This window comes from Ctenopharyngodon idella, chromosome 3 (assembly GCF_019924925.1).
Source record: "Ctenopharyngodon idella isolate HZGC_01 chromosome 3, HZGC01, whole genome shotgun sequence".
Lineage (NCBI taxonomy): Eukaryota > Metazoa > Chordata > Actinopteri > Cypriniformes > Xenocyprididae > Ctenopharyngodon > Ctenopharyngodon idella.
Genome location: NC_067222.1, coordinates 62,745 through 134,833, shown reverse-complemented (window position 1 = coordinate 134,833; position 72,089 = coordinate 62,745). Strand labels below are relative to the sequence as shown.

General features: G+C 39.4%; 4 protein-coding genes and 1 long non-coding RNA gene across 8 annotated transcripts in view; 4 read left to right on the top strand and 1 right to left on the bottom strand.

Moving 5' to 3' along the window:
* LOC127509730 (uncharacterized) overlaps positions 1-6,976 on the top strand; it is a 9,272-nt gene extending 2,296 nt beyond the window's left edge. The window contains exons 4-9 of one of the 2 annotated variants that reach the window (XM_051888649.1): positions 3,562-3,612; positions 3,713-3,787; positions 4,059-4,087; positions 4,181-4,255; positions 4,402-4,473; positions 4,661-6,976. In XM_051888649.1, the coding sequence (XP_051744609.1) occupies positions 3,562-3,612; positions 3,713-3,787; positions 4,059-4,087; positions 4,181-4,255; positions 4,402-4,473; positions 4,661-4,699 (341 nt within the window). In that variant the 3' untranslated portion in view covers positions 4,700-6,976. The remainder of the gene's footprint in view (positions 1-3,561; positions 3,613-3,712; positions 3,788-4,058; positions 4,088-4,180; positions 4,256-4,401; positions 4,474-4,660) is intronic. The other variant, XM_051888650.1, reaches the window with a different exon arrangement.
* A 9,348-nt stretch (positions 6,977-16,324) lies between these two features.
* Positions 16,325-19,544, top strand: LOC127510128 (52 kDa repressor of the inhibitor of the protein kinase-like). The gene is made up of 2 exons (XM_051889610.1): positions 16,325-18,876; positions 19,022-19,544. The coding sequence occupies exons 1-2, from the start codon at positions 16,715-16,717 to the stop codon at positions 19,023-19,025; spliced, it is 2,166 nt and encodes a 721-aa protein (XP_051745570.1). The 5' UTR covers positions 16,325-16,714; the 3' UTR covers positions 19,026-19,544.
* Positions 19,545-31,258: 11,714 nt separating this feature from the next.
* On the bottom strand, positions 31,259-58,691 carry LOC127509726 (serine/threonine-protein kinase Nek1-like). 3 transcript variants are annotated; one of them, XM_051888645.1, is made up of 11 exons: positions 58,536-58,690; positions 56,863-56,947; positions 55,920-56,044; positions 55,678-55,768; positions 55,409-55,515; positions 54,929-55,012; positions 54,782-54,849; positions 54,596-54,679; positions 54,280-54,334; positions 52,071-52,545; positions 31,259-32,300 (listed from the first exon to the last, which is right to left on the bottom strand). In XM_051888645.1, the coding sequence occupies exons 2-11, from the start codon at positions 56,945-56,947 to the stop codon at positions 31,696-31,698; spliced, it is 1,779 nt and encodes a 592-aa protein (XP_051744605.1). In that variant the 5' UTR covers positions 58,536-58,690; the 3' UTR covers positions 31,259-31,695. The 3 variants fall into 3 exon arrangements, with proteins under 3 accessions (XP_051744605.1, XP_051744606.1, XP_051744604.1); XM_051888646.1 differs by lacking the exons at positions 31,259-32,300; positions 52,071-52,545 and adding an exon at positions 46,911-47,673 and having other exon boundaries at positions 58,536-58,691; XM_051888644.1 differs by lacking the exon at positions 31,259-32,300 and having other exon boundaries at positions 49,431-52,545; positions 58,536-58,691.
* Positions 36,092-37,879, top strand: LOC127509728 (uncharacterized). Its single transcript, XR_007929357.1, has 4 exons — positions 36,092-36,254; positions 36,339-36,458; positions 36,590-36,691; positions 37,025-37,879. It is a non-coding gene; the product is annotated as an uncharacterized LOC127509728 (long non-coding RNA).
* Positions 40,795-46,730, top strand: LOC127509727 (trypsin I-P1-like). The gene is made up of 6 exons (XM_051888647.1): positions 40,795-40,947; positions 44,092-44,112; positions 44,218-44,374; positions 44,408-44,688; positions 44,805-44,956; positions 45,939-46,730. Exons 1-6 carry the CDS (start codon positions 40,893-40,895, stop codon positions 46,227-46,229), a joined length of 957 nt encoding a protein of 318 aa, XP_051744607.1. The 5' UTR covers positions 40,795-40,892; the 3' UTR covers positions 46,230-46,730.
* Positions 58,692-72,089: the final 13,398 nt, after the last annotated feature.

Sequence of the window (72,089 nt, the reverse complement as noted above, 5' to 3'; positions counted from 1 at the left end):
CTTCTAACAGTTAGTAATTCTTTTGTTTGTTGTTTTGGCTAGCCCCTCTCCTGAAGACTGTTTGCTTCCATTTTTCCCCTGCCTTTATTTTGTATCATTGTGTGGTTCATTCACATTTCTGGGGCAGAGGACTGAAGGGAACCCTCCACGTTCTTTGGTTTTGTTTCTCCTTCTAATTTAATTTTACCCTGCTACTGTCTCCCAACCCTAGACTGGAGAACTTGTAACACCCGAGTACCCTAGCAACTGCATAGCAACACCTTAGCAGACAACCAGAGTACCTTAGCAACCGCATTGCAACAGCTTAGCAACCACTTAGAATACGTTAGCAACCGCATAGCAACCACCCCAAGTACCCTAGCAACCACATAGCAACACCCTAACAACCACCCAGAATACCTTAGCAACCACATAGCAACACCTTTGCAACTACCCCGAGTACCCTAGCAACTGCATAGCAACACCTTAGCAGACAACCAGAGTACCTTAGCAACCACATAAAACCCTTGCAACCACTCAGAGTACCCTAGCAACCACATATCAACACCCTAGCAACCACCTTGAGTACCCTAACTCCATCTATATCTATCAATCTATCTAATGCTTCCTATCTATCTATCTATCTATCTATCTATCTTTCAAAACTACTAAACTAAAACTTAAACTTTCAAACTTCAAACTTTTAAAACTATTTCAAACTTTCTGATCTGGCTTTTCAAGCCAACTTAAAGTGTGTCTTGATGAACTTTTTTTTTTATCTAGTTATAATTGTTATTTTATTTAAAGAAAACTGCCTTTGCCTATAGGCTATCTATCTATCTATCACCCTAGCAACTACATAGCAACACCCTAGCAACCACCCCGAGTACCTTAGCAACCGCATAGCAACACCCAAGCAACCACCCCAAGTACCTTTGTGACCACATAGCAACAACCTAGAATACCTTAGCAACCGCATAGCAACACCATAGCAACCACCCAAGTACCTTAGCAACTGCATAGTAACACCCTAACAACCACCCAGAATACCTTAGCAACTGCATAGCAACACCTTAGCAACCATTCCGAATACGTTAGCAACGGCATAGCAACCACCCCAAATACCGTAGCAACCACATATCAACACCCTAGCAACCACCTTGGGTACCCTAACTCTATCTATCTATCTATCTATCTATCTATCTATCAAAACTACTAAACTAAAACTTAAACTTTCAAACTGAAAACTTTCAAGCTTCAAGCTTTTAAAACTACTTCAAACTTTCTGATCCAGCTTTTTCAAGCCAACTTAAACTTTGTCTCGACAAACTTTATCTAGTTATTATTGTTATTTTATTTAAGAAAACAGTCTTCACCTGTAGGCTACTTTACATGGACAGAGATTAAAGTGTTTGTTTTGTATCGCGTTATTCATTTTGCAGTTAGATGATGAAATAATCTGAGCATAAGCCATTCAAGATTCCTCAAGGCCTGTTAGTCGCAGCATGTTATCTTTCTCTGCGGAAGATGTGAAGATGTGTTAAAATGTTATACTCGCGCTCCTGTGAGTTTCTTGATTGAACAATAATTAATAAAAAATTCACTTCTCTGGCGTGTCTAACACATGTTTAATTAACCTGTAAATTGTCCTGCACACGTGATCTTTTATTCAGTCTCAGAGCACATATCTTTTCTTCATATAGGCAGACTTTCCTACTGTGCATTGTTTAACGTTTTTGAGGGGCGCAGAAACACGTTAAACATCAAATAGCTGTGTTACGAGTTTACAGATGTTAAATGGAATGAACGCAACATTTAGGTGAGATGCAACTGTTGCAGTGTGAGGAAGAACAGGCCAGACAACAAGGGTTGCAAAAATAACCCGATCTTTATTGACACGGGTGGAGAAAAGGACAATACAAGAGAAACAAACTCAAAAGAAAAAGAAACGAGGGTGTCGCCAAACAAAAGAAATAATCAAAACAAAACCCCATTAACTAGCGCCCACACCCCTAAACTAACTACCAAAAATAAAATGTAGAAACAAAACCGAAAACTTCGGCGTATACGACGCCTTAACTAAACTTACTACATAAATAACCAAAAGTACAATGGAGGCGAACACCCCCCCCCACACTAACTAACATAAATCACTAACTAACAAATCGAGCCGTCATTCACTACAATTGTCAAGAAGGTTGAGATTAACACCGAGTAGGGCTGTACATAACAAAGGGATCATTATTTCCCAATCAAGACCGAATCAAGTGGTTAACTTCACACCAGCATACGAATGCGCACATACAATGAATACGTGAAACTTGTATCACGCTCTAACTCCATCAGATTAACTATTACACGAGTGCATCAAACAACTCACAGAATACTGTCTCAGTAAACCACAGACTAAGTGAACGGCTCAAAGACACGTAGGTTGGCTGAGTGCTTCTGGCTCGACAAAGGTGAGTGAGGTCCGAAGCCCAAACGCTCACTGCAGATGGACGCCGCCAAAAGCCCTTTAAACAATCAGCAACCCGCAGATTGGCAGAACGCTGGTCGTGACGTCAGAGCGTCATGACATCACGATGATTGCTGGTCTTCCGGTCCAATAAGATCAACCTAAAACAACTCGATGGATAGATAACATGAGAGGGAGAAAACAAAATACAATACAAAACATACATGGAACGTAACAGCTGTTTAATATATTTGAACATTTAACATGCAATTATATAGTATTTTATTATAATTATTTAATCAAATATCTGTCCCAGTACTATACAGTAGCACACTATATAGTACTGGTTACAGAAGTAGGCAGGTAACATGTAGGCCTATATGTGTTTGTAACAATATCTGACACAAATTTATGTTCATTTAAGAAGGGTCGTAGTTACTTTTTAACGGCACAAATTAAGCACAAACAAACAGCACCATTTTGGAACGATTTAAGATGACGTGGGGTGGATTGATTTTTTTTTTTTTTCTTGTTTTTTTTTACTAGGCCTATTATTATTATTCCAAGTCATTCTTTTAACGGCACAAACCAGCACAATCCGAGCACAAATGGACGGCACCGGTTTGGAGCGATTTGAACGATATGGGGTGGAGAATGACGTCACATGACCAAAAAAATAACGCTCAATATCTCGAACACCAAACCAGCACAAACGTTCGCTTTTGCGGCACAAATCAGCACAAACGAATGGCATAGTTTTGGGGATAATTTCGTTTTATGGGGTGCCAACTTCACAGAGCTACTTTACCTTTGTTTCTCACTGTTTTCCAAATGTTCATGTGTTTCCTTTTGTTGTCATGGTTACTAAGTATGTTTTCATTGGTTGTCGTGGTTATTCATCGTTTCATTGTTATCACTCACCTGTTCTGATCTAGTTCATTAGTTCAGTATGAACTGCCTTCACTGAGTTCAGTTCATTGTCTGCTGTTGTACTGTATGTGCCTCAGCAAACAGTTTTGTTACGTTGTTTTTGTGCTGGATTACTTTAAGCTGCTAAAAGATCTGATACACCTCACCTCGTCTTTCTCCTCGTCCTTTGTGATACAATGATGAATCCTTTACAGCTCAAGATGATACAAGAACAGCAGTCACAAACTCAACTACAAACACACAAGGTATCATCACATTCCCATGACCAATCGCTTTTGTCTTTGTCTGTAATTGTCTCCAGTCGTCTCTGTCCGTCTCTGACTCTGAGCTCGATCTCTTCTTCAGTCGCAGTGATTTCTGTCGCTGCAGTCGCTGTTTTCCTTCTTGCTGTTCTCTGGCTGATCTGCAGAAAAACAGCTGGTGAGTTTCAGATTTACTCCTTTAGAACAACTAAAAACAGTTCAGATCTCACTGTAATGATGAGCAAACGATCACATGTTCAGATTGAGTGTATCATAGAAACATGTGCATTATATCAAATTATCAAACAGAAGTTTATTCCTGCTGAGAATTCCTGTAATGTCAATCTCAAAGAGTTATCAAGTCAAATTTATCATTCATTTTAATGCTTCAACAACATTTTATTGTTACATTCTGTGTCTTTCATGTGTGTTTTATCATAAATTCTCAGATAATAAAAGAGGGACAGTCGACTCTGCGGTGAGTTCAGTAATGCAGTGATTTAGATCTGATCACTGTCTTTAAAGCTCAATAAAGTGTCATTCATGCAGTTTTTCTGTTTGTTGTCTGAAGGTCAAAGATGAGAATGAACATAAAGGGACGTATGAGACGATCAACACGTCCATTCCTCCTGCTGCCAGAGCCAATGTGAGTCAACTAAATCATCAAACATTACATTCACTGTCTGTTCTCTAATGTGATTTACTGAACGCTTTAGTGTTATTCTACATATTATAGTGAGAGATATGTGTCTGTTGTGTGTGTTAAACTTGATTCTCTGCATTGATGTTTAGGAGCAGACAGATGATCATGTGACTTATTCTGAGGTCACTTTCTCCAATAAAAAGCCAGTAAAATCAGTGGATGTGAGTAGATACCAGCACTTTCCCTTCTTCTTCATCACTGTCCACTGACCAATCCTATTCAGAGAAAATCACTCATCTTCTCTCATCTATACGCTGCTGAAATGAGTTTGACTCTCAGATAAATGAAGCTTGTGCTCTAATAATAATAATAATAATCAATATTAATGGACAGAATCTGTTCTTTCAGGATCATATTGATACAGTGACTTATGCTGCCATCAGATGAACAGAAGATGAACCGCAGGATGAACTTTACGCCTCTGTGAACAAGAAGAAGACCTTCACAAATAAACATTAATCATGAATCAGATCATGAGCTCAACATATCAGGAGCAGACGGGACGTTTGGAAGAATTATACTGTGTATTTGTATGTCAACAAGCAGATATTTGTTGAATGTCCCGTAAATATATAAATGAGGTTTATTGTGATCTATAATCTGGTCTGAGAATCTCATCTACACTATATTGCCAAAAGTTTTGGGACGCCTGCCTTTACATGCACATGAACTTTAATGACATCCCATTCTTAATCCGTAGGGTTTAATATGGAGTTGGCCCACCCTTTGCAGCTATAACAGCTTCAACTCTTCTGGGAAGGCTTTCCACAAGGTTTAGCAGTGTTTTTATGGGAATTTTAGACCATTATAGAAGCACATTTGTGAGGTCAGGCAGTGATGTTGGCGAGAAGGCCTGGCTCACAGTCTCCGCTCTAATTCATCCCAAAGGTGTTTTATCGGGTTGAGGTCAGGACTCTGTGCAGGCCAGTCAAGTTCAGTCAACTTGCTCATCCATGTCTTTATGGACCTTGCTTTGTGCACTGGTGCGCAGTCATGTTGGAACAGGAAGGGGTTATCCCCAAACTGTTCCCACAAAGATGGGAGCATGAAATTGTCCAGAATGTCTTGGTATGCTGAAGCATTAAGAGTTCCTTTCACTGGAACTAAGGATTCAAGCCCAACCCCTGAAAAACAACCCCACACCATAATCCCCCCTCCACCAAACTTTACACTTGGCACAATGCAGTCAGGCAAGTACCGTTCTCCTGGCAACTGCCAAACCCAGACTTGTCCATGGGTTTGCCAGACAGAGAAGCGTGATTGGTCACTCCAGAGAACACGTCTCCACTGCTCTAGAGTCCAGTGGCGGCGTGCTTTACACCACTGCATCCGACGCTTTGCATTGCACTTGGTGATGTAAGGCTTGGATGCAGCTGCTCGGCCATGGAAACCCATTCCATAAAGCTCTCTACGTACTGTTCTTGAGCTAATCTGAAGGCCACATGAAGTTTGGAGGTCTGTAACTATTGACTCTGCAGAAAGTTGGCGACTTCTGTGCACTGTGAGCCTCAGCATGCGCTGATCCCACTCTGTGATTTTACGTGGCCTACCACTTCATGACTGAGCTGCTGTTGTTCCAATTGCTTCCACTTTGTTATGAGACCACTAGCAGTTGACCGTGGAATATTTAGTAGTGAGGAAATTTCACGAATGGACTTATTGCACAGGTGGCAACCTATCACAGTACCACGCTTGAATTTACTGAGCTGCTGAGAGCGACCCGTTCTTTCACAAATGTTTGTAGAAGCAGTCTGCATGCCTAGTGCTTGATTTTATACACCTGTGACCATGGAAGTGATTGGAACACCTGAATTCAATGATTTGGAGGGGTGTCCCAATACTTTTGGCAATATAGTGTACTTTTTCACAATAATGGTACTTTCTCGTAATAATGAGATAATTAGATACTTTCTCGTAATGATACTTTCTCATAATTTACGTGATACTTTTTTGAAATAATGAGATGAGATACTTAAGAGTTGTTTTGACAATATAGGTTACCTACTAAACCTACTAACTATCAAAATGGATTACTGTCAAACTGCATTTAAACAGAATCATATTCAAACACGTTTTTGTATTAAGCATGCATATCTATTAAACAGAGAAATTTCATACCTTGAGCAGATGAATGATGGAGAGGAGAGCAGAATGAAAGTGCTGGAGCTGCTGGATTTGGATGGACAATCAGCCGCACTGAGCAGCTTTTATATAGAGGGTATGTGAGTGACGTCACCGTTACGCCCACTGAGTGGCAAAAAGACTGAGCGTCAGCATTGAGAAAGAGCTTAGAGATGGACTGTGAGTGAAGGCATGAAGGTCCAATAAGGGAACAGGGGCGGGGTGAATCATCATTGATGCAAGAAACTTTCCTGCATACTTTGGTTTCATACGTTTGTTCTTGTATTTACTAAGCTGAAGACAGATGATCAGAAAACTTACAAAGATAGATCCAAATCTCATTAAAAGCCATAGAATCTGCTGAAGTCTAACATGAACACGAAGACTGCATTAGTACAGACAATTTCACTTCCTGAAAAACACCATCCAGTAACAAAAGCACATCTTTGAAACGTCATTCAATAATGTTCTTTACTGGAACATTTTTCTGTTTTTATTGTATGTATTGATGCTTTGGAAATAAAACAATCATGCCACAAACTATTTTGATATTTACCTTTTTCTTGTTTTTCTTGTTCTTGTCTTTAACTGGTCATTTATTTCACACGACTCACTGGTTCTGTTTCAAAGTCTAGTGACTTGCGTCACTCCCTACATAGACAGCTTGTGTTTAAATGCTGACTATAGGCTGAAGATCTGAGAAACTGAAGACACATTAAACCACCTTCATCTGTAAAGAGACATTCACTAAATACATCACAACAAAACACACTGAACAAACATACTGTGGGCAGAAGGGTTCATAAATATCACAGTAAATGTTTTATAAAATACCATCTTAATAAGAAACCAATGACAGCAACACTAGTATAGTGTCATAGTGCCTTATATTAATGAGAGAAATGCAGTTTGAATTGTGAGAGCATTATTAGAGTGTCATTATATTGAATTTGGATGTTATTATTGAATCAAAAATAGATTCCACATGGTTTATAGAAAGGGTTAGGGTTACTCTTGAAATCATTACCAATAATGAATTTGTTATCATGATATTGAACAATGATTCTTTAATATCACATAGTTTAGCAGATTTACTGTTTATTATCACAGCTACATCATATTACACTGTCACGATCACCGTCTGTTCCTGTCAGTTCCTGGACTTCATTTCCCATAATCCTCCCTTCCAACCACATGCACACTCCACACCAATCACCAATTGCCACACACACCTGCAGATCATTACCTGGACTATTTAAGTCACACACACACACTCTCTCACCGCGAAGTCTTGATTTGCCCCGGTGATCATTTCTGAGCGTTTTCTTGTGGATTGTTTATTCTGTTACTGTTGGGCTGTTTACCCGTTGTGATTCTCTGCTGCCTGCCCTGAACTTTGCCTGGTTACTGGACTGTGTTTGCTTGCCGCCTGCCCTGATCTCCGCCTGTGACCCGATACTGTTTGTCTGCCGCCTGCCTCGACCATTGCCTGTTCCTGTTTATGTCTTTGCCTTTGCCCCTGTCTGCTTTGGTGTTTAATCTAAATAAAGCTGCAAATGGATCCCCATTCTGCTGACCCTTCATTACATACACAAAATACAGAACCACAAACTACTGAAATAACAACTTGTTCAGATGAATTAAAAGCTAAATCAGTTAGTTTAGCAAATTATATATTCTGTTATTTTTCTCAGTAATCCTCCTCTTTTCTGCAGTCAGTTTTCTTCAGTCAGACATGTACAGTCAGATCCAGTCATCAACACACACACACTTCTTACATCGAGGGCAGTGAAATGACAACACCCGTCTGGCAGATTTCTGCAGCAGTCAAAACACTTTCCTTTTTTACCTTAAAATGTCTCTAAAACACTCAACTTTATGCAGATTTGCAAACATGTATTAATAATTAAATACAAATGTAGTTAGGCTATGGGCTTAATGTTTTTCCTGCCGACCTACAATGATTCAATTATGCCATAGCAATAAATAACAACATACAGTCAAAGATATTTATCTCACCTGTAGGAGCAGAAGGTCCTGCTATGATATTAGTGAATTTCAGATAATTCAGATGACAATCCAATTATGTTTCTTAGAAATCCAGTATAAAACATTAATGAATCACACGGTTTAACCATTTAAACAAAACATATGTACTATTAAAAAAAAAGGGAAAACAAAATATGTGTAAACGTGTGGTAACAAATTGTTCAAATTTACAAAGTTAAAATGATTTTTTACAGTTTTTACAGTGGCAGCAGGGAAGATATATGGACATTTCTATTAATGTTATTTGTAGTTTTACAGACACAAATACAGAAACACAAATGTGGAAATGTCTGACTTCACATTTCAGACTTTATATATGATAATATATTGTAGATATTATTATCCCAGTTGTTTAGTTTTCAGAATGATTGTTTTCATTATCTTCTTGTGCTCCTGACTCCATTTCTCATCCAGTTCCCTTTCGAGGGAACTCGCACTGCGTCCCGAAAGGGGCGCTATGGGAACGCCCTCAGCGTGAATGCGTCTGATGCACGTGTGTCAACTAGTCCAATGGCGAGAGTGAACGTCACTGGTGGGTGACGTCACGACCAGGAAAGGATAAATACACATCCGGAAAGACTGGCTTCAGCTTTTGTGCCTCAGCAAAGCGCTCTGTGTGAAACTGTCTCTGTCTATTTATTGTTGTTTGTCCTCAAGCATTATATATTTCTAGACAGGAGTTTATTGGCGAGCAAATAGCAACTTGAGTCGTGTGTGCTTCCCTGCCCTCGCTACTATACGAGTGGGGATAGACGCGATTCATGTGTTGTTTGTTTGAGAGCAGAGCATACATGTCAGCTCTTGTATTGGGATCTGACGGTGTTCATTCATAAATTTCCCGATGTGATGCACTATCGAGATTTTTTAGCTCTGCTCCACTTGGCTTTTTTCTTTAGGGAATAAAGTCTTAAGCAATAAAGAATCTATGGCTTGGATCTTGCGTTTGCCGAGGCGACGCGTTGTTTTCGGGTCTGCAAACTGCAATAAAGAATCTAGTGGCTCTGATCTCGCGTCTGTCGAGGCGACGCGTAGATTACGGGTCTGCAAAACTGCAATGAAGATTCTAGTGGCTCTAATCTCGCGTTTGCCGAGGGGACGCGTAGATTACGGGTCTGCAAAACTGCAATAAAGAATCTAGTGGCACGGATCGCGCGTCTGCCGAGGCGATGCGTAGATTTCGTGTCTGCAAACTGCAATAAAGATTCTAGTGGCTCTCATCTCGCGTCTGCCGAGACGACGCGTAGATTTCGAGCCTGCAAAATGCAATAAAGAATCTAGTGGCACGGATCTCGCGTCTGCCGAGGCGATACGTAGATTAGGGTGTGCAGACGGCAGTTATAAATATTCAACCAATCATTCAGACCGTGTACACTTGTCTGGTGATTCATTGATGCATTTAATTTGAGGAGTTAAATGGGATATTGCCTGGTTTTTAAAAGCTATATGTCTGCACTAATAACTCTTTATTTGATGTGTGTATGGCCTATATGCATACTATATTTAGCATTTCTTTCAGACAGTATTAACTTGTCTGATAGATCATTTGCTGCATTTAATTTTTCAGGAATTAAATGGACAGTTGGCTGTAATTTAATTTTGAGAAATAAAAATAATACATATTTATCTGACTTTAAGTAGTTAGATTCATGTATTAGTTCAGCCTTTCATGTAGATCCTGACGCCAGTGGTGTTAGGCTTCTTAGGGCAGCCCCCTGCGGGGTGGAGCGGTGTACACCTCAGTATACGGTGCCCGTGCCACTTCGTTGCCCTCAGGGGACCGATCTGCTAACCCCATCACTCTCAGTGCTTTGGGGCGCAGCGGTTTCCAGCAAGCTTTGATTCAGCGCTCACACGACGTTGCATCAGTCTCGCACCCTCTGAATGAAATCTAAGGGCAGCCCCATACGGGATAGAGCGGTGTACACCTCAATATACGGTGCCCGCTCAACTTCATTGTCTGTATGGGGCCGTTCTACCAACCCTGGCACCCTTGGTGCTTCAGGGCGCAGCAGTTTCCAGCAAGCTATGACTCAGCGTTCACATGACGCTGTGTCAGGTTCGCACCCTCTGAGGAGGGTCGAAAAGCAGTCAAATGGGTTGTTTCCTGCCAGTGTATTTCAGGTCACCAAAGTGGCTGCTCTAGGTATACCAGAGACCAGCTTTGAGAGGCTGGTTCCCTTTTGTGGATTTTCTGGCAGAGTTGAGGCTTCTGCCAAATTTATCTCACTGGGCAGGCTCTGGTAATGGAACAGAAAGTAAACTCTTTTGCGAAAGGAGCTACAAAATGGGTTCCTCCTCCCAGGTTTTTAGGGCCGCTACTATTTTGTTCCAAAGAAGGATGGAGGGTTGCGTCCTATATTAGATCTTAATCATTTGAATCATTCAGTCAGGAGACTTGGGTTCAAAATGTTGACGCTAAACCAGATCCGAGGACTGGTTTGTCATGATAGTTCTAAAGGATGCATACTTCCATGTCTCTATCCTTCCACAGCATAGGAAGTTCCTCAGGTTTGTTTTCAGGGGAAAGTATACCAATATTAGGTTCTTCCATTCGGTCTAGCTCTATCACCCCACACGTTCATGAAATGCGTAGATGCAGCTCTGGCCTTGCTCAGGCTGCAGGGCATACGCATTCTGAACTGATTAGATGACTGGCTAATATTAGCGCAGTCGGAACAGATGGTCAGTTCGACATCGAGATGTCGTTCTTGCTCATATAAAAATTGGGGTTGTGGCTGAACGCCAAGAAGAGTGTGCTTTCTCCATTACAGAGAACCACCTTCCTGGGCATGGTATGGATTCAGTGACGCTGCGGGCCGTTCTGTCGCCCACTCGTATTTCTGCAATCTTTTCAGTCACACAGGAGATATATCTAGGCCAGTCACTCACTGTAAAACAGTTTTCTAAAACTGTTGGGTCTGGTGGCAGCTGTGTCCAATGGTGATACTTTTTGGTCTGCTGTTCATGAGACCCTTACAGTAGTGGCTCAGGACCAAGGGTTTTCCCTGAGGGGGAACCCACTTCGTATGATCAAGATCACGCGGCGGTGTCTCCGCGCCTTGGTTATATGGAAGAAAAGTTGGTTCCTGTCCCAGGGCCCTGTGTTAGGAGCTTAATATCATTGAGTCACTCTCATGATAGATGTTTCTCTCACAGGCTGGGGAGTGGTAATGGAAGGCCGCTCAGCTCAAGGGCTATGGAGGAGTCATCTTTCGTGGCACATAATTTCCTGGAGATGATGGCAGTCTTCAATGCGTTGAAGTTCTTTCTCCCAGACCTAAGAGGTCATCGAGCTGTCTGGACAGACAGTGCATCGATGGTTTCTCGTATAAATCAACAGGGGGGTCTGCGCTCGCACCCACTATCTGGCACACCAGATCCTCCTGTGGTCCCTGGGAAAGATGCTCTCCGTGAGAACAATCTTATTCCAGGGACCTAGAATATAGGAGCAGACGTCCTTTCGAGACAGGGGCTGAGGCCAGGGGAATGGAGACTTCACCCCAAAGTGATGAAGCTCATATGGGAGATTTATAGCCACGTGGAAGTGGATCTTTCGCAGGATACGACTGTCCACTGTGGTTATCCCTTACGCATCCAGTTCCTCTTGGACTGGATGCCATGGTACAGACATGGCCGGGGCCATGTCTGTATGTTTTTCCCCCAATTGTTCTGCTCCCAGGAGTTCTGGACAAAATTCGCCAGGTAGGGATAAGTCTACTGTTAGTAGCACCTTACTGGTCAAGTCTGATATGGTTCTTGGAACTTGTGTCTCTCCTCGACGGCTCTCCCTCGGAGATTCTGATCAGGAGAGACCTTCTATCTCAGGTGAAGGGCTTGATTTTTCACCCCGCCCAGAAGTATTGAACCTGTGGGTTTGGCCCCTGAGGGGTCCCAACTCATAGTATCTGGTCTCTCAACCGAGGTTGTGGAAACCATACTTTACTCCAGAACTCCAGCCACAAGGAAACTATTCTCGTATTTCTGCATTCCATGTCCTTGTGGATGGTATAATTGTGGGGTATAACCCTTTGAGGTATCGTTTCCTTCGTGGCACTCTGAGGCTGAGGCCTGCAGCATGCACTAGGGTTCCTGCTTGGGAGTTGGCCTTTGTGTTGGAAGGCTTATCTGCAGCTCCATTTGAGCCACTTGATTCTGTCTCAGAAAAATTTCTGACGTTGAAAACTGTTTTCCTCCTTGCCATTTCTCCCCTAAATAGAGTAGGAGACCTTTAGGCCCTATCTGTATCCCCTACATGCCTTGAGTGTGCACCAGGAATGGTCAAAGTGTTCCTTTACCCTACCAGGTTATATACCTAAGGTTCTGACCAATATTCCATGGCCTATAGTGCTGCAAGCTTTCTGTCCTCTGATCTCAGATCCAGACCAGGAAAAGTTGAATCTTGTGTGTCCAGTGTGAGCACTGGACACCTAATGTCCACAGAGCTGCCCTGTGGAGGACTTCAGATCAACTGTTTGTTTTGGACCGCGCTATAAGGGGTCTCCCTGCGTCCATGGTTAGCAAGTGGATAGTTGAGACTATGTCACTTGCGTATGAGGTCTCTGGTCAGCAGTATCCACTGTCTGTCAGAGCTCACTCTTCTAGGAGTATGGTGGCTTCCACGGCCTTGTTGTTGGGGGTTTTCCTCAAGGAAGTCTGTGATGTGGTGGGCTGATCCTCGCCACTCACGTTGTGAGATGATCATGAAATCATGATGGACGCAGCTCCAGGCTCATCAGTGCTCTCGTCTTAGTGTGCCACAGTTTCACACGGACAGGCATTTTGGAATTATGGCGTTTTGGGATATCGTTCCCATAGCGCCCCTTTTGGGACGCAGTGCGAGTTCCCTCGAAAGGGAACGTCTCAGGTTATGACTATAACCATGGTTCCCTGAGAGAGGGAACGAGACACTGTGTCGCGTTGCCATACTCCCTGCATCCCTGTGATCGATTTGCTTCGGCAATTTAAGCTGAAGCCGGTCTTTCCGGATGTGTATTTATCCTTTCCTGGTCGTGACGTCACCCACCAGTGACGTTCACTCTCGCCATTGGACTAGTTGACACACGTGCATCAGACGCATTCACCCTTCGGGACGCAGTGTCTCGTTCCCTCTCTCAGGGAACCATGGTTATAGTCATAACCTGAGACGTTTCCTCTTAATGTGATTCTCTGCTTTATAAACATTATAATTCTCTATCTCAGTCTCTAAGATCTGTGGAAACTGCAGACTTCTTGTCACAGAAGAATCAGTTTCTCAGCTCTGTATGAGGGATTGAAGATCTGCTCAATGGTTTTATTTTCTTTCTCTCATTGATTTGTGTGGGTAAAATGAATCTGCAGTTTTCCATCTGTTCTCAAACACTACTTTTATTGTGTTTTTCTCCTCCTCAGTGAACCTACTGTAGTCACAATAATAAAAGCGTGCGGTCCAGGAGAAGTGAATGTTATGTCAGTCTTTCAGTTATTATGACCCTCATTACTGAGTTCAGGTGTGTCGATCACCGACATCTTTCTGTCGTTCCTCTCACTGGTTTCTGATCTCCACTGCTTTGATATCTCTGTAAATCCCAAAATCAATCCACCAGAAGAGAGGTTCCACTGCAGTCCGAGTCTGAAGTTTTCAGGAAGACTGTCCCGTCACCACAGTCAACAATTTAACAGTCGGAGGAAGCAGCAAGACAGATAAATGAATGTCCTTACCTTGATTATATTTCTTCTTATGTGTGGAGACACAGTAACAGCAGCAGCAGGAGGAACGAAACGCCTGCTGAAAACCAGCGCTGGAAGAGGTTATGATGAGATGCTGAAGGAGGAGCAGATGTGTCAGTGGAAATCCATTTACTGAATAATGTGAACTTGACCGACTGCTTCATTTCCACTTTAAGAGTGTCATTAAAATCCACATTTTGATCACAGTTTTGTGTAATAAAAAATATTAGTGATGTTTTATCAATGTTTAAGTGATGAAGTTTATCAAAGACTGAAATACTGTCAGAGAATGAAAATCTGCTATAGAGATCTTCAGGTTTCATCATTTCAATTCCTAAAGTCAAATCAAAGTTTCTCATAATACGAGTGAATATTAAACAAGTGTGAAAGGACACTTGACAAGGTCAATAAATTCATGATGTTGACAGTATTTGTGTCGAGTGAATCATATGAATATGAATCAATATGAATCAGATTGACAGGTCTGAGAGATTTGATTCACACATCTGTTTATTTCTCACACTTTCCTCCACCGTCTGATTACAGCACTGAGCTTTAACAAACACACACTTCAATCATATTTCATCAACAGTCTGTCATTAATATCCTTATCATAGATCTTTTTCAGTTCATGATAGAGATTAAGCTGTTTTGATTATTAATAAACTATAATATCAAGCATTTTGAGCTTCATCAATGAGGCATATGTTCAGAAATATGTTGTTTTGATCATCTGACAGACACTTGTATGAGGAACTGAATCTTGTCTTTAACTCTCTTCTGGAGTATTTGATGAAGCTCTGATCTTCTGAGGTGTAGATAAGCTCAGATTCACTGATGAATGTCAGAGAAACTCATTTCTGACTGTGATCTGAATCTGAGAGGAGACGCAAGAGTCTCATTCTTCATCTGCTCCATTACATGTATTGATCCAAACTCTTAATAGCGTCCTGTTTTGTGTATTTTCCCCATTCATATGGGATCTCACCATCCCCCTTAAATGTTTTACTGTAGTATTTTTCCAGATCTTTCTGGAATCTGCACACAAACCACTTCCAGTAGAGCAGTTCAGAGAGATCAGGAGCATGGCCGTATCTACCATTGAGGACACCGAGGTCATGTCCTCGGTATTTTTTCCCTAAATTTCAAATTAGTCAAAGCTGAAATCCAGCAGTGATGATCAATGCCAAACACAGAATCCGAATCTATATGTCGTATGTATTTTCTCCCAATTAAATTCACATTCTCCGTCTAATCTCAAGTGAAATCTCCGCCTCTATCTGTCTTTGCAGGCAGTGGCACGTGACACGTTACCTAGGCTACAGATTCAGAGAGTCTGGAAAGCCGGCAGGCTGATTGTATGTTTTTTCACGTAAGCTAATACATCGTAGTGTGGTCTTGAGCGAAATGCAGACATGAAGAAGAACTTGCATCAAACTAAATTAAGTTTTAAAAAGCCAACAACAGAAGGGCAGGGAAAGAGTAGGAGAGAAGGTGAGCCTGTGTGTGTCAGTGGCAGACTGTTCAGCGCTGTGAAGCGCTAAGTTTCATTTGTCATTTAGAATCTCGAGAAACACACAAAACTACGTTGTCATAGGACTGACTAAACAGGCTTGTTCGAGTTTGCTGGCTAAGTAGATTGATAGTACTTTATCCGTTAGACGGTCAGCTAAGCAACATCAGCAATAGTGACTTTTGCTCAACGAAAAAAGTCCCACTCACAGTCACAGCCAGCCATTCGACGAGCCCGTTTAGTCAGATATGCGCAGCCTGCTCATCTGACTGTGATATTTTACTGTGAACTAGCAGTAGGCAAGGCTATGCCATGGTTCCTGATGGCCTCGTTGTGATTGAAGTAGCCTAGATTGCCCATATTCAGGAGGCTCTAAAGATACAGAATCATTTACCTTATCCATCTATGAGATAGACTACTGCCAGTTCAAAAACATATCATTCAATAATCAATAGGCCTTTTTACAAATATTGTGATAACAGCCAATAGCCTAATCATAAAAATAACCATAACCATAGGCTAATGATTCATGCAAAAATGACAACATGCAAAAATAAGTAAGCTATTGAGAGGGACACTTTTCACATTATTCATTAGTAATGAATAATGTGAAAAGTGTCCCTCTCAATAGCTTACATATTTTTGCATGTTGTCAATCAAGGGATAACAGCAGTAGGCTATTGCAATTAGGCTACCATTCATTTTTTCATTCATTTAGCTTAAATTCTTTTTTGTTTCAATCAGTTCTTAGAAGTTTTGTTAGTACAGGCTAGTCAATTACTGTGAGGTTCTCTTAGGCATGGCCCTCACATATAAGCTAAATTATTGTGAATTTATTAATTAAATAATGCATCTGTTATTAAGACTTGTTGTCTTAATGTTCAACAGATGAGACAGGAGAGAGAGATAATCAGGCAGAGAGAGAGTCAAGACAAGAGGAGAGGGAAATAACAGGTGCAACACAGTCAGATGGTCCGACTCCGAGTGCATGTTCCTCCGTCTGTGATCCAGCTATGTACAAAGGCAAAAGTAACTACTCAGATGAGGAAAAAAAAAGCATTCTTCAATGTAGATGGACTAGGGACCACCAGTATAAATATCCTCAAAGTCAGTTTGGGACAAGGCTTCTGAGATACAATGGAGACTGGGAAAAAAAATACTCTTGGCTTCGGTACTCCCCATCTGAGAATGCTGCATATTGCTGTGTGTGCATATTGTTCAATAAACAGAAGGGGACAAACATGACATTCCAAACAGAAGGATTCAGGGACTGGAAAAATGCTGTCGGTGAAAAACGGGGAATAATCTCGAACCACGAAAAGACACCAGGACATATGACAGCTTCGACTCTAGCAGAAAATTTCCTCTCTGTAACAAAAGGACAAATGGAAAACATACAGTCAGTGATCAGCAAGACATATTCTGACAAAGTTGAGAAAAATCGTAAGACTTTGTTGTCAATACTCGATGTTGTTATCAATCTTGGGCAAAGAAATGTTGCATTCCGTGGCAACTGGAAAGGTGACAGTGAAGATGGCAATTTCATTCACTTCATTCAATGGAAATCTCATTTTGATGATGTACTGAGCCAACACCTGGAGACTGCACCTGGCAATGCAAAGTACTTGTCACCAATTATTCAGAATGAGATGATTTCCTGTTGTGGTGATGAAATCAGAGATTTTATTGTTCGAAGAATTCAGAAATCAAAGTACTTCTCTGTATTGGCTGATGAGACAGCTGATATTAGTGGCACAGAGCAGTTGTCAATCTGCATTCGTTATGTATCTGAATCTGATAATTTTGAGATACACGAGGATTTTCTTGGATTCTGTCCACTTCTTAAGCAGGATTCTGAATCCATCACAAAAGCCATCATTGAACAGTTATCCAAATGGGGGCTTCATGTCTCTTTACTGCGTGGCCAAGGGTATGATGGTGCCAGCAACATGAGTGGAAGGCTGAGTGGAGTTCAGAAGAGAATCCAAGAGGTTCAACCACGAGCCCTTTATACTCATTGCCGTAGTCATGCCTTGAATCTTGTTGTGGTCCATGGATGTACAGATGTCCCAATAGTGAGGAACACTATGACCTTAATTGAGAAGGTGGCTGTGTTTTTCTCAGCAGGCACCAGGAAACACAAGCTGCAAGACATTTTGCAAGAACAGGGAAGTGATGATGGACCCAGAGGAATCCCACTGATGTCTGATACTAGATGGGGGTCCAGGATAAAAACAGTGAGTGCCTTTATATCCAAGCTTGAGCCAACTCACAGTGCACTGCAAGAAATTGAAAGTGACTGCACCCATAACTCTGAAAAAGCCAGCAGGTTGCGCAACTCAATTGAATCCTTTGACACGATCATCACATCAGTTGTAACCCAAAATGTTCTGGGATATATATGGCCACTGACCCTTAAACTGCAGTCACCAAATGTAGACCTTTCAAGTGCCTACAAAGAAGGAAGACAAGTGGCAGAAGTCATTGAGAGCCTTCGCAATGATGAGGAAAGATTCTGCAAAATATATCAACAAGCAGTGCAGCTGGCAAACGCCATTGATGTTACACCTGTGAAGAAAAGAATAGTGGTGAAACAGCAACACAGGGGCAATGTACCTGCCCAATCAATTGCAGAGCATTACAGGTTGAATTTATTCATTCCCTTCATCGATCATGTTACAAACGAATTGAGAACCCGGCTTGCAGAGTCCACTGAACCAGCCCTGCTTGCAGCCTACTTAGTGCCCGAGGCTTTGCCACAGCTCAGTGAGGAAAGAGAGAACCGTCTGTTGGCATGGTATAAAGAGGACTTGCCTTATCCTGACACTGCAGAGCAGGAAATACACAGATGGAAGCATCAATTCCAGAATCACACTGGGCCTCTCCCTGCTACTGCAATGGAAACATTGCAGAATGGAATTTTGGAGTTTTACCCAAATGTTAAGTGCATGCTTTTGCTTTTCTTGACATTGCCAGTCACCACTTGCTCATGTGAAAGGTCTTTTTCTGCATTACGTCGACTCAAAACATGGCTTCGCTCTACCATGGGTGATGAGAGGCTATCTAGTCTAGCTCTCATGCATGTCCACCAGAACACTGAAATTGACCCCCATCGAGTGCTCCAGAGATGGGATGCTTCTGGCCACAGGAGAATTGTTACTTGCTTTGACAAGAGGTGAGACTTAGTGTAATCTAACAATATGAACTAACTATTATGACATGTGTTGCATGTACTACAGTTGGTACTGTATTAATAGGAGGAAAGGGGAGGAATACTGATATATTAATTGTTTTTTTTTCTATTCATTATGTCATTACAGTTAATGATGTGAACACTGGATGGATGGATTGATCTCCACCACAAGACAAGAGGCCAGATTATTCTCTCTCTTATTCTCACACACATAGACACACAACTACAGACACATGCATATACTGTACAAATTTTACAATCTCTCACACTTTGCCTTTATTAAAACATACCTTTCACAGAGGCATACACACACAGAATAGGTTGGTTGCAAGTCATCAGTTCACACTCTCTCTAGGCCTACTGTATGTCTCTCCACATACACCCACAAATGGCCTAATACACACACACACACACTCACTCTCTTTCTAAAACACACAAACACACACAGACACATTGATATATGCCAAGCCAACACTTTAAGGGTTCATATTAAAAGAATACAGCAGTTGTTGGCTTTCTATTGCCATGTGTTATGTTAGTTACAATGTAAATATGGCTGTAAATATTAGGTAGCTGAGTAACACAGTCAGTTATGGTGCCATTGTTACACAAGTTTAGAATTGTGAAAATAAATGTGTCTTCCAAATCTATGGTATTTTTTTGTATTTATATGTAAGTGTATGTATGTGTGTGTGTGTGTGTGTGTGTGGATGGGGGGGGGGGGGGGGGGGTGGAATTTGAAAAAATGACCTCGGTATTTTAAAAATCCTGGCTACGGCCCTGATCAGGAGTGATGCTCCAGTCAGCATAAACTTCTGTATTCTCTCCAGAGGACTTTATCATCTGAGTCAGTGGGATAAAATGATCGATCACTTGCTACAGCTGATGTGCAGATGCTAATAGACAAGTTTGTTGTTCCTCTGTAAAACCACCTATTCAGTCCACTAACATGATGATCATGACGATCACTGTAAAACTGCCCATTAATTTCTCTCACTCTGTGGAAAGCAACACTGTGATCTCCATGATGGTTTTCTATGGTGTTGGTGCAGATGACTTTACAGAACGGACACTGAACCCAACAACACTGACAGAAGAGATCAATCAGAAGCTCATCTGGTCTGAACTTATAGTCCAGATTTACTGGAAATGTCTCAGTGTTCAATCTCCTGCTGATGTCAGACATTATAGCAGGAAGTTCTCGTCTCATCACATCTTCTAGGAGTTTCAAATAATCAACATCATCATGTTTGACTCCACTGAGGTCTTTTTCAGAGAAGATCAGCTCATTTGAGATCTGCTGTGTGAAGCTCTTCAACCACAAACCAACATCTCCTCTGTTCTCTTGAACATGTTCAGTAGATTCATGTGCTGCTTTCATGATCTTCTGCTGCAGGAGTTCAATGTTCTTCTTCATCTTGGGTAAAACACTGACACTGAACTTATCAGAGATGTACCGACTGACTTCATCTCTGATGAAACTCTTGAAGTGATCTCTGGGATTATAAATGTAGTCCATGTATTTGTTAAAATCCACCTCTTCTGCCAGTGTCTTCAGGATGTGTTTCTCCAGATTTGATCTGTTTCCATTCAGTGATTTACAGTTTGATCTCATTTCATCTGTCAGATCTCTGGCAGTCTTCTTGTAGACACTCTGCTCAATGGGCTCTTTCAGTTTCTGACAGATGATCTCACCAAACATGACAGCTGATGTTGCTCCATGACAGTATTTCTGGAAAATACTATAGTACTCTTCTCTCTTCTTCTCAACATATATTACAGGATCATTGGCTTCTCTGAACAGTCTGTGTTGGTCAGTGATCTTCTTGTTTGATCTCTCACAGATGGAGACAAATACATCCATGAAGAATTCATTCTTGAACACATATTTCACTCCTTCCTGATGTTCTGTTATTGTCCTCTTGATGTAATCTGTGAGTTGTTGAATGCATCTGATGTTGTAGCCCATCTTTGAGATGTTAAATGACTGAATCATTCTGTCTGTCTGCTGAGCAACATCTGTGACTAATGATCTGATTTGATCATCATCTAGAGATAGAATATAACTAAACATCGCTTTAGCTGATCTATAGACATTTGTTAAAGCTCCTGTGAATCCACTGTATCTCTTTAACCATACATAAACTGAATAACTGGGCACAGTTAAAATATCCCTGCTCTCGCTCCAGTGATCTACAGACACACTTCCATAGATGTCACTGAGGATCTTTCTCACACCTATCATTACATCAATATCTCTGATTAGAGGAGTGTCTCTGATGATCTTGTTCACACTCTGTTCCCAGAACAAATCAAACTCTTTCTTCAGTGTTTCTTCATCATTTGTTTTGTCTTTGAGTTTTAAGGCGAGTTCTTTGCTCTTTTCATAGAGAGTGTTTTCATGATGTTTCCTCTGATCATCAATCTGTTTCTTCAGGTCTCGCTGCTGAAGAACCTCATTTAATTTCCTCTTTGTTTCTCTCACAATGTTTTCATGAACATCTTTGATTCTGATTTCAAATGATGTTTTCCACTGAATCAGTATATATTTATCTTTGTCTTTCTCAATGAATTCAGACATTGATTTTTTCCACTTCTTCTCTTGTCTTCTTCAGTTCTCTTTGAAGATCAGCTTCTTTAACCTCATGGATTGCTCCATGTTGTATTTTGTTCAGTAGTTTGTTTTCATCATGGCACTGTGAAGACTCCAGGACCACCTGCTGTATTCTGTCTCCAGTTTTCTGTAGGCTGTGACCTTTAGGAGTTGAAACACAAATCATTCAGTGAGCAAAGACTTGAGAGAACAAATTTCTTAAGATCTGAAACACTTTTATTAGGTTCGGAGGAAACAGAACAAACACAAAGACTCACCTGTAGTGACTGATCAGTTTCAGAGCAGATCTTCCTCATCATCTTCTCTTTCTCTCGTTCATATTCCTCTCTCCACTCCACTCGTCTTCTCTTCAGTTCTTCTTCATGATGTTCTTCAAGGAGTTTCAGTGTTTCTTCAGAAGTCTTTTGTTGATCTTCTCTCATGTTTCTTTCTTCTTTCAGTCTCTTTTCTAAATCCTCTAGTTGTTCTCATCTCTCTCTTTCTATTCTCTCTTTCTCTCTGATTATTCCCTCCATTTCACTCTTCAGTCTCTGAATCTGTTGAACTTTTTCTCTTCTTTTCTCATCCTCTTGTTCTTTTCATCTTTTCCTCTAGTTTTTTTCTCCCATTCCTCTCGTTCTCTCTTCATCTCCTCAAACATCTTTTCCTCTCTCTCTTCTTTCTCTTTCATTTCTCTTTTATATCGCTCTTCTCTCATTAAACTCTTCTTTTCTTCTCTTTCTCTGTTTCATGATTCTGTCTTTCATTCTCTATTCTGTTCATCAGTCTGTCTATTTCTGTCTGTAGATTCTCTTTTTCTTTCCTCATTTCATATTTAAACATCTCTCGTTCTCTCTTCATTTCATCTCTCATCAGCCCCTCCTGTTCCTTCATTTCTCTTTTATATTGTTCTTCTCTCTCATTAAATTCTTCTTCTCTTCTTTTTCTCTCTTTGTCTTGATTCTGTCGTTCTTCCTCCATCATTATCTTCATTCTCTCTTTCTCTTCTTCATGTTTCTTCATCAGGTCTTCTCTTTCTCTGTTCAGTTTCTCCATCAGGATCTTCATCTTGTTTTCTTCTGCTTCATGTTTGGATTGAAGATCTTCTTTCTCTTTCATTAGCGTTTTGTATCGTTCTTCTCTTTCTACATATTCCTCTTCTCTTTTCTTCCTCTCATTCTCTATTCTGTTCATCAGTCTGTCTGTTTCTGTGTCATATTTGATCTAAAGTTTTTCCTTTTCTTTCTTTAAATTCTCTTTTTCTTTCCTCATTTCCTCTATTTCATGTTTGAATGTCTTTCGTTCTCGTCTCATCTTGTCTCGTATCTCTCTCTGATGTTTCTCTTCTTCTGTTATTTCTCTTTTCAGTTCTTCTTCTCTCCTCTTTCTCTCATTGTCTTGATTCTGCCGTTCTTCCTCCATCATCATCTTTATTCTCTCGTTCTCTTCTTCGTGTTTCTTCATCAGTTCTTCTCTTTCTCTGTTCAGTTTCTCCATCAGGATCTTCATCTTGTTTTCTTCTTCTTCATGTTTAGACTGAAGATCTTCTTTCTCTCTTTCCATTCTCTCTCTCTCTTCTTTCAGTCTGTGATTAAATTCATCACAATCTCTCTGTTCTTTCTCTTGTCTTTTCTCATCCTCTTCTTCTCTTCTCATCTTCTCCTCTAGTTTCTGTTTCTCCCATTCCTCTCGTTCTCTCTTCATCTCCTCACACATCTTTTCCTCTCTCTCTCTCCTTTCTCTTGTATTTCTCTTTTATATTGTTCTTCTCTCTCATTAAACTCTTCTTCTCTTCCCTTTCTCTCTTTGTCTTGATTCTGCCGTTCTTCCTCCATCATCTTCATTCGCTCTTTCTCTTCTTCTAGTTTGTTGATCAGTTCTTCGTTCTCATTAAACTCTTCTTCTCTTCTCTTTCTCTCCGTTTCATGACTCTGTCTTTCATTCTCTATTCTGTTCATCAGTCTATTTCTGTCTGTAGATTCTTTTTCTTTTCTCATTTCATCTTTAAACATCTCTCGCTCTCTCTTCATTTCATCTCTCATCAGCTCCTCCTGTTCCTTCATATCTCTTTTATATTGTTCTTCTCTCTCTCTCATTTCTTTTTATCTTCTCTTTCTCTCTTTGTCTTGATTCTGTCGTTCTTCCTCCATCATCATCTTCATTCTCTCGTTCTCTTCTTCATGTTTCTTCATCAGTTCTTCTCTTTCTCTGTTCAGTTTCTCCATCAGGATCTTCATCTTGTTTTCTTCTTCTTCATGTTTAGATTGAAGATCTTCTTTCTCTCTTTCCATCCTCTCTCTCTCTTCTTTCAGTCTCTGTTCTTTCTCTATTCTTTTCTTATCCTCTTCTTCTCTTCTCTTTCTCTCTGTTTCATGATTTTGTCATTCTCCCTCCATCATCATCTTCATTCTCTCATTCTCTTCTTCATGTTTCTTCATCAGTTCTTCTCTTTCTCTGTTCTGTTTATCCACTCTTTCCATCTGGATCTTCATCTTGTTGTCTTCTGCTTCATGTTTGGATTGAAGATCTTTTTTCTCTTTCATTAGTGTTTTGTATTGTTCTTTTTTCTCATTAAATTCCTCTTCTCTTGTCTTCCTCTCATTCTCTATTCTGTTCATCAGTCTGTCTGTTTCTGTGTTGTATTTGATCTGAAGTTTTTCCTTTTCTTTCTTCAAATTCTCTTTTTCTTGTCTCATCTCCTCTATTTCATGTTTGAATGTCTCTCGTTCTCATCTCATCTCATCTCATATCTCTCTCTGATGTTGCTCTTGTCGTTCTTCCTCCATCATCATCTTCATTCTCTCTTTCTCTTCTTCTAGTTTGTTGATCAGTTCTTCTCTTTCTCTGACTCTGTCCATCAGGATCTTCACCTGTTGTTCTTGTTTTTCTCTCTCCATCTCTCTGAACATCTTACATGAGTAGAAAATCCCTCCGTTTTCTTCCACCATGTTGTCTATCTTCTCCAGTAGATCAGACACCTGTGTTCGGTCTCCAGTCTGATTATTATTGAACACATGGAATCTGTTTCCACACGCTTCAATCAGCTTCATTAAAGGAGATCCTGGTTTTCCCAGGTACTGTTCAATAGTTTTGTCTCTGGTGAAGAGCACCATGGTGAACATTAAAGATTTCTCTCCAAACGTCTCTTGGATGATCTTCACTGATTTCTGTTCTTCTTGAGTGAATCTTCCCAGTGGAATCAGCAGGAGAAACACATGTGGTCCAGGCAGGATCATGGAGATGCAGTGTCTGATTTCTCTCTGGATCTCCTCATTACTCCGTTCAGTATCAAACAGTCCTGGAGTGTCGATCACAGTAAAGTGTCGGCCGTTGATTTCAGATGATTCTCTCTGACTCTCTTTAGTCACTGACTCTTGAGATATTTCTGCTGTAAATGCATCTCTTCCTAAGATTGTTTCCAGCTGCTCTTTTCCCAACTCTAGTTTTTCCCAGCAGCACAATCCTCAGATCATCTGAGAAAAAAAAAAAACATTGTAAATGTTATTTTGTAATACTTAATCCAATTCCAACTTTAAAGTGTTGTGCCTCTTTCCTTTTACATAGGTATGCAGCACTCTTACCGCTGACCTGGCCCAATATCTTACATTAACACTTTAAATGAAACGATTCACTGACACAAGAAATGTAACAAGGATTCCAACCTGAGCTCAAAAGATCTGGGTAGTGACACTTAATAGAAAACATAGTTAACAGTTCTGTTGATGTTGACGTTGGTTGCTCTCCATTAAAAAATGTGTAAACTGTTATTTGCCTGCTGTGGACAAGCTGCACTAGAGAGAGGAGAGAGAAACGACTGGTCGAAGTTCATCATTCATGAAAATAGACTCTTTGCGGTTCCCTTTCGAAAGGGAACTCGCTCTGCGTTGAACACGCTATGGGGAACGTCGCACGTGACCCGGTGTCTGAGAACCAAATATCCAACACTCCAATCCGTATTGGCCGGCAACAGCCTATGACGTCATATGTCGCGACCCGGAAGTATAAAAGGAGCGCCTGGAGAAACAGTCAGTATCTTCTCATCTTTCGGGACTGTTGTGTCTTTGCCACAGTTTCAACCACTCGGTAAGAAAGTTGTTAAACTATGTCTGAGAACAAGGAGAAACGTTTTAGGAAGTGTGCTGATCCGTGTCCGAGATTCTTGACACCGGAAGACACACACACCCTATGCGTTTACTGTCTGGGAGAAGAACATGCATGGACAGTGCTTGAGGGAGCACTGTAAACTGTGAGCATTTTCCCATGAAAACACTCCTTTCCCATCTGACCCTCTTCTCAAGGGAAGAGGCGTCGACATCTGTGCCCGGTTGTTCTGGCCCCGCTCGTGCTGAGGCAGAGCAGCGGCTGCACTCATGGGGCTCACAGATGGAGCTCGCCGCGGAGTTTGGTCTCTCAGCCTCCGGCGGTGGCTGACGGGGATGAGCTCCTGAATGACGATGATGTCCTGTCTTTGACATCATCGGATCCAGGAGCGAGTGTTCTTCTGGCAGCTAGTCCCAGAGAGCAGGAGATGGCGGTGGAAGAAGAAGTGGGCAAGACCGCTTCTTTCTCCAGGCTTCCTTGCCCAGCATATGCTGAGTTACTGGAGGTTATGGAACGTGCCTCGGGCAGGCTGCCGCTGCCTTGGGAGCACGTGAGGAAAGAGACCGTACGTGGAAGGCTTGATGAAAGGTTTCTTTCTGGCCATAACTCCGTAACTCCCGTGAGCCTTCCATTCCTTCCAGATCTCCACGTAGAGATTGAGAAGGCATGGAAGAACCCGTACTCGAATAGAACTCATTTGCATCAGCGGGGGAATTTCGCTGATGTGGAGGGATTGAGCCAGCACGGGTATGTGTCGATGCCACCCATCGTCGAGACGTTCACTAACTATCTTGTCACAGGCAGTGCACAGACACTGAAAGCTCCGGTCCTGCCGACCAGACCCTTTAAAGTGACATCACGTCTGAACGGCAGGGCGTACGCTGCAGCAGGCCAGGCTGGTGCGGCTTTGCACACAATGGCAGTGTTGCAAGCCTACCAGGCTTGAGCTGTGCTGCAAATGGCTGCTTCGATTGGCAGATCGATGACGGCCATGGAGAGACATCTGTGGCTGAACATAGCGGACATCGGGGAGAAAGAGAAGGGCTTTCTCCTTGATGCCCCGGTTTCGCCTTCTGAACTTTTTGGCACCTCCGCTGAGATGGTGCGCATTCAAAACATGCATCCTGCTCAGATCCGAATCTAGGCCCAGACAGCCGGGAGGCCCTGGTCCGTCTCGAGTTGAGACTCAGAGACAGGGCCATAGATCCAGTGTCGCCGCTCGAGCGCCTCCTCCTCCACGGAGTAAGTCGCAAAAGCAGCGGGATACGAGGAAGAAGAAGCAAGACTTGAGAGAGGTGATCGAATACAGGTGCCAGCAACGCCGGTGATCGGTTCCCTCTCTGGCGCCTTCGCCCTTCTTCCTTGGCCTCCCGGGGTTTTTTAATGTAAACTGTTCATGCTCAGGACACCTTTGAACAGTCAGGCTGACGGTTGGGCCCATGATGAGAATTTTTCTGAAGGCCCATCTTCTGGCTTGATAGTGAAAAGGTTCTTTTAGGCTTTAAGAACCTTGGATTCTATCCTTCTTATAAAAAGACAAGGAGGAGGAGTCTTCGGTCTTCGAGCCACAGGAAGGTAAGCAAGGTCCTATTTATTTCTAAATGTTGACCTTGTTTTCCTGTATAGTTTTTCCTGGGCATGTATCAGTTAAAACTTAAAGGTTTTTTTTGGGCAACTGAAGTTGTTAAAGTGGGCTAAGCAGGCCACAAAATGGCCGCCGCTTAGTCTCTTTTTCTGTATGAAGTAGCTTCTCAGCTAGCATTACAGTTTAGTTTGAGTTAGCACTCATTACTTCAGTTTTTATGTCTAGGTTGGCCCTGATCGGCCGCCCGACATTGTTGCTCATATTAGCCTCTATTTAGAGAGAGTGGTGACTATTTCATATTCCCCAGTTAGGGTTTATTGTGTCACTGAAATCGTAGGCCCTAATAAGGCCTCCTTTTTAGTTTACATGCTGGCACAGTTTGTGTTTATATGTTACAAATGGGCTGAACGCCACTTGTTGCTGAACTTGAAGGCCCCATAAGGCCTCCTTTTTAGCTGACATGTTGGCAGGATGCTTGTGAAATTCAGTACCACCATTGGCCACGCCCCACCTCTGTTTGAGTAGGCCTTACGCAGGCCTCTCATGGAGCATGGTGGTGTAATATGCATTTCCTTTCAGTAAAGATTTTCCTCTGAATGCATGGCCTGATGGTTGGTATGGTTATGGTCGCCAATAGCTGATGCCACGTGTCTCTGGGCCTCCTGTGTAGCATGTTGGAGTTCAGTTGTGTACTCCTCTCACTTTGAGAATAAAAAGGTGCTTTTACTGAGTATGTTTCTGAGTGGCTGACCTCTCAGGGTAAGTTTTTGTGGTAAAAACTTACTGAGGTAAAGATGTCTTTTTTTTTTATCTAAAAATTTAGAGAAAGTTGTTTATCATCAGCTGTTCTAATTTTTGAATGAAAAAAAAAAATCTTATCTTTGATAAATTTCAGTCAGGTTTCAGGTCTAAACACAGTACGGAGTCTGCACTTTTAAAAGTGAACAATGATTTATTGTTCGCTGTTGAGTCAGGAAAGTGTGCTGTTCTTGTTCTCCTTGATCTTACGGCAGCATTTGACACAACTGAACATGAAATTCTTTTAGAGCAGTTGTGTCAGTGGGTAGGGATCCAGGGAAATGCCCTCAAATGGTTTTCTTATTACTTAAAGGACAGAAGTTGTACAATTGTGAAATTATGTCAGTGATTCTGCAGTCTGTGTTTGTGGGGTTCATATATTACATGTCTGATATTTATGCTATCAGTTACTTGTGTATAGTTTAAGAATAATAGCTGCTGAATAGTATACATAGTAATGATGGCACTTGTGATATTACTTTAATATATATATATATATATTTTTCAATACTTTTTGTCATTTCTAAAATGTTAAAAGTGTGTTGGATTTGTAAACAATAGTTGCCTGACTACACTATCTTCACACATTATCATTAATATGAGCTGCAGAATTTTGTGTTTCACGTTCATATTTGCTCATATTAATATTTGAATGCATGCAAACATCGTTTAGACATAAATGTACAGTTTGTCTCTAAAGATTTGTCACACTTTTCGTATTACTTCGGTGTTTAGAGAACGATATCTCCAGCTGAGAAATAAATTTCCCGTTATGTAGGAAAGAGCAAACTCTCGAGCAGCAAACATCTCTTTACACAACATGAACAGAGGCATAGGTCGCCGTCGCCTCGCTCGAACAATATAGGTTCTTACTTGGTCTCTTTGAGAAGACTGTAGCCTCGACCAGAGTGTTTTAGGTTTGCCCAGATGTCAGGAATAAAAGAAGGAAAAGGATACTCATAGACGATAGAGTTGGTAGTCCCAAATGATTTTATGCGTAGCTTCAAAAGATCCTCGCACTCTGCGTACATGAAACGTGAAGCTGGATTGGATGGATTAATACAAACTCAAACTAACAGAATGCATTTGTGTTTTATTATTTAAAGCGTGTAAACTGAGTTTCAGGAGGTGCATCTCCGGTCGCCATCTTCACTGTATAATCTGAACACATAAAGCTCATAAAGACGGTTTCTTAAGAACAGAAAAACTGTATATATCTCAGTATATTCTCGAAATGATTCATATCAATAAATCAACATATGAGCATAAAACACAGTGCTGCGTGGAATATAATCTCATAGGAGTCGAGCTGCTGTTCAAGGTTGTTTACTTTCACTTTCGGTTGTGAAATGTGCATACAGAATACATTTCGTACTGTTCTTTGGTCATACTGACCCATATAGACAGCCATTCAAAAGCAACTGTACTACAGACCCAAAATACAAAACACTTCTGTGTTGTGTGTCAGAACTCCTCAACTCAAGTGTCTTACTGAGTCTAACAACTTTTTTTCAAAGTTTGTGAAAATATAAAGATGTTTTACATGTTAATTGTCTGTCTTTTTGAGCATAGACTTTTCCAACTTAAATTGTTAAAAATCTTGAGTACTTCAGAGCACAGACTTATTTTATATCACATATATATTTTACAAAACATGCTCAACTAAAACTTCAAGAAAAAAGCTAAATATCTAAAAAGTTTGGGCAGTAATGTTAATAGTTGATTTGAATTCAAATAAAACATTAATATAAAAAACATACGGAAAGAATCAGAGTGGTTTGGTGCCACAAATGAAGAATCTATCGTTATTTATCTATTCCTCTGTTATTTCTTTAGAAAATCAGTCACCAAGTATGAAAACTAGAGTCTGAAAGCTTTCAAACGATATAAAGTTTGACAAGATTATTTCTTGTTTAGACTAAGATATGTTTAATGGTAAATGTCCCATGGGTGGGGGAGGGGCAGTCTTAAAAATAATAATTAAAAACATTTTTATAAATCATAAGATTCAGAAATTCTTTCTTTATAATGTGTCAAAAGTATTGATATTAAAAGTTAATTATTTGTACATGGTTGTATGTTTTTTGTTTTTGTGGAATTGTATTGAATCCAATTAGGGTCAATTTGACCCGGACCACACAGGCTGTAACCAGACATTGAACAGTGCACGAGGGTTAAGTGACACTACTATGGAAAATAGTGACATTACGTTTTCTGTTTAGTCTCAGTACATCTTGTTGATCTCTTTCTATTGCTTTGATAAATTAACCAATCTTCTAGAGGAATGTGCTTGGAGCTTTAACCCTGTCTACTCAAAGTTAAGGAGCAAAGAATTCAGTTTCAGTTTAATTTATTTATATAGCACATTTAATAACAACAGAGTCGACCAAAGTGCTGCAGAGAGAAATAAAATTATGCTATTAGCAATCAAATAAAACAATCACAAAGAGTATACAACACTAAAATCACACAAAAAACTGAATACAGTAGTTACTCCAGTCCATAAGCCTTTTTAAAAGATGTGTCTTAAGTAGAGATTTAAAAACCTGTACTGAGGTGGATGATCTCAAGCTAAAAGGCAAGTTATTCCACAACTGGGGTGCTGCCACCGAAAATGCACGATCCCCCTTAAGCTTTAAGCGTGTTTTGGGTACTGACAGCAACAGTGTGTTTGATGACCTTAAAGGCCTATTGGTCTGATGGTAGGAGAAAAGATCCGATAAGTAGTTTGGAGTTCTCATCAGACAATGCAACGCTGAATCTGCAGATGTGGACATCCAAGACCATGACCAATCAAGATCAAAGGTGTGGTCAAGAACAGACCCTCCAAGACCATTAAAGAGCCATTAAAACCCCTCAGTGTTAAAATTACTGGTCTGTCTTTGTGTCCTCACTACAGACTGCTAAATAACACAAGTTAATGAGATACAGAAATTAAGTGATGATTGAGCATTAGTGATGAACACCTGCTGTTAACAAACAGAATCACTGAAGAAACGAGAAAGAAGAACAGAAAAAAGAGAAACAGAAACTATGACTTTCTTCAGCCAAAGGCTTAGATAAAATCACCTGAAGATGAAAGACATTAAATCTCTCAAGATCTCAGCAGAGGAGGAATGAACAACTCCACAAACAGCATTACAGCTTCATTTATTGCTAACCAGACTGATTATTTCATAATCAAACCTACACCACATATTTAATAGAAAACACTTGTGTATAATGGATGTATACAGTGTATATATATACATCAGTGATGTATAGGTTTTGTGTGTGTGTCCATTCTGTCACCTGTTGGAGTTTGAGCTCATTGCTGCTGTCTCCTCTGGCTTGCTTAGTCTGGGACACTTAATATTCAACAATAATACTGATCCGCCTGCATCGACACTATTGTATGAGAATTGAAATGCGCTGGACAATGACATCACCTTTCTCCAGAGCTGCTGTATAGATGAAATCAACTAAATTAATAACGGATGATTTTTACAACAGAGCTGAATCAACTGACTTAAGCTGAACAATGACACTATTTTCTTCTAAAGCTGTTCAGCTAAAACAATCTTTGTTGCATAATTTTACTGAAACAATCGGTATTGTAAAAAGCGCTATATACACATGAATTCTGGTTGTTCCAGAGCAACATATTAAATATTTAGATTGATTCTACAAAAACTCAATTTTTTCCCTTCACTAAAGTTGTCTGATTCTTTGACTGGAATCATGTTTATATGTTTAATCTATTTAAATCATTGTCTATTTCTCTGTCACCCCTGGCCCATTCTATATAGCCTTTTAGTTCCTCTCTTGTTGTTTGTATTTCCTTCTGGACATTGCAAAGCTCATTATGTGTTCTCCTCATCTCTGAAATGGATTTAAGCACACTGGATTGGACCTTTTCTGGATCATCTACTTTTCCCTGTCTCATCTGGTGAATGTCTACAGAATCCATCACTATGAAGGCGACATCAAGTATGACTAACAGTCCACTTAACACTCCTGAGACTGCTTCTGCTACAACTCGCCCTACTCTTGCAGTCTGAGTAGCAATTCTGCTAACATTTGCCAACAGACCCAAATTCATGAGTTGTGTTGCACACAAAACATTCCTTCTGTCTAAATTGCATGATATTTGCACATTGTCAAAAGCTGAGCTGCCGAAAAAAACACTGAACTTTGTGATTTTTCTCAGAACCTTTCTCAGTGTATTCAGTGGTGTGAGAATTGGTTCGCTTGCAGATTTATACTTCTGCTGAATTTGTTCAAGGCTCTCTCTGAATGATTTTTGTTGTACAGTGTTAGTAATGGTGGATGCAGCACCTGTTACTCCACCTGCAACTCCTACTCCAACACCAACACCAGTAACAATCAGAGACGCCCCAAGAGTGAACGGTGCCAAAATTAAACCAGCTAATGCAGTGATTCCTCCAGCTGCTCCGATCACCGAACCTGACAGACTCCCCGCTGTGGCGCTGTAATGTGCAGATTCCATCGAATCTGTTATTCTTCCCCACTCACTAACTAAAACCTCAATGTCTTTATAGTGCTTGTTGTAGGCCTCATCAAAGGCGGTGATACACTTCACAAATCTCTGTAGCAGTGCCTCTGGAGTTCTGCTGTTTCTGTCTACTGCATCTGTCAGTAACGGTTTAGCTAGAATCTCTTCAGCTGAAGGTCTGTCTCTACGGTCTTGAATGAGCATTTGACTGATTAATTCGCAAAGTTCCTCTGAGTGTCTTTTGTATTTTGTTCTTTTTTTTTCCTTCAACCCTTATTGACACTAAGCAGATTCTTATTTTATTTTTTTTCCTTCACAGGCCGATAACATGCAGCGCCACATACTTCATGCTGTCAGGATGACAGGAAACCCGGAGGGTTGCTTAGTGTCAATAGGGGTTGAAGGAAAAAAAAGGAAAGGAAAACAAAAGTGCTGGATATGACTACAAGCAGTTTATAATGAAAAAAAAAGGAGCTCCAACCCCAATTAAACACACCTGAACCAGATAATCAAAGACCTTCTTTCATCTTCAGAACACAAATTAAGATATTCTCATGAAATCCGTCCATAGCAATTTAACCAAAACTTTCAAGGTCTGGACCTTGAAAGTGTTGGTTAAATTGCTGCCTATGGATGAGAATATACCTCTCGGATTTCATAAAAAATATCTTAATTTGTGTTCTGAAGATGAATGAAGGCTTTTTGTATCTCTTCAGTCACTTGTCTCTTTTGTTCTCACCACAATCTGTTGTCATAGACAATGATCAATTATCACCCTAGTCCTAAAGTTCGTTATCTGTGTGTTTTGTTCTTCAGATGGATATGAGGATGGGAACATGGAAACAGGCCATCCTCCGAAACAAACCCCACCATGCACCCTTGCCTAGAGCCTATCCAGGCATGGATGTGACACCAGAGCCCACCGCAGACAGGGAGCTTTCATCTGTTGTGATGAATGGTCCAGAGCCTGGGAGGAGAACAGCGCTGGCCATTGCCTCAGAGCCGAAATCCAACAGTCTGAAGAAGTATGTGATCCGACACTATCTGTTCCTGTTGGAGTTTTGTGCATCTAGACAATGAGGACTGGTTGTTCGATTGGGAAACTAAGGTAATGCTCCCCAGTCTGCCCCTATCATCACTGCTGGTCCTGCCCAGCAAAAAGCCTGTTTCATCACCCTGTATTGAGATTGTGTTGTTGTTGCTAATCCTGACCGGCCTCCCTCTCCTTTCTCCTCATCCAGATTCAGCCAGTCCTTCAGCCTCATGTTCGCTGATTCCCTTCAATCCATCATCTTAACTGATGCCGAGCCAAGGGTCCATGGGTTGCCAGCTTCGTAAATATGTTTATATATGTTTAATAAGTTTACACTGGCAGAATCATTTTACAATCGTACACACATATCTATATTAAACAACACACCAGCAGCACAAGTAACTTTACATGCGAAAAAATATGTTGAGTTGTTAAACTTGAGACTTCGGAATTCAAATGTCTCTTCAACTCGGTCTGTGACCAATCAGATTTTGTTGCTTGATATCTCCTTTTTGAGTTTGTGGTGGTTTATATGTTTGTATGCAGCACCAAAATGCCCCGTTCATATGATTGGTCAAATCGGCCCGTATTCTGTGCAATATTAATTCCTTAAGTGTTGTATGCTTAACTATGTACCGAAAACAATATCGACATGCCATACTGATACAGTTCCCTGCTGCTAATCCTCATTTACTGTTCAAAAATATTATTGATTCAATGTAGGATTCAGACAGACTATTGTAAACGTGAATAAAGAGTTGATCATGCTGTCTGACCTCATGTCTCTTGTATATTCTGTTAACAGATGCTGTTCTTCACGAGTTTCTGCAGTCACTGCCTCTGTGTTGCGGCCATCAGACACAATAATGAGCAGCTCAGCAGAAAATGGAATATAATGTGTAATTTGTATTTGTGTATAGAGGGTCACCATTGGTCCAATATTTTTTTTTTTTCTTTAATGAAAAACATGGTAAGTTTTTCTGAATCTATGTTAAGTTTAAATAAAAACCATTGGATTTATTAATGAAATATGTCTCTTCATTAGTGATGTTGTTACATTTTATTTATTTTAATGGCCTTGAAAACAAATGCATTCAACTTTGGGAAAATGTCACCTAAGTAATTCATTAAACTGTATTTAAATAGTAGCACAATTATATTACTGTAATGTGTGAGATTATGTAATTCAAAGTACAGTAGTCAACATTTGAAGTGGATCAAAAAAGTTCAGCAAAGTTGTCCTAAGAAGAAGGTTTTAGAACCACTTCAAATGTTGACTATATTATATAAAGTATGAGTAATAACAAAGTGTGTTGTTATTGACTGCAAAGTGTGTCATTTTTAGTATTTGGAATAAGCCAAAGGTACTGAGCATACAGTATACTATTACCTGTAAAATAATATATTCATTGTGTATCGCTTGTGTGTTCGGAAGACACTCGTAATTTTTGTTATGTACTTAAATCAAATGTCAAATCAAATCAAATGTACTTAAAACAAATAAAGTATACTTATAACACAAATTAAGTACACTTTAATATCACTAATCAAGCATGTAATTAGTCCCTACACAGGCATATACTTAAAGTGTACTAAGTATACTTGAAGTTGGTCCAATTTAGCACACAAAAGTACACTAAATATACTTAAAGTTGTGTTTTTATACAACTTAATTACAACTAAAATATACTTGGTACAAAATTAGTTGTTTCAAAATAGCACACTTTAAGTTAACTAATCATTGACACACTTGAAATATACTAATAATTAGTCTTGCTGCAAGTATACTTAGCATACTTTTTTTTTCACTAGGGAGCCAGTGAAGAGGATCCATGTGCAGTATATAATTTATTCCAGTATTCCATAAAATGGACAAACACAGGAAGCAGCAAACACAAGGGAAACACCAGGAGAAAAAGACCACAGGAATACATACACCAACTGACAAAACACAAGCGCTACTTATACACAGGAACTAACAAGCTAAACAAGGAAACAATGGGTATGGTCCAATAAGTGTCCATGGTAACAAACAAGGGAACAGCAGCAGGGAAACAAGAGGTGAACACAACAATGAAGACAGGGGACACAGGCAGGGATCATGACAATAACAGTGTGAGCAGACTTTGGGTTAAATTGTACAACCCAACCCTGCTGGGTTAAAATGTTCAGTCCAACTTGCTGGGTTACTTTATCCCAGCATTTGTTCAGTCCAGTATTTACCCAGTGCTGGGTTGCCAAATGGGTTGTTTTTAACCCAGCCTTTTTTGGAGTGTAGGATCTGTAGAATGGGTTTGCCAAACGGTTAACCAAAGAAAATTATTTCTTGTTACAGTATAATCGATTTATCTCAAACTATAACCTCAGTGTTAGAAATTTGATCATGTGCGTGAGACAACATTGGGTTATGTTAACAAAGAGCAGAACGGAATACTAGGAACAGGAAATAATTATGTAACTATCAAAACTATCAAATTGTTTCTGGAGAAGTACTGGGGCGGGGGGCTTTTCCACAGAAACTCATTCTGCCTGTTTTCACAAATGAGCCCCAACCTGATGAAGTTTCAGATTCCCTTTTCTTAGCAGTAACTTTCATAGTGCCTTGCGTATTTCACAATGTGTCCTTACTAAACCCAACCCTTTCTGAACAGACATAAAAGAACCTGAAGCATTATTTCTGTATAGTCATTCTGTTTCTGACACATGATGGATCTGCAAGTCTCCGTTGTTCTTCTTTTCATTTTTCTCACTGGAGGTACAAAAAGCAGCAAATATTGAAATGCATTATTTGCTAGTCATACTGTAGAGAGCTAACTCAATGTCTTTCTCTGTTTGTAAGGATATTCTCTCAAGTGTTACTCGTGCACATCTGTTTTGACGGGCTCCTGTGAACTGAAAGTGGAGACATGTCCAGATGGAAATTTTAAATGTGCAAGCGGTACGGTAGAACAATCCATTGGTAAGTCCAGAATAATGTGGAAATCTGCTGTATAAGTGATCATACTGCTGGAGAGAAAGTATACTTGTAAACTGCTAATCTTGGATTTTTTTTATTATCCTATTATTTGAGCATTTATGTGTTTTTTACAGGGTTCGCTAAGGTGTCTATCACAACTAAAGGGTGCCTAGATAAATGTGAACCAGGGACACAGTCTTATAGCTGCTGTGACACTGATCTTTGCAATGCAGCAGGTATTGGCCTTTATTTCATCATGCACTAGCAGTTTGATCTCATCCACAGTAACTCAAAATGAGGCCAATTTACAAACAATAATAATTCAATATGAACATGTGATTGTTAATAAGCAGCACAATATTAAAAGTAGTCAAAAATAGTGTAAAGCTATAGCAGCATGAAAAGGAGAAGCTGATGAATTAGTCAAGTATTTTCAAAGTTTTTATTGTTTTTAAAAAGTTGTGAGAAATTGATCAACAACAAAGATGCAGTTTTCTTAGTAGTAGCAGTAGTGATAGTAGTAGTAGTGTGGTGTTAATTAATACGAATTTCCTTGCTGTCTTGATTAGACGGAGTGTATAAGGGAAGCTTCCTCCTGCTCTTGTCTCCTCTGCTCTTCTACCTCCTGTTTCAGTGAATCCAGCTGAACTTCAGATTCTACAGCAAAGACCAGCAGAAACTCAATATGATACACTATCTGATACTGAATAAAGCTTGTTTGCTGCTCTGCTCTTCTTTGGTTTAAGGAACTGAGAATATGTACTTTTAACATTAAACAAATTACTGCATCAAAACTAACACATGTATGAATTTTCTTTGCATAAAGGAAAAGTTATTATAGAATGTAATAAATAATTAAAGAAAAGCATTGCCGTTTCAAAAAGTGTGAAAAACGTCTGTAATAAAATATTTACATATGTGTATTAAACATCTCTCTCAGTGAGTGATGGGAAATTTGTTTTAACTTTTGGTTCAGTTAGAAGTTTGAATGTAAACCAGTAAATTCAACAATGCACACTACTACTAAAATCTGTTTTGTACCTTTAACATATACTGACAACCTCCATATAATCCAGGTGGTAAATGAGAAAGCCACATGAAGAATCGTCACAAGTAGCTTTTCCACGAGCTGAAGTATATACTAATATATAGAAGGTGCACAGAGTCATTGATGCAAACACAAAACACCATCATGGTAACACACAACACTTACATAATGCAATACACATTCATTAAACAACAGAAGATGTAACATAAAATAAAAAGATGAACACACATTTGCCCAGAGCTGATACACATTTGATTCAAAGCCTGATTATTGTATCTTATACTTCAGTGATGAAGTTTTATTTGCTTATACGATTTTGTTTGTTTGTTATAAAAAGAACAACCAATTTGAATAAATTTAATTGATTACAAAACTACCGAGGCTTGATTTATAGCGTTTTAAGACTCTGAATAAGAACATACCACAGAAGTCTTAAGAACAAATTGAAAGTCATTTTAAAAAGCTTATAATGTCGGCCAGACTTATGAAGAAAGTGTAAAACTCTCGCAGTTGAAAAAGATTACGCTACGTCCTACACCTTCCCCTTTTCAAGTTTTTTTTTTTTTTTTGTAAGCTGAATACATAAGGCATGAAAGCTAGATATTTTACTTCATAACTTGTTTGAATATGTATATTTTTTACACAAACACATCGCTTCACTTCATAAGGCCTTTATTAACCCTCTGGAGCCGTGTGGAGTACGTTTATGATGGAGACACTTTCTTCAGCTCATACTCGTTGATCCCGTTCACTGCCATCATAAAGCTCGGATGCGTCAGGATATTTATTAATATAAGTCCGATTGTGTTCATCAGAAAGAAGAAAGTCATATACACATTGGATGGCTTAAGTAAAGCTTGGGTTAATTTTCATTTTATAGTGAACTAATCCTTTAAGTAAAAGTGACACCGAATGAGACAATCTCTTTCTTTACTGATTTATGAGAGCCAAAGCATTTCAAGAGAAGAAGAGAAGTGTCCAGTTTCAAAGATACATGAAAGAATATCTTGCATTTGCATGGAAATAGTAAAGCATATTTGCATAATTTAAATCATAACGCAAAATTATATATAAGAATAAAATTCATAAAAATAAAATTACATTATTAGAAACAGTTTAAAATGAAATTATTTGGAGAGGAACTTCATCTTTGGGTCGATCTGAATCTCACACTGCTGCTCCTGAAGATGAACTTTGATAACTGTGGATGATGTTTGTCTGTCGTGTCTCTCTCTGCAGCTGATCAGGACAGATTTCTCTGGAAGAGATGCTTTATCATGTCACGTGTGGTGCACTGCTGGATCTGACACCTGAATGTCATCCAATCGACTGAAAACATCTCAAAACAGTTCTGAGATTCAGCTTCTGCTAATCTTAAAGCTCCACATACTTTTGCAGATCGCAGATATGTAATTTTGTATAATTTTCCTGAATAAATGAATGACCAAGTATAATATTCTGTCTCATTTGTTTGATTGGGTTCTCTTTGTCTACTTTTAGGAATATCTGAAAATGTTTTGGGTCATATTTATGCAGAAATACAGAAAATTCTGAAGGTTCACAAACTTTCGAGCACAACTGTAAGCTATATGGTGACGATGTGTCAATGTTTGTCACGTCTGTGATGGTGAAATTTCCACTTTTTAGATTGATTGATTTCAATTCTGAATCCTTGTTCTGGAATCGCTGGAATCTATTCTAGAATCAGTTGGTCACTCTTGTTTTTATTCTTTTTTAACAAAAGATTGGAGGAACATGTTCACTTAAGCCGGGGACACACTTAAAACATTAACTAAAACATGAAGACTGACTGAGCTCAACACACAAAGTCTGTTTCCTTCGACTGAAGCAGATTTAAATACTTACACACAGAATTTAAACACTGACTGAACGCAACTGGCTCTGACTCGTTTGGGCATGATCAGTCGTAAGTATCAAATTACATTCATAATCAGCCTTACAATCGCTAAGTGTGTCCCAGACTTTAATCTCACCATGGCCACTGGATATAAAGATCATAGAAAACAGCCTTTTCATATTATAAAACTTTACTTGTAAATATGTAGATACATTTCTATAGCGCTGACTGATTTTAAAATTGTAATTTTTAAATATGCTAAAACTGCTTATTCAAGGACTTTCATTTAATCGTATCGGAGCGTGTGAGCATGATTTGTTTCCAAGGTTGTCATAATATTGTTGTGTTTATTCCAAATATTGCTGTTCATGATATAGAGATGATCAGCAGATTATTAAAAACTCCTGTCAACCACTGGATTGAGGAAATGTTAATCGCCCAATAAATCTGGTTAAACTGGCTTTACTGGCTAGAAAGTCATCATCAATGCATAACATTTTAGTAAATGATATGAAAATGTTATGAACAGTTAGAAACAGTATTAGTGACACTAAAATAACTTATTTTACAGTGTTGATGAAGGAAACTCAGCAAATCGTTTAAAAAAACAAAAACATTTTTTTTACACAGAAGATGTAAATGTAAATTTATTGTCCTTTCATACATTATTTCCTTTTGCTGTAATGAACTCACTAGCAAAACTTTTATCTTTTTTATCAAATAAATGCTGCCTTTTGCAGAAGAGACTTTGATTTGAACAAAACATTTGAACAGTGTTATACATATGTATGTATCTTTCTGTTTAATACTAGAACAAATTAATTTTAAAAAGACAATTAAAATAACAAAAGGGGAGGAGACTAAGATTCTTAGAAACTCTGGAGAGGTTTATTGTTTATTTCATGAGTCAAGTAAGCGGCAGACAGGGAAGTTTATGATAGTAAAAAAAGAAAATGAAAGACTTTTAATGTAAGCAAATTGATGGGTTTTTTTAAAGAAAAATATCCATGAAAAATATCTGAGACGAATGACGTAGGACATAGCGTTGTCTAAGCAGTTCAACTACATTATTTGTCATGTCAGTCACGGTTTTTCTGTAAGTCAACCATCTAGAAGCTAGTCATTATAGTTTATGAAGTTTTAAATATGGATATTTTTCTCACAAACACCCATAGATTCACTTCAGAAGAGCTTGGAAGAGCCAGGATATATTTTAATAAAACTCTGATTGTGTTCGTCTGAAAGAAGGTCTTGTACACCTGTCCTGAGGGTGAGTAAATCATGGGACAATGTTCATTTTTGGGTGAACTTTCCATTTAATGTGTATTGAAGTGACCTTGAACTGAAAGGCACCTAATAGTAAACCTTAACATTACCTGTGAAGGTGTCCAGGGCGTGTACTGTAAAAACTGACAGAGTCTCATGGTGGCAGGGGCAGAGAACACTTGATGAACGTGGCAGTACCTGCTTTTACTTCTCTTTATCCTGACAGCTGAAGAAACAGCAGTCTGAACCAGACCAGAACATAAGTATGAAGTTTAACACAGCTTTGAGTGTTGTTGGGACCATACTTCTCAGCATAGCAGGTAAGATCTTACACAAATCTGTTAAATTAGCTATATGTTTAATGTTTAAATGTCTTAGTTGAATTGCAGTTACTAGGGACTTTTGTAACATAAATCGATAATCGACTACAAACACAAACACTACCAACTTTACTGAATTTGTGTTTCTCATAATCTCAAAATACTTTTTGATCTAAAGCCTTATGCTTAAATTCATGAAACTTGTTTTGAGGATAAATATACAGCATGTTGTGCTTTTAGTACGAATTTATTTAAAAATGTAAGATGTATTTATTTATATCATTTTTTTATTGGATGAGTTAAATGTGTATGAACTTATTCAATGGCAAATACATATGTTGGTTGATTGAGTAAATGAAGCTAAATTGTTCGAAAATATGGAAAATCGTGATAATAATAAAGAATGAGTAGCTGTCTATTTTACTGCTAGTTTAGTACTGTAAATACTAATAATATTAATGGTTTAATAATAAATATTTCATTTAAAATTAGAAATGGGAGTTTGGAGAGTGTCGCAAACACATATCAGGAACAGAGTACACTAAAGATAATTGGTGTAGAAACAGTTTTAACTCAGAAATTACTTACAAAGAAACTTTGTAAATTAATTACATTTTACTTTGTAAATTAATTACAAAGAAACGGCAAGTAACACATTGAATTAAATGTGAAATTCTGAAGTAGAAAGACTGAAATAGTATTTTCTTGTAAAACACAATCCATTAATATTTCATTTATAACTTCAAAAAATCTATTTTTTACAGTGTAGACGTGCAGTTGTGTGTAATTTCAGTTAGCCTATTTTGCCACACACAGTTAAAAAAAGAAAAAAGTGCAAATTTACCATAAATCAAGACAATCTTAATCATAAAACACTTAAGCAAACTATTCACCCACTCTTTGAAAAAATATCAAACCTGATGCTTTATGTAGATTGTATTTATTAGATGAAAATTACATTAAACCAAGTAGTAGCTCTCAACAGCCAATTCCTGATAACCATTCAATAATAAATGGCCATTATTAATATAAATACGCAATGTAGTAACCTTGAAATCACTGTATTTTCTCTATAGAGCTGCTGTCAAGCGCATGAGCCTCCTACTGTAGTTACACTGTTACTTTATCGCAAATGTTCCGTCGCAAATGTTATGCCGTCTACAGCGTTACTTAATAAAGAAAATAACTTTAAATGAGCAACAGAAAAACAGAAATAACCCGCATACATGCGGTGCTTGAGTCGTTCGATACAGTTCAACCGGGAGCGCGCAGCTCTTAAAGGGGCCACACCATATTTCTACTTGTTACACATGCCTTTATTAGAGAGAAGAATATCTTCGGCTTCTTCCCGCCGAAGATATTCGTAATGTAGCTCACAGACGGCCAGGACTGACAGGTTCAGCTACTATTTTCATGTCAAGACAATGGAATCATTTAACAATATAATCTCTAAACAGTGTAATTCATGTGAAAGTATTATCTTGATGCATGCCAACGGTATGTGCCAACAAACCATACAATACCTGAGCCTGCTCTTTTTGAAAAGTGAAAGAGCAGCCTCAGGTACAAACTCCATTTATGACAACAGATGCACAGATGCAGATGCCATAATCTGTCGATAAACACACCTTGTCCTCAGCTAGAAGTTGCGTTAAAAGTGTGCAGCAGACACACACACACACACATACACACACACACCACTTTTTTCTCAATTTATCACTTATTCTGCCATAAATATTACTGATAACATCTTAATTTACATACACATATCAAAAAGTAATCCTGTGATACTGATACACTTTAAATAGGGTGATTTTAGGTAGGGTTTGGCTGTCACACCGTGTCCTAACCAGACGCGACGCGACGCGGCGACATGCGATAAAAGGTATCTTTTCATGTTAATCTGAGTTTTTGTCCTAACCAGGAACAGCAACACAAAGCATGGCAATGATAATATCAGGTACTATTTATGTGCTTTATTTAATGTTAAAATCGTCTAACGTGTGTTTGAATATCATTCTGTGTTCCCAGCTTTTTAGCTGTAGAAACAACACTGGCTAATTCACCTCAGATCTTGAAAATAAATAAATGGGCACAAGAATGTTCAAACTGTCAACTCAATGCAAACAAACAAGTGTATTATATGATAAAAGATTGGTTCAGTCACTCCGTATGTACTTTAAATAATGTTTAAATTGTGTAATATTTATGAATTTTACGATGTACTTGCATTCATTTCATTGTATCTGCTGTGCTCTTGCCGAGAGAGCCCGCCCACACTCTCTTCTGATTGGCTGTGGTTTTTGATTGATTTTATCGCTTCTCATTGTCGCGTCTAGTGTGGACAGTCAAACTGCTCGTCGCTGGAATTTTATCGCATCGCGTCTGGTTAGGACACGGTGTCGGTCAATTGGTGTTTTTCCACTGTATGGTACGGTTTGGTACGGCTCACTTTTTGGTGCTTTTCCACTGCATGAGACAGCTCCATGCGAAACGGTACAGCTCGCTTAAATAGTACCACCTCAGTGGAGGATCCAAGTGTGCCATACCGATACGTGTAAATACTGCAGATCACTGACTGGTCAGAGAGAATCGTCACTACCAGCGTCACTGGATTTGAAACACGAGACACCAAACCCGCTAGATATAAAGAGTCAGTAACAGCCACCGCACTATCATTTGTTCGCAAAGTGACTTGATTTAAACTACCGTCGCACACAACTTGAAAAAAAGAAATGGCTGTATCGTGGTCAGTAGATGAGGTACAGACTCATTGGTAGACGAGGAGCTACTATATGATCAGTCTATAATCCCACCCACTTTGAAGCGGTACTAAACCGCAGTGGAAAAGCAAACCTAAAGTAAAGCAAGCCGAGCCGAACCAGTGCCCGGATTTGTACTGATTCACAAGCTCGAAGCTATAGGAAGTTGATTGAGATGCACCCAAAAACTGAGCTGCACATGAACGGTGTGTACAGACATTCAAAAACCCTCCTGATGATGGAAATTACGTGACGAGGACAGTGTACTAACCATCGCAGAACATGGACAGTTGAAGTATACTTTGGGCTTGAGATTGCAGGCTACAAACCAGTTTATCAGTTTCGTACGTGTTCATCTAATTGTTTGGTCTCTGTTTCCCAGGTTCCCTCTGCCAGTTAGATGGTAAGTTGTCATACTCTTAACGACCATAAAACTCTTGTTCCACAAATCTTGTATGTATTATATCATTTTAATTGGGAATTCCCATATTGTCTTTCCTCTCATCAGTGTGTGGTCGAGCCCCCCTCAATGTCAGGATTGTTGGAGGAGAGGATGCGACGGCAGGATCCTGGCCTTGGCAAGTCAGGATTCATGTCCATGACTATTTGTGTGGTGGGACTCTGATCAATAAAGACTGGGTTTTATCTGCAGCTCACTGCTTCGAGTATGTTGAAAGCTTAAATAAAACTTAAGATAGAGAGTCTAGCGATATCAGTGATCCTGACATTGTGATGTACTTTGGGCATTTGAACCAATCCGGCTCAAACCCTCATGAGATAATCAGGACAGCGAGTCGAATCATCAGACATAGTAACTATAACGATCAGCCCAACAACAATGACATAGCACTGGTCCAGCTCAACTCGTCTGTGCCTTTCTCTGATTACATTAAGCCGGTCTGTCTGGCGGCGGCTGGTAGTGTATTTTCTGCAGGTACAGAGAGCTGGGTCACTGGATGGGGCACGCTACAATCTGGAGGTGAGTGAACATTTGTTTACCAATTAAATGAATACAAACAATACTGTAAAACTCAATAATTTACCTAGAAATGTTTTTTAAAAGCCATAAAATGTGTCCTCTGATCTGTGTCACAGATACCGATCTTCCAAATACACTGCAGGAGGTGATGATACCCATTGTGAGCAACAGTGACTGTTATAAAGCTTATGGAGGGATCAACATAAGCATCACAAGCAATATGATTTGTGCTGGATTGTTAAATAAGGGAGGAAAAGATTCATGTCAGGTAAGACAGTCATTCATTTTAACACTTTTTAATCCAAAGCAATTTATAAGACACTACTCACCAGTTTTGGTCACCTGCAAACTTTACTCTGCCAACCTTCCACCACCGATCATGAACTCGTACACTAAGACTGATTTTTGATACTACAGCTGTTCTGCAGAGGCAGTTGCAGTGCAGTCTATATGCACAACTATGTGGGATATTTGCTGCACACACGAGGGACCTCATTTATAAAGCGTGCGCATGCACAGATTTGATCTTAGAGAGTGCATACGCTTAAATCCACGCCAACGCTCATGTTTATAAAAACGGTCTTTGACATGGAAAAGTGTTTAGCATCACGTCAGGGTCTGAGCAGTCGTACACACTTTTCCTGGTCAGCAGGCTTTTGGAAATCTACGCTTTTCTTGCAGCTCGCCATTCTAAATTAAAGGATTTGGACGATGACTGGTGATCTTTTATATGTAAATGACATTAATTAGGTGTCGTTTACCATGCAGAGAAGTGAAACCATTCAGCTGCACACAAGATCATTTGTGATTTGTAGATTTCACGTCTAAAGAGAGGCGTACTCTTGTTTTCGGTGTGTACGTTCATTCTATGAATCACACACACACACATCTGAGAAATGACCGTAAGATCAAATTTAGGGCGGTTTCTGCACAACATTTTATAAATGAGGCCCAGGATGAATTATAAACTGCGTTTTTCCGCACTTGAAGGACACTGCTGGAAGGGGATGCCACACAATATGTATATCAACAGAGTAAACTATTACTCTATTACTCTCTTGGTTTTACCCAAAGTTGAACATTGTTCAACTCTCGGTGACAAGAGAAAAACGCTCAGCGTTCCCACTGCAAACAACTGAAAAAGGCCTCAGGGGGGAAAGTGCTTTGGTGGACACACGGCTGGCATACTTTTACTGTTATGTTCACTGTATATTGTCAGAGATTTAAATGCTGAATGTTTGTGAATACAGGGAGACTCTGGAGGTCCAATGGTCAGTAAGAAAGACTCTCTGTGGATTCAGTCCGGCATTGTGAGTTTTGGTAAAGGATGTGCTCTCCCTAAATATCCTGGCGTGTACACCAGAGTCTCTCAGTACCAGAACTGGATCAAGTCTTACATGGGCAGCAACCCACCTGGATTTGTTGAATTCAATCCAACATCCAACTCCAACTTTGGAAGCGCACCCAACCTCCTCTTATTTTCCCTTTCTCTCACGTTCTCCATCCTTCCTTTCACCTTCTCCCTCTATCTCTCTTCCTAAAGATTGATTGAACAGAAACTCTCAGGGTTCTTTAATGAAGAGGACAGATGTGCTGTACATGTTATTTATATTGTCATTTATTCTTTATCTTTTTAAAAAATTTAATTCATGAAAAGCTCTCTCATTGACATTATAAGAGCATACACTAATGAAGTTCGTGCTTCTGTACTCTGAGATTCAGCATGATTTCATAAATAGTAGAGATGGACCAATATTGATTTTTTAAAAAAATAACAAACCATTTATTTTCATGTTTATATGTCTGATAACCAGCATAACTGATACAGGGTCTGGAGCTCTGCATTGGATCCTGCTTGTTGAAAATGTAATTATCTTTCTGTATTTCTGTATCTTTATGTAAATATCTAATCAATTACCATGTTGTAGTCACACTGTCTAAGAATAAACACAAAAGAAGGAACTGACTTTGGGAATGCTCTCTCTCTCTCTCTCTCTCTCTCTCTCTTCATACTGTCTTAATGTTTTTATGTAAACCCTGATACAGTTTTTTTCAAGATTCTTTGATGAATACACAGTTCAAAAAAGTTTAAAAAAGGTTTAAAAGTTAAAAAATCTTTTGTAACATTATAAAAGTGTTTCCTGATGAGTGTTTCTGTCCATCAGAAGAATCCGGATCATTGGATCATCTGGACTGGAGCTGATCTCTGAAAGAGAAAGAAATTAACTTAAAATGTCACTAAAAATCATCAGTAGCCTACATGAATATATTCATCAGCTCAATGTGAAGCTGGATTGGATGGATTAATACAAACTCAAACAAATGCATTTGTGTTTTAATATTTAAAGCGCGTAAACTGAGTTTCAGGAGGTGCATCTCCGGTCGCCATCTTCATAAAAAAACAGAAACAAAAACTCAGTATATTCTCAAAATGATTCATAATATTACTAAATCAACATATGAGCATAAAACACAGCGCTGCGCGTAATATTATCTCAGGAGTCGAGCTGCTGTTCAAGGTTGTTTACTTTCACTTTCACTTCCGGTTCCTCGTCATTTAATCCTCTCAGCTGCAGTGACGTCATCAGCAGCAGCATCACGTGATCCTATAGAGGAGACGCCTGATATTCTGGATGTGCCTTTATGACTGAAATCTCGTCATCAGTTTGAATGGAGATTTGGCGCCATCTGCTGGACACTCAAACATCAACAGAAACTTCAAACAGTAAAACAATCATGCCAATTAATTTCTTTGAACTGTAATGAATGTGAAATTGTGGCCAAGTGTAGGCTCAGTTTAAGTTCCCAGATCTCGGACCAGTACAGAGTAAGTGTTCAATTCTTGTTGGCTTGATTGTGACCCAATGCCGGCAGTTTTGGCAGCTGGACTAGGGCCAGTGTATTTGAGCCGATTCTGGGGCGTCATTCATCCCAAATCTGGCAACTGCAGCCGAGCCAAGTTATTTCTTCCGACTTATTCCAATCCTGAAAAATATTTTGTCAGCCACAGATGGTAAAATGAGCTATCATTTCTTTTTTCAATATGTCTGAAATAAAATTAAACCCATGTTACTTTTTTTTTTTTTTTTAATTTTGTGACGTTTTCTCATTTAGGGTCATGAACATGCATGCAGAGTTTCAGCACACTGATGTGTTGTGAAATGTGCACAGAAATTTTATACGTTCTTACTGTTCGTGTTTCAATTTGACCCATATAGAAAACCATTCAAAAGCAACTGTACAGACCCAAAATACAAAACACTCTTGTGCTGTATGTCAGAACTCCTCAACTCTAGTACTGAAGTGCCAGTGTCTTACTGAGTTTAACAACTTTTTATTTTGAAAGTTTGTGAAAATAAAAAAAGTTGTTTTACCTGTTAACTGTCTGTCCAACTTTTTGAGCATAAAAAAATCACTTTACCAACCTAAATTGTTAAAAATCTTGACTTTAGAGCACAGACTTAAGTTTGGCATATTTTTTAAAGGCGAAATGTCACAGATTATTGGAGAAGTAAAAAAAAAAAAAAAAAAAGTTGTAAAAGTAAAATAAAAAAAGTTTAAAAGTTTAAATTGATTAAAATTTAAAATATTTAAAAAAATATATATTTTATATAAAATATATATTTTACAAAACAAATTCAACTCTAAAACTTCAAGAAAATCAGAGCTAAATATCTGAAAATTTTAGGTTGATATCTCAAAAAAAGAACTTTAAGTAAGTTTTTTTGTGCGCAGTACCAAACTTTTCCACTAGATGACATCCAGACTCCACCGGTGACCATATAAGGACTCTTTGATTTCCATATATGGTTTGAGTGCTCTGAACCATATATTTCCATAATTTTCAACATATTTATGAACTGGTAGTTCATAAGTAGCTTTGGCAGTAATGTTAATATTTGATTTGAATTCAATCCCTAAAACACATAAAAACATACGGAAAGAATAGTTTGGCGCCACATCACAAATGAAGAATCTATAGCTATTCCTCTATTGCGCTGTCATTTATTTTGAAAATCAGTCACCAAATATAAAAACTAGAGTCTGAACGCTTTCAAATGATATATAGTTTGTCAAGATTACTTTAGGTTTATACTAAGATATTGTTATTATAAATGTATAATGGCAAATGTCCCACGGATGCGGGGAGGGTCTTAAAAATAAATGAACATTTTTATTCATCATAAATTCAGAAATGTATTATTTATATTGTTCTAAATGTATTGATATTAAAAGTTAATTATTTGTACTTGATTGAATGGTTTTTGTTTTTTTTCATAGTGTGATTTTTTTTTTTTTAAAATCCAATTAGGGTCAATTTGACCCGGACCACACAGGCTGTAACCAGACATCGAACAGTGCATGAGGGTTAAGTGACACTACTATGGAAAATAGTGACATTACATTTTCTGTTTAGTTTCAGTACATCTTGCTGATCTCTTTCTATCGCTATGATGAATTAACCAATCAGAAGCTTCTAGAGGAATGTGCTTGGAGCTTTAGCCCTGCCTTCTGTGTGAGGAGCGAACACAACGAAGCATTATCATAGCAGTTTTCAGCATATCAGACATCAGATGAGAGTAAATGTTTGTATGTTGTGAATGATTCCAGACTTTCAGTAATTTCACTCATCTGTGAAAAAGATTCATTATTATCCCCAGACTTACACTAGAGCATGGTCAAACTTTTGAATTTCACATCATTCCAAACCCATGTGACGCAGTGTTTAATAATCATACAAATTTCAGCTCCACAATTTATTGAAGCTTTATTTCATAAAATGACAGGCGTAAGTAAATCGGAGCTCACTACAAACTAATTATGGCTTGTATAATATTTTTGATTTGATTTAAACTTCGCAAACCACCTTGTGAGACTCAACCAACAAGCAATGCTGAATCTGCAGACACGGACATCCAAGACCATGACCAGTCAAGACCAGAGGTGTGGTCAAGAACAGACCCTCCAAGACCATTAAAGAGCCACCCAGCAAAACCCTCAGTGTTAAAATTACTGGTCTGTGTTTGTGTCCTCACTACAGACTGTTAAATAACACCACCTGAAGCAGAGTTGCAGTTAATGAAAGTGATTAATTAAGTGATGATTGAGCATTAGTGATGAACACCTGCTGCAAACAAGCAGAATCACTGAAGGAAAGAGAAACAAGAATAGAAAACAAAGAAACACAGAAACTATAACTTTCTTCAGCCACAGGCTTAGATGAAATCATCTGAAGATAAAAGACATTAAATCTCTCAAGATCTCAGCAGAGGAGGACTGAACAACTCCACAAACAGCATTACAGCTTCACTTATTGCTAACCAGATTGACTTTATTCCATTGTTTGCTGGAGACATATATATGTCCAAACATGTGGATAACATGTTTTTTAAAAAATTACTTTTAAATTTTTTTTTAAAGTTTACTTGCAGATAATATAATATTACTAAAATTAAAGATCACTTAAGTATACTTAAGAAACTAATGAAAGTGTATTTTCTTTAAGTGCCCTTTTTAAAAATGCACTTTGTAATGATATGTAAGTTTAACTTAAATGTGCATTTTAAATAATTTAGTAGTGCTTTAAAGAAGTACATTTATTTTGATGTATTGACATTCTAAAGCACATGTAAAATAAAGGATTCAGTTTGAACTTAAGAGTGCTGTCCAATATTTGTTAATATACTTTAAATGTTCTTATTGTTTAATATATACTGTATATACTATTATATACTGTGCCCATTCGCACTTGAAATTATTTTTCTTTAAACTTAAGTACACTTTCTTATAAGAATATTCTCACATATATCAGAAGAATTGTATTGTTTTTGTCTTTGAATTGTTTAGATACAGATTTGACTTTAATTCATTTACCCACATATCACTAAAAACAATTTTAAAACACACCCCAATAAGTACATGTAAGTCAATATTAATCCATAAATGCTATAATCCATAATCAAACCTACACCTCTATTTAATAGAAAACACTTGAGTATAATGGATATACAGTGTCTGATTTATAGTGTTGTTTTCTTTTCTTTTTTGTCCATTCTGTCACCTGATGAAGTTTGGTTTCACTTGATATTCAACAATATTACTGATCCGCCTGCATTGACACTATTGAATGAGAATTGAACTGAGCTGGACAGTGACATCACCTTTCTCCAGAGCTGCTGTATAGATGAAATTAACTAAACTTTAAAATTAAAATGTAAAATTAAAATGTAAAAATTAACTTTGTTGCATAATTTTACAAAAACAATCAGTACATAAAAGGAACTTTATAAACATTAATTATGGTTGTTCCGGAGCAACATATTAAATATTTAGATTGATTTCTACAAAAAAAAAAAAAAAAAAAAAAAAAAATTCCCTTCACTCTCATGTATAATGTTGTCTGATTCTTTGACTGGAAGGTCATAGTGATTTTGTCAAGTAAGACATGTTCATCAACATATTTTGTTGATCCTGGAACAACATTCCAGTCTGAAAATGTAGTCTTAACCCTATTCCTACCCCTAAACCTATACCCATAACTTATCCCTAAAATCAGAGGGGAAAGATAATAATAAGTGAATAAGAATAATTAATAAGTGAATAACATTGATGTAGAAGCACCTAACCCTGGTTGCAAGCCTAAACTTGACATAAACGGTAGACTTGTCCCTCAAATCTGATTGGTTGTTTGGAATATTGTTCCAGGATCAACAAAGATGTTGATCCAGGAACATGTCCTACTTGGCAAAATCAAGGTGACCCTGATGGTCAACATATCTATATGTTTAAACTATTTAAATCATTGTCTATTTCTCTGTCACCCCTGGCCAATTCTATATAGTCTTTTAGTTCCTCTCTTGTTGTTTGTATTTCCTTCTGGACATTGCAAAGCTCATTATGTGTTCTCCTCATCTCTGCAATGGATTTAAGCACACTGGATTGGACCTTTTCTGGATCATCTACTTTTCCCTGTCTCATCTGGTGAATGTCTACAGAATTTATCACTATGAAGGCGACATCAAGTATGACTAACAGTCCACTTAACACTCCTGAGACTGCTTCTGCTACAACTCGCCCTACTCTTGCAGTCTGAGTAGCAATTCTGCTAACATTTGCCAACAGACCCAAATTCATGAGTTGTGTTGCACACAAAACATTTCTTCTGCCTACATTGCATGATATTTGCACTTTGTCAAAAGCTGAGGTGCCGAAAAAAACACTGAACTTTGTGATTTTTCTCAGAACCTTTCTCAGTGTATTCAGTGGTGTGAGAATTGGTTCGCTTGCAGATTCATACTTCTGCTGAATTTGTTCAAGGCTCTCTCTGAATGATTTTTGTTGTACAGTGTTAGTAATGGTGGATGCAGCACCTGTTACTCCACCTGCAACTCCTACTCCAACACCAACACCAGTAACAATCAGAGACGCCCCAAGAGTGAACGGTGACAAAATTAAACCAGCTAATGCAGTGATTCCTCCAGCTGCTCCGATCACCGAACCTGACAGACTCCCCGCTGTGGCGCTGTAATGTGCAGACTCCATCGAATCTGTTATTCTTCCCCACTCACTAACTAAAACCTCAATGTCTTTATAGTGCTTGTTGTAGGCCTCATCAAAGGCGGTGATAGACTTCACAAAACTCTGTAGCAGTGCCTCTGGAGTTCTGCTGTTTCTGTCTACTGCATCTGTCAGGAACGGTTTAGCTAGAATCTCTTCAGCTGAAGGTCTGTCTTTAGGGTCACGACTGAGCATTTGACTGATTAATTCCCGAAGTTCCTCTGAGTATCTCTCTGAGATGGGAGGGGGGTTTCCTGTCATACTGACAGCATGAAGTATGTGGCGCTGCATGTTATCGGCCTGTGGAGGAAAAAAATAAAATAAGAATCTGCTTAGTGTCAATAGGGGTTGAAGGGAAAAAAGGAAAACAAAAGTGCTGGATATGACTACAAGCAGATTATAATAAAGAAAAAAAAAAAAGGATCTTAATTTGTGTTCTGAAGATGAACGAAGGTTTTACAGGTGTGGAACGACATGAGGATGAGTAATTAATGAGAATTTTCATTTTTGGGGGAACTAAACCTTTAACACTGGGGGTTTTGCTGTGTACCATGAAAAAGTTTTTTGTTCTAAGTCCTCACCACAATCTGTTGCCATGGACAATGATTCAATTATCACCCTAGTCCTAAAGTTCGTTATCTGTGTGTTTTGTTCTTCAGATGGATATGAGGATGGGAACATGGAAACAGGCCATCCTCCGAAACAAACCCCACCATGCACCCTTGTGACACCAGAGCCCACCGCAGACAGGGAGCTTTCATCTGCTGTGATGAATGATCCAGAGCCTGGGAGGAGAACAGCGCTGGCCATCGCCCCAGAGCCGAAATCCCACAGTGAGTCTGACCAAGTGTGTGATCCGACACTATCTGTTCCTGTGGGAGTTTTGGTGCATCTAGACAATGAGGACTGGTTGTTCAATTGGGAAACTAAGGTAATGCTCCCCAGCCTGCCCCTCTCCTGTGCTATCATCACTGCTGGTCCTGCCCAGCATAAAGCTTGTTTCATCACCCTGTATTGCGATTGTGTTGTTGTTGCTAATCCTGACCGGCCTCCCTCTCATTCCTCCTCATCCAGATTCAGCCAGTCCTTCTGCCTCACGTTCGCTGATTCCCTTCAACCCATCATCTCAACTGATGCTGAGTCACGGGTTGCCAGCTTCGCCCAAGTAAGTGGATCTCCCGGCTCCTCTTCCGGCTGCCGGTCCCATCACTACACCTGTCAACCTGTCGGCTCCACCTTGCCTCTACCCTCGGCTCCACCAGGCTCCCTTGTCCCTACGGTTCCACCTTCGTCAAACATCACCCTGCCTGCGCCACAGACTCAAGAGCTTTCCACATTTTACCACCTTGGACATTTTTCGCTGCGGCTACGCCGTGTATCACTTGGTCCTATTGGCTCTTTGTCTGCGCCTAGGGCTCTACTGTCAATGGCTTCTTCTCCGTCTGTCGTCCCCTGGTTGTCATCAGCCAAGACTCCATCATGGCTCCTCCCTATGTTGACTCCGTCACGGGCTTGCATCCTGGCTCTGTTGTACCACCTGGCCACTCCTCCCATTCTCACCTCCCTGGTCTCATCCACCATCATCACCACCCTGGTCCCTTCCAACAGGGATTCCTCCTTCACCAGTCCTTCATCCATCTCCAGAACTACCTGCTCAGCCATTTTACGTCGCAAGGCTGCACCTTCTCAAAGGAGAGCATTCTGTCACAGTTATGCTGTTTAGTTTAATTTGTGTGTCCCTTCAGTCACATATCTCCTTTGTTCTAAGTTCCCACCACAATCTGAACACGATTTGATCATCACACCTGTTAGTCCTGTTCGTGATCTCTGTGTATTTAGTTCCTCAGTTTGATATGATCAGGGTCCTGTATTTGTGCACAACTTGTGGAGTTTACTCATTGTTTGGATTTCCTGATTTGAGTTATTTAATCATTCTTTTATTATTTGACCCTTTTGGCATTTCATCATCATCGGACTAAAAACATTAAATATGGTGCTTTTTTGAAAATAAATAAATAAATAAAAAATACTCACCCACACATCAAGCATGCAGAGATCATGGAGCAACCATCCCAATGACCATATGTCACTAAAACAGCCAATGCATGACAATGAAAATCAAGAAGTATGTGTTCACTGTAGAAAATGTTATGTGCCAGCTACTTAAAAAATATGATTCCATAATTCATTTTTCATTTAAGTGTACTGTACATAACTGTTACACTTTTAGACAACTAAAATAATCAACCTTCGTGGAAAGACCTTATCAAGGAAATTGTCATTTTGATTACCGTTTTATAATGCTGAACATATCAATATTTTATATGCATTCAGTTATCCAAAAGCATACCTCTTGGAGTTATATTTCCTCTGATAAACTTCTGGGCTGACGTAGAGCTTTGCACCCACAACTGAACTAGCATATTCATCAGCTCTGCAAAGGAAAAACAATGTAAACTCAAACCTATAACAGTCCAGGACTTTTGCTTTTGGCCAAGAATTTTTCATTTTGTTCCCATTACTGCTTTTTGTTTACCTTTCCAATGCTGTTGAGCATCCAAAATCTCCTAGATTGACGTAACCATCTTCAGTCAGAAAGACGTTCTACAATGACAACAGAAATCTCATGAGTCTTACAGATTTGACTTTGTGATGTGATTTATTGAACTTTATCAGTGCATACCTGAGGCTTAATATCTCTATGAATAATTTTCTTCTCATGGAGATACTTCAGAGCCAGACAAATCTGAACCAGCCAGTCGAGGATCTACACACATGGAGAAATCCCAGTGTGTGAGTCAGTGATTGTGTTTGTGTGGTCCTGGTTTTCCCTACATTATGGGGATCAAATGTCCCCACAAGTACCAGTCAGTTCTGACCTTGTAGGGACATTTTTTGGTCTCCATGAGGAAACAAGCCTATAAATCATACAGAATTATATTTTTTGAGAATCTATCAATGCAGAAAGTTTTGTGGGATGGGTAGGTTTAGGGGTAGGGTTAGTATAATGGGAGAGAATATACAGTTTGTACAGTCACCATTACATCTAAATGTCCCCATAAGACATGTAAACCTAACATGTGTGTTGTATAATGTCCCCACAAGGATTGTATTTTTTGGGTCATATCATACTAAATCATGAATGTCTGCATAAGAAACTCACCTGTTTTTCTTCAAAAAAACGTTCTTCTTTCTGTGTTTCCATGATTTTTGAAAGGTCACCTCCTTCACAATACTCCATCACAATATATATGCGTCCCGCTTCTTTATCTAAATAAATTAACATCCAGTCAGAGAATAATTTAACTCTGAATGTATTAAAATAGCTTCATTTTCCAAAAGCTATACTGATGTTTTTTGTTAAGTTAATTGTGTTATCCTTCTTCAGTCGCTATTTGGAGCAAAGGAACTTTAGTGTAAAAAGAAAAAAACCTTCAAATGAATTCACATAAGTGACAATATATCCAAAGTTCAGAGTTTTCAGGATCTCGACTTCCTTTCTGACAGTATCCAGCTCATCCCCCTAAAAAGATAGAAGAAGAAGAAGAAGAAGAAGAAGAAGAAGAAGAAGAAGAAGAAGAAGAAAAAACCTTCCATTTAAGTGACACTCTTATTGCAAAGAAAAAGATGTCACTTCTGTGCTCAATACTTTAGTAAGATTCAGTAATGCTTACATCTCTGGAGTTCATCTGTTTGATCACATAAGGATCTCCGTCTGTGTCTTTCACCAGAAACGCTATTCCTGAAGCTCCTCGTCCAAGTTCTTCCTTCATGGTGTATCCGTGTTCTTTTAGCACCTCTATAAACAAGTTTTAGAATAATTTCCATCACTAGAGATAAGAGAAGCAAAGATTTTCCAAACTTTGAATCAACTGCACCAATTGCTTTGCAAAATTATTATTATTTTGAAGCACTGAAAACACCTGCTGGTCAAAACTGTGTGAATGCAATGAAAACTCAGTCCAAACATGCAAAAAATAAATAAATAAATAAATAAATAAAAATAATTGCAAATATCTTCTTGAATGTGTAATGTATTAAATGCAATCAACACAAAATATTACTATTATATTTCAATCATTTATTTCATTTATTTGTGGGGTTTGTTTTGTGTGTTTATGGGGTCTAGTTTACTAGGCTAATAGGAGACAATTAACTATTCATTCACAGTCACTCCAAATCTAATTATTTGTGTATCCAGACTCAATCTGATCTAAATGATTGACCTTCCACTTCAGTTTGTCCGGTGGCACTTTTTCATTTTCTGGAATATCTGCATTGGTTTCTATGGCACTGACATTGTGTTACAATAAACAATAATAAAAAGATTGTGTGTTACAACATAAATGTGTAGCCACCACACTGAACTGTGTGTCTAATGAGGCAGAAACATGCAAGTATTGTCATACCTGTACGTTATCAGAAATTTGTTGAAATATATTCCAATTTTCAACTTAATAAAGAAAACATGAAAAAAGAGGCATTTTCAGTCCTCTGACTCTGGTCCACTCTGGTCTATCATTGCCATCAGATTGTGGTTTCTGTGGGAGATTTGATGCTTTATGCTGCTAAGATTAAACTGATGTTGCTCAAATTGAGTGTGAAGTTTATACTCACTGATCACACCAGGAGAAACGTTTATGCTGGGATCTGAGATACTGCTGTCAGCACTGCCGTCTGAGAGTCTGCGATACTGAGCCATCTTTAGAGGAGAAATACTACATCTTAATGATATTTACATTTGAAATATTATTGATTGAGACCTTTTAGTGTTCATTCTGAAACCTGTAAGATCTCCTTATGAATCTGAATTCTGTCATATCTTGTTATTGAATTGCCAAACACTAAAGACAGAACTTGAAGGGTGTTTTTGTCCTCCTGAAAATCTTGGAAGTTCATAAGACAGGTCAGGGAATGTTGAAGCATTCAGGTTAACCCATTAGAAATGAGCTACAGGGGTGAAATACTATTACAAACACAGAAATCTGAAACATGTGGTCTTCATATGCAGGATAAGGCATCACTGCAGTCCAGATCCGGTGTGATAACTGTGTCTTAACAGCCGATCTCATCAGATTTCACATCATCAGCACACTCTACACATTACAGTTCGATTCTGCCGCAGGAGCTGCTTCTGTCCTCTGCACTTCTCTGATTGTCTGGTTTGGATCAGATATTAAATCAGACCGCAGAAGACTACAGCCGACAGTCTGGACTGCTGAGAGAATATCACTACTGCCTTTCCCACCCTTCAGAAACAAGGAAGAGGGCTGGAAAAAACACTCTGGACCTCATATCTAGACCACTTCTGCTTTGAGCTGTTTCAGTCTGTCCGGCACAAATCAGAATGAAATCCAAAAGTCTTCTTTTCTCCACCCATCAATTTCATGAACATTTAAAAACCTTCAAGTTTATCCCACTGTGCAATAAAAATAAAAATCTATCTATCTATCTATCTATCTATCTATCTATCTATCTAACACACACACACACACACACACAGAAAGGCTGAGTATCAGATTTATATTGGTGTAAAATGGTGCATCAGCAGCAGAAGGCCATTCAAATATCCCTGTGGAATCGTGTCAATAATATCTGGGAGACTGGGACGAACCACCAAACAACTAATGTTTTAATCATTAATGTTTATTCATTTTTCTTCTTGTTATACAGTCTGATCACAGAGAATATTTAGTAATAGACAGTTACAGCGATCAATCACACTTAAGCAACATTAATTGTTCGAAATGACAGATAAAACTGGCTTAGTTTAAAAGCTGTTATTTTGCTTTATTAAGAAGCCTTATAACATGAAACAGTAAAAAGGTCAGGTGTTTTAAAGCCAGGTTTCTACACAATGAACTCGTCTTTATCGAGACTTTTAACTACAAACCAGCTAACATGAAGCTTGCATAACTTTAATACAATTATATGAAATCTCAAAATCCAAAACACAAAGGTAAATAAAGTACCAGAGCGCATACATCTATGCTTCAAACACGCGTCCTCTATAATAAATAAATAAATAAATAAGCAGTGGCCACTTGGACAAATATTACAGTATATAGATTTTGGTTAGTTTTCCAAATAAAGCCTAATTAAAACAGTATTTTCTTTTTTTTTTTTTTTTTTTTTTTTTTTTTTTTTTTAGTTTTGATTTCGTTTTGGACATTTTGGAAATTACGATTAGGCTACATCGGATTGTAAACTGCACACACACACACACACACACACACACACACACACACACACACACACATTCGTGCCGTTACATTAATAGCATTACATACCTGTGCCTTGTTGCAGTCCGGACCTCTTGTGTTTTTATTAAACTAATGAATAAAACATGAAACGCGCTAAGACAGATGAAATGTTTTCTTTACAGCGCGACGATAAAAACTGAAGTGCACCTAACACTGACCGAGCTGTCCACTGTAGTGTTAAAGCACGTGTGCAACATATAAAATACTTCCCTTTTTCTTTCTCTGAGGCTATAACTTCCTTCTCTCTATGTCCAGTCAGAGGTGTGAAGTCCGCTTATTATTGGCTACTCGACTTTGGGCTTTTTTTCTTAAAGTCGTTTAAAGATTTGGGCCGCAAAACCTGTCAACACTGACCCATTAATGTTTCTTTAGTCTCACTCTACAAAGCTTTCACTCCTTTAGCAATATATCGCTTGCCCACCCGTTTGCAAAAAAATCACGTGACTTAATGAATTCATGAAACAGCCAAGGTCGTTCAGGTGCATCTGATGGTTAATGGGCTTTAAGGGTGTTTTCTCCGGCATATAACTTCTTTGACATTCGTTGTATAAAAGCAGCTTCTGACAGTGAGTTTCACCGGCTCCAGAGGCAGGGTTTGGGGGAAACTAACGACCATAAACTGCCCTTTCGAGTGCAGCTTTCTCCAGTGTGATGATGACTTATTTCCTACTGAAAATATAAGGCTTGAATAAGAATAACAGCAATAAATAATTGTAAAGAAAAGAGTTAACAACTAATAGAAATCTTGAATAACAATATACATTCTATCTGGTACATTATTATAATTAAATGGTTATTTCCCATGTTTTTGTCACATCCACGCCTGCCCGGACTCCGTTTCCCAGAATCCTCCTGTTCCGCACTCCTGTTTGCACTTCCCTCATCAGTCTTCCCGCCATCTCCCCGGATTCCCAGCACCTGTTGTCCTCATCAGCACTCCCTTTAAGTTGGACTCACTCCCTGCACTCCTCGTCCGTTATATTGTTTGCCATATGTGTGTAAAGCTGTCGTTCTGTCCTTTGATGGTATTAAAACCCTGATATTGTGGATTTCCGTATTTCGCCTCATCAATACAGCACTACACCGTAACAGAATAACGGACCCACCTTTGGAAATCTACAATTATGGGATTATTCCTGGTTCCCGAGCCTCCCCAGCAAGCTTCAGCTGTGGATCGCCTGTGTGGATGCCGGCAGGACGGTCGCCCGCTGGAGAGGTATGTGGAGGAATTTACCGAGCTTGCTTATTTGGTGAACTGGCCAGATGCCCCGTTAAACGCTTGTTTTCTAGCGGGGCTGGACAAGAACATGATTCGTTTTATTGAACCAGCGTGTTTTTTTTCCCTAGTCGAGACAATTAATCTGATTCTCTTTCTGAATTGTTCTGATTTCGTAATTGAAGAGGTTCAAGAAAAGTCATGTATTCCTCGTCCAGTCCCCACAGAAAAACAGGCGGCCTGGCCAGTTCGCCAACCGCCAGTTTCCTCCGTCTACCCCTCCAGTGGGTGTTCTCCTGGGGTCCTGCTGGACCCAAACCCCAAGCCGGCAAAGAAAAGGAAGAAGGCCGCCAAGCAGCCCCAGTCTCCTGAGTTTTCTGCCTCCGTGCAGCCCCAGTCTCCTGAGTTTTCTGCCTCCGTGCAGCCCCAGTCTCCTGAGTTTTCTGCCTCCGTGCAGCCCCAGTCTCCTGAGTTTTCTGCCTCCGTGCAGCCCCAGTCTCCTGAGTTTTCTGCCTCCGTGCAGCCCCAGTCTCCTGAGTTTTCTGCCTCCGTGCAGCCCCAGTCTCCTGAGTTTTCTGCCTCCGTGCAGCCCCAGTCTCCTGAGTTTTCTGCCTCCGTGCAGCCCCAGTCTCCTGAGTTTTCTGCCTCCGTGCAGCCCCAGTCTCCTGAGTTTTCTGCCTCCGTGCAGCCCCAGTCTCCTGAGTTTTCTGCCTCCGTGCAGCCCCAGTCTCCTGAGTTTTCTGCCTCCGTGCAGCCCCAGTCTCCTGAGTTTTCTGCCTCCGTGCAGCCCCAGTCTCCTGAGTTTTCTGCCTCCGTGCAGCCCCAGTCTCCTGAGTTTTCTGCCTCCGTGCAGCCCCAGTCTCCTGAGTTTTCTGCCTCCGTGCAGCCCCAGTCTCCTGAGTTTTCTGCCTCCGTGCAGCCCCAGTCTCCTCTCCTGAGTTTTCTGCCTCCGTGCAGCCCCAGTCTCCTGAGTTTTCTGCCTCCGTGCAGCCCCAGTCTCCTGAGTTTTCTGCCTCCGTGCAGCCCCAGTCTCCTGAGTTTTCTGCCTCCGTGCAGCCCCAGTCTCCTGAGTTTTCTGCCTCCGTGCAGCCCCAGTCTCCTGAGTTTTCTGCCTCCGTGCAGCCCCAGTCTCCTGAGTTTTCTGCCTCCGTGCAGCCCCAGTCTCCTGAGTTTTCTGCCTCCGTGCAGCCCCAGTCTCCTGAGTTTTCTGCCTCCGTGCAGCCCCAGTCTCCTGAGTTTTCTGCCTCCGTGCAGCCCCAGTCTCCTGAGTTTTCTGCCTCCGTGCAGCCCCAGTCTCCTGAGTTTTCTGCCTCCGTGCAGCCCCAGTCTCCTGAGTTTTCTGCCTCCGTGCAGCCCCAGTCTCCTGAGTTTTCTGCCTCCGTGCAGCCCCAGTCTCCTGAGTTTTCTGCCTCCGTGCAGCCCGTTCCAGTGTCAGTGGGTCTTTTGGTGGAGTATGAGGGGATGGACTGGACCCCGCTTTCAGACCCCTCGCCAGCCGCTCCAGCCGCCGCCGAGCCAGCCGCCGCCGAGCCAGCCGCTCGTTGAACCCACTCCAGTAACCCACGAGCCCTTTGAACCCCTGAGTCTCCCAAAATATTTTTTGGGGGGGGGGAAGGGTATCTGTGGGTGGGAAAGATGGGGGTGGGCTAGGAGACCCGCCGTGGCCTGCCAAGGCTCCTGACCCGCCGTGGCCTGCCAAGGCTCCTGACCCGCCGTGGCCTGCCAAGGCTCCTGACCCGCCGTGGCCTGCCAAGGCTCCTGACCCGCCGTGGCCTGCCAAGGCTCCTGACCCGCCGTGGCCTGCCAAGGCTCCTGACCCGCCCTGGAGACCTCCGCACCCGCTTGCACCCTCCGCACCTGCCTGTAGGTCTCCAGGGTGCCCACCCCCCCTCCCCGCTGTTTCATCTGAGGCGTGAGGTCACGCCTTCCGGGGAGGGGGAGGTAATGTCACATCCACGCCTGCCCGGACTCCGTTTCCCAGAATCCTCCTGTTCCGCACTCCTGTTTGCACTTCCCTCATCAGTCTTCCCGCCATCTCCCCGGATTCCCAGCACCTGCTGTCCTCATCAGCACTCCCTTTAAGTTGGACTCACTCCCTGCACTCCTCGTCCGTTATATTGTTTGCCATATGTGTGTAAAGCTGTCGTTCTGTCCTTTGATGGTATTAAAACCCTGATATTGTGGATTTCCGTATTTCGCCTCATCAATACAGCACTACACCGTAACAGTTTTATTCGGAGTGTCCTGACTGCAGGTTAAGACTCATGTTCACATCAATCATAATGGACCAGACCAGTCTAGGTTCAAGAAAAGAGACGCACACTTTTTATTTGATTTAAAACTGTAAAAGTACATAACAATAAAAATAACAAAGCAATATTAAAAATGTAAATAATGCAATTAAAAAGTTAAAGAAAAAGGCAAATAAAAACATATTATGTGTCACTCTTCTATATAACAGCTTTTTTTAAATGTTTAATTTTATCAATGAAATTAAAATCGTGATTTAGCTTATATTTTATTCCTAAATGGCCTGTCTTGACTTGATTAATGACTGTTATAACCATATGACTGTTATTATCTCAGAATTCCTATTATTAATTATTCACAGGAAAAAAAAATTATTTGGTATTCATCAAGTGAAAATCCATTATGGAAAAGTCAATTAAAGGTACAATATGTAAGATTTGTGGATTAAAATATCCAAAAAACACTAGAACGGTGTTATATATTTTGTTGACTTGTGTAGCCCTACTTACATTATCCCAGATATCTCCAAGAATGTTTAAATCCAGAGAAATAAGCAATTTTAACCAGGACACGGATCCGATCTGTGCGTCGCCTATCGATGACATCATACCCATGTTACCCTCGATTTCCAGTTTTATTTTGTAGAAACCATGGAAACACCAACGACGCTTTAATATATTCTGTTTTATTAGACAGATGAGCAACTGTTTGGATACATTCATAGACAGAAAACCAATCTTTGTTATTTAGCTCAACACTGTTAGTGTTATAGTTTGAATCTCATTTTCTTCATTTACCACGTTTTACCATGCCTCAAAACATACATAGCATAATCAGATGCAGCTTTATTACCAATACAGCATTTTGTATGTTTTAAAATTAATTGCATGCCATTTAGCAACACAAGATATCCAGCATTTATTAATATGATATTCTAATATTGATCTAGCTTACTGCAGTGTGCAACACGTGTCTCATAGCAGCTGCCGAGTGAACACACAGAGTAACTGTAGGAGCCAGTGTTGTGAATGTATTTCGGCTGTCACCAGGTGGGGGCAGTGTGTGCACAGAGGGGTTTTAAAAAGGTGTTTCTTACACGTAGAGTTAGCTGGCTTGGTGGAGGGGGAACGCGTACAGTTTTTTACCACACACACACACACACACACACACACACACACACACACACACACACACACACACACACACACACACACACACACACACACACACACACACACACACACACGATAGAAGTCACACGTTGGATGTCCACTATCATCATCAGTATGTATGTTTGCATTATGTTCAATAAAGTAGCCAAAAACTTTAGATCGACTACAAGAGGACTTTGGTGTGCTATACAGACCAATTTTAAAAATTAATAAAAATATGAAATCAAATTGTTTTCTGCAAACTCCACCTGATTCTTGTTCTACATCTCCCTAAGAACCAATGTGGTGATTTTCATGTTCTTCTACTGTTTTATTCTTTAATAATTATATGCCAAATTTATGACAAATATGGTTTACGTTGCTATACAGACCAAATTTAAAAATTAATAAAAATATGAAATCAATTTGTTTTCTGCAAACTCCACTTGATTCTTGTTCTACATCTCCCCAAGAACCAATGTGGTGATTTTCATGTTCTTCTACTGTTTTATTCTTTAATAATTATATGCCAAAGTCATGACAAATATGGTTTACGTTGCTATACAGACCAATTTTAAAAATTAATAAAAATATGAAATCAATTTGTTTTCTGCAAACTCCATCTGATTCTTGTTCTACATCTCCCCAAGAACCAATGTGGTGATTTTCATGTTCTTCTACTGTTTTATTCTTTAATAATTATATGCCAAAGTTATGACAAATATGGTTTACGTTGCTATACAGACCAATTTTAAAAATTCATAAAAATATGAAATCAATTTGTTTTCTGCAAACTCCATCTGATTCTTGTTCTATATCTCCCCAAGAACCAATGTGGTGATTTTCATGTTCTTCTACTGTTTTATTCTTTAATAATTATATGCCAAAGTCATGACAAATATGGTTTACGTTGCTATACAGACCAATTTAAAAAATTAATAAAAATATGAAATCAATTTGTTTTCTGCAAACTCCACCTGATTCTTGTTCTACATCTCCCCAAGAACCAATGTGGTGATTTTCATGTTCTTCTACTGTTTTTATTCTTTAATAATTATATGCCAAATTTATGACAAATATGGTTTACGTTGCTATACAGACCAAATTTAAAAATTAATAAAAATATGAAATCAATTTGTTTTCTGCAAACTCCACTTGATTCTTGTTCTACATCTCCCCAAGAACCAATGTGGTGATTTTCATGTTCTTCTACTGTTTTATTCTTTAATAATTATATGCCAAAGTTATGACAAATATGGTTTACGTTGCTATACAGACCAAATTTAAAAATTAATAAAAATATGAAATCAATTTGTTTTCTGCAAACTCCACTTGATTCTTGTTCTACATCTCCCCAAGAACCAATGTGGTGATTTTCATGTTCTTCTACTGTTTTATTCTTTAATAATTATATGCCAAAGTTATGACAAATATGGTTTACGTTGCTATACAGACCAATTTTAAAAATTCATAAAAATATGAAATCAATTTGTTTTCTGCAAACTCCACCTGATTCTTGTTCTACATCTCCCCAAGAACCAATGTGGTGATTTTCATGTTCTTCTACTGTTTTATTCTTTAATAATTATATGCCAAAGTCATGACAAATATGGTTTATGTTGCTATACAGACCAATTTTAAAAATTAATAAAAATATTAAATCAATTTGTTTTCTGCAAACTCCACCTGATTCCTGTTCTACATCTCCCCAAGTACCACTGTGGTGATTTTCATGTTCTTCTACTGTTTTCACTGTTTTTTAAAATATGTCTGTATAGAGAGGTAAATAGTGTATGACTTTGACATATAATTATTAAAGAATAAAACAGTAAAGCAACATGATAGTAGTTGGGAACATGTATAACAAGAATCAGGTGAAGTTTGCAGTAAACAGTTTGATTTTATTTATTTTTTAATGAATTTAAAAAAAAAATTCTACCGACACTAAACACCTACCACGCAACCTCATGTAGACGCGCAATACATTTTAAGCATAGATGGCGTGACCGCGTTTCTCCGAAGCGCAGATGGCGTGACCGCAGTCTCTGTGGCTGCTGTTGAATTATCCAGGTTGTGGATGAGGAGCGACCCCTGATGTGATTGTGAAGCACTTAGGGTGTAGTACATAGTAAAGTGCTATATATATTAGTTATCCATTTTGGTCCCACTTTATATTAAGTGGGCTTAACTACTATGTACTTACATCAAAAAATAAGTACAATGTACTTATTGGGTTCATATTGAATTGCAAAACACTTTTGCTGCTATTGAGGTGGGGTACAGGTAGGTTAGGGAAAGCTTTGGTGGTATTGGTAGGTTTAAGGGTAGGGGCTAAGGGTTAAGGGATGGATCAACAGTGTAATTATAAATGTAATTACAGAAATTAATTACAGATGTAATTACATGCAGGTGTTTTTAAAATATAAGTACAATGTAGAAACATGTATCTACACGATAAGTGCATTGTATCAAATGATTAATTTAAATGTAAGTACATAGTAGTTAAGGCCAGTTAATATAAAGTGGGTCCATTTTTTAATATGCGTTCTTGTTTGTTCTTGTGAAACTTCATCTGTCACTGCCCAATAAGTACTGATCCAATTCAATATCGAGGATGCATCGAGAGGTGACTTGTGCGGACTTGACAGGTATCCTAGAATGCATCTCGCACCAACCAGCAAGCATCAATAGGAGAGGAGAAAAGCTGTGTAATTTAAACATACTACTGTTTTAAACCAGTACATTCTTGCCAGAAAACAGTTAAAACTACATGTCAGGACATAATAACACTGGGGGGAGGATTTTTCCCAATGTGATCCGTCAGCTCCAGTCCACTACAATGTGGAGCGGTTAAGGCCCGGGTATATGTCATTTCCCGTGTTCCACTCCGTCTCGCGCACAGGTAAGTGTGTGAGTCTTTCAAAGATAATTCTTTGCCCATGAGCGCAGAAAGACACGTTCGGCGCACCGTCAGTGGTCACAAAAATTCGGCTGCAGGCTGCCATTGTTCATAGAGCAGAGCTAGTCCACAGTCTAGTAAACGTTTCTCGCTTGTGCTGACTGAAGACACATGAGAAACATCATGAGACAGGAGAGACTCGGACATTGCAGTACTGAATATTGAACAGTCCACGCATGTGGATTTGGATAAAACAGGTAATCGTTTTGATGCCGTGTCTGAAAGCTGTTTATCCCTTCACTGTGGCATACAGCGTGTGGTATTAAATTATTCTTCTTATTATAATGCTACTTTTATTATTAAATTAATATTGCAATTAATTTGCCCCGCGATATCATAGCGCATCACAACATAACCGACGCACAGCGAGCATAATAAAGATTAGTTAGATAGCATACTCCTCATTTAACCCTTTGACGCGTACGATCACACCGGTGTGATTAGAACGTTCAGTGCATCACGTGACCAACTGCCAAATTCAAATATGCTTGCGCGCTTTGGCTGGCGCTAAACCAGAGACGGACGCCCGCAGCACTTTTCATTTATCACATTTATGCAGTGTTTTCAACCAAATAATGATTATTTTAGGTTTCAGACATTTAAATACACATGAGTACTAACAAAACAATACATTTAGAGTTTGTAAAATACACACTGATCTCTATAGAAGCGGAAATAACAACACTTTCCATAATAATTAGACCACACGTTTTATTCATATCAGATACACATTGTGAAAGTAACTTAAAAGCTTACTCTATTCTTCCCCAATTCACCGACTCATTTACTTTCATGTACAGGTGCTGGTCATATAATTAAAATATCATCAAAAAGTTGATTTATTTCACTAATTCCATTCAAAAAGTGAAACTTGTATATTATATTCATTCATTACACACAGACTGATACATTTCAAATGTTTATTTCTTTTAATTTTGATGATTATAACTGACAACTAAGGAAAATCCCAAATTCAGTATCTCAGAAAATTAGAATATTGTGAAAAGGTTCAATACTGAAGACACCTGGTGCCACACCCTAATCAGCTAATTAACTCAAAACACCTGCAAAGGCCTTTAAATGGTCTCTCAGTCTAATTCTGTAGGCTACACAATCATGGGGAAGATTGCTGACTTGACAGTTGTCCAAAAGATGACCACTGACACCTTGCACAAGGAGGGCAAGACACAAAAGGTCATTGCAAAAGAAGCTGGCTGTTCACAGAGCTCTGTGTCCAAGCACATTAATAGAGAGGCGAAGGGAAGGAAAAGATGTGGTAGAAAAAAGTGTACAAGCAATAGGGATAACCGCACCCTGGAGAGGATTGTGAAACAAAACCCATTCAAAAATGTGGGAGAGATTCACAAAGAGTGGACTGCAGCTGGAGTCAGTGCTTCAAGAGCCACTACGCACAGACGTATGCAAGACATGGGTTTCAGCTGTCGCATTCCTTGTGTCAAGCCACTCTTGAACATCAGACAGCGTCAGAAGCGTCTCGCCTGGGCTAAAGACAAAAAGGACTGGACTGCTGCTGAGTGCTCCAAAGTTATGTTCTCTGATGAAAGTAAATTTTGCATTTCCTTTGGAAATCAGGGTCCCAGTGTCTGGAGGAAGAGAGGAGAGGCACACAATCCACGTTGCTTGAGGTCCAGTGTAAAGTTTCCACAGTCAGTGATGGTTTGGGGTGCCATGTCATCTGCTGGTGTTGGTCCACTGTGTTTTCTGAGGTCCAAGGTCAACGCAGCCGTATACCAGGAAGTTTTAGAGCACTTCATGCTTCCTGCTGCAGACCAACTTTATGGAGATGCAGATTTCATTTTCCAACAGGACTTGGCACCTGCACCATCCCTGTTCTTAATTGGCCAGCAAACTCGCCTGACCTTAACCCCGTAGAAAATCTATGGGGTATTGTGAAGAGGAAGATGCGATATGCCAGACCCAACAATGCAGAAGAGCTGAAGGCCACTATCAGAGCAACCTGGGCTCTTATAACACCTGAGCAGTGCCACAGACTGATCGACTCCATGCCACGCCGCATTGCTGCAGTAATTTAGGCAAAAGGAGCCCCAACTAAGTATTGAGTGCTGTACATGCTCATACTTTTCATGTTCAAACTTTTCAGTTGGCCAAGATTTCTAAAAATCCTTTCTTTGTATTGGTCTTAAGTAATATTCTAATTTTCTGAGATACTGAATTTGGGATTTTCCTTAGTTGTCAGTTATAATCATCAAAATTAAAAGAAATAAACATTTGAAATGTATCAGTCTGTGTGTAATGAATGAATATAATATACAAGTTTCACTTTTTGAATGGAATTAGTGAAATAAATCAACTTTTTGAAGATATTCTAATTATATGACCAGCACCTGTATTTTGGGAGAAGTGGAAAAATTCACGGGTTGTAAATCTAACAGATCCGATTCTCTGTGCGGCGCAAACTAAAATGGCGGCGCCCATCGCGCATGCAGCTCAACTAACGCAATCATTATAAAGGTGTTTAAACAGCAAAACACATCCACTTGCACATATTTGACAATCGGAATATCAGATATTTCATGCTATAGTTAAGAAATTTGTGAATATTTTGAATAAAAAAGGAAAAAGGAAATAAAAGCAGATCATCAGTCATACAGTGCTGTGGTGTGATATGTGACAAGCAATGACACGTCACCATGGAAACAATAAAGTGATACTTTCCAAATAACGGTCACCTTAAAAAACACATGCTGGGGGCTCAGCCGGGATATTTTAAACTTACGTGCGAAAGGGTTAAACGACAACTTGTTTAACACAAAATACTTCTTGATTCACGAAAGATACTGTTTTTTTTTTCTCTCACTATGGGACACAAGAGAAATATTAAGAAAATAAATTATATTCATCTCTCATCATCTCTAAGAGAATATGAGCCGTTAATGCAGTGACAGATGCCAAAAGCTCAGTCAGTTTTTACTTTCAGTTTCTGTAGTGAATAATTGACTGGAGTTTGAGACTTATTCACCCGCATAACGTAAAGTTTGCACATTGATTGTGTGATATCAACTAGCTCGCCTTCATGGTTTAAAATGGAAATATTTTCAATATTGCCACATGGCTTTTTCTTCATCACCAGTTGCCCCCAACACACACACCTCAAGAGTCAAATGTCGCCCATGGCGCCAACTAAAGCTGGAGAGGACAGATTTGGCTGTGGCTAACTTACACAGAAGAGATTTTCTTGTTCAGCACATCAAGATGAACTACTTCATTTCAGACTGTGGTGATGTGGTTTCTCCACTGCATGGATCTTCATGTGTATCTTCAGGTGACTTTTAATAGAGAAACTCTTTCCACACTGATCACACGTGTGCGGCTTCTCTCTGCTGTGGATCCTCGCATGTTTTTTCAGATGTGATGACTGACTGAATCTCTTGTCACAGTATGAACACGTGTAAGGTTTTTCTCCAGTGTGAACTCTCTGGTGCTGTTTTAAATGGTCAGCTTTAGTAAAAGTCTTCTCACACTCAAAGCACATGTACTCTCTCACACCAGTGTGAATTTTCTGATGTGTATGTAATTTTTGCAGCAGTGAAAAACCCTTTCCACATAAATAACATGAATGTGGCTTCTCCTTCATATGAACTGTCAGGTGTCTCTTCAGGTTTGATGACCCAACAAATGTTTTGCCACATTGATCACATGTGAACGGCTTCTCTCCGGTGTGGATCCTCATGTGTTTTTTAAAGGTTGATGAGTGTCTGAAACTCTTCCCACATTGATTGCATGTGTGCGGCTTCTCTCCAGTGTGAACTCTCATGTGATCCTTAAGATGTACTTTTCGTATGAAGCTCTTCCCACATTGATCACATGTGAACGGTCTCTCTCCGGTGTGGATCATCATGTGATCTTTAAGGTATGCAGATTCACTGAAACTCTTCCCACATTGATCGCATGTGTGTGGCTTCTTTCCGGTGTGAACTCTCATGTGACGCCCAAGATATTGTTTTACTGAGAAACTCTTCCCACACTGATCACATGTGTGTGGCTTCTCTCCAGTATGAACTATCATGTGAATCTCAAGACCTTCTTTGTATGTGAATCTCTTCCCACACTGATCACATGTGAACGGCTTCTCTCCAGTATGAACTCTCATGTGAACATCAAGACTTTGTTTGGTTGATAAACTCTTTCCACACTGAGTGCAGGTTGTAGATTTCTTGGCTCTTCTTTTCTTTATAAATGTCTTTTTATTCTTTGAGCGACTCAAAAGTTTTTCTCCAGTTTTGTCATGATGTTTCTCCTCCACTTCACTCAGTTCTTCACTCTCCTCATTCACTTCCATCAGCTCTGAAATCAAAGAAAAAAGGGTAATTTAATTTTCAGTACATCAAAATAATTTAAAGTGGAGATTTGCGAAGCTCCCCCTACAGGTTCCTTCAGTGAATCACACTGTCGTAAATACTCCAAGCGCAGCTCTGGACTACAAGGACTACAACGCTCACCAGCGCAGTAGTTTTGCAAATGCAGTACAAGAAATCTCAATGGAGGTGGGTAATTTTCGAAATTGTCATATAAAGTGAGGCTGCTATGTGTATATTGAATTACCGTAAAGCATTTTGTCACTCTCGCGTGAACGTGAACATGAGGCGAGATTGTGTCGGGTCGGCGCAGCTCAATGTTTTCTGGCGTAGACGTGCCAGAGGGGGTTAGTGCACGCCTCAAACACACCACTACAAGTCAATTAACCATCGTAAGGACTTAGAAAACTATTTATGAAGGTAAAAAGTTACTTAGTTCTGCTTTAAAGAGAGAAATGTAAAGTCAAAGGTCATAAAATTGAGACTTGTTGTGATAGACAACTGCTATAAAACATTCTGATCATTTTGATGCATTTGCATTTTCATAAATTAATTACATTAAGATTAATCAACCAATTGTAAAGAGCCTCCTGTCGTCCCAACGGCAGAATCCAGAGGTCTGGGTGAAGGTATAATGCATGTCTTTTCAGCGCTTCTGTGAAGTTCACCTAATTTTTCGAATTTAGTTTCAATTTTACTTTAGCTCCACGCTTAATCTGACTCCAATATCAAATGGTTATTAAATTTAGATTTACTGAATTAAGACAATGAGCACTGAATGGTGGTCTTCTGGCTACAGAATTTCCCAAACAGCTGCTCTGCCACCTTTCCTTAAATAATTCTTAATAATTCATTATAAATAATATTAAGAAAATAAAGAGAACATTGCTCTGAAATATAGTGTTCCCCATTCATTTCCTATGGTGCTGATTTTTGTCCACAAAGGACAAAACCATTTGACATTTTTTTAAACCATTTGACATTGAATTATCAAGTACATTAAATTTGTGTGTGTGTGTGTGTGTGTGTGTGTGTGTGTGTGTGTGCGTGTGTTCAGGTGGCAAACTAGCCAAGGATTAAGGAATCTGACAACCACTCAGATTAAGGAAATTGTTGTTTTGGTTTTTAAATTGCCCATATTTGTCCTAAAAAAGGGTCATTGTGACCCTTTACAAACATGAAAGGGGAAAGATAAATTGACAAGAAACATCTTATGTGGTCTACAGACATTCTTAGTGAACTTTCAGTGTCTTGAATCAGGGGGAGAGGAAGGGATGAGGGAGAGAGGGAGGGGAGCACAGATAAACAAGGAGAAAAGTTTGGGCAAGGAGTGTCCCGTGCTCTTTACTCAATTATTATATTTAAAACATTAGAGCATCTTTCTGTAGTGAGAACTATAAAATATATTTGATCAATCACAAAAATATCTAATGTGATATTAACAGCCATATTTTGACATCAACTTTTAGACTGATATTTAATTTATTTTCCTAAAACTGTGTAATTATTAAGGGCCGGTCACACTAGACTTTTCCTTCCACTGACTTCCATTCATACACATGTGAATGTGTGACACCAGAAACACAAGATCAAGTGAAGTTTGCAGTAAAGTGGAGTAGATTGTATATTTTGGAATGATTATTATTTGTTATTTTATGTTTTAAGTGT

Excerpts from the sequence above, each read along its gene's own strand:
- LOC127510128 (XM_051889610.1), top strand. The coding sequence starts at position 16,715 with ATGTACAAAGGCAAAAGTAACTACTCAGATGAGGAAAAAAAAAGCATT.
- LOC127509727 (XM_051888647.1), top strand. The coding sequence starts at position 40,893 with ATGAAGTTTAACACAGCTTTGAGTGTTGTTGGGACCATACTTCTCAGC. Across the intron at positions 44,689-44,804 it reads GGGCACGCTACAATCTGGAG|ATACCGATCTTCCAAATACA; the intron begins GTGAGTGAACAT and ends TCTGTGTCACAG. Across the intron at positions 44,957-45,938 it reads GAGGAAAAGATTCATGTCAG|GGAGACTCTGGAGGTCCAAT; the intron begins GTAAGACAGTCA and ends TTGTGAATACAG.
- LOC127509726 (XM_051888644.1), bottom strand. The coding sequence starts at position 56,947 with ATGGCTCAGTATCGCAGACTCTCAGACGGCAGTGCTGACAGCAGTATC. Across the intron at positions 55,769-55,919 it reads AACAGATGAACTCCAGAGAT|GGGGATGAGCTGGATACTGT; the intron begins GTAAGCATTACT and ends CTATCTTTTTAG. Across the intron at positions 54,680-54,781 it reads TGCTCAACAGCATTGGAAAG|AGCTGATGAATATGCTAGTT; the intron begins GTAAACAAAAAG and ends TTTCCTTTGCAG.